The sequence below is a fragment of the Rhinoraja longicauda genome, unplaced genomic scaffold, assembly GCF_053455715.1.
Source record: "Rhinoraja longicauda isolate Sanriku21f unplaced genomic scaffold, sRhiLon1.1 Scf000784, whole genome shotgun sequence".
In the NCBI taxonomy this organism is placed as follows: Eukaryota; Metazoa; Chordata; class Chondrichthyes; order Rajiformes; family Arhynchobatidae; genus Rhinoraja; species Rhinoraja longicauda.
Window position 1 is genome coordinate 1 of NW_027602000.1, and position 55,846 is coordinate 55,846.

General features: G+C 42.5%; 1 pseudogene; it reads right to left on the reverse strand.

Moving 5' to 3' along the window:
* Positions 1-2,368: 2,368 nt before the first annotated feature.
* LOC144591273 (CXXC-type zinc finger protein 5 pseudogene) lies at positions 2,369-15,980 on the reverse strand (annotated as a pseudogene).
* Between the last annotated feature and the right edge of the window lie 39,866 nt (positions 15,981-55,846).

Genomic DNA, 55,846 nt, shown 5'->3' on the forward strand with positions numbered 1-55,846 from the left:
ACATTGGCCATTTAACCTACCACTCTGTACATCTGTACGATGGGAGAGGAAACCAGAGCACCAGGAGGGAAACTACACAGTCACATGGAGAACAAGCAAACTTCACGCAGATAACACCCAAGGTCAGGAATGAACCTGGATCACTGGGACTGTAAGGCAGCAGCTCTACTAGCTGTGCCACAGGTTCCAAAATAACTACCAAGGAAAATTAGAAATGAGCATTTCCAACTTATCTAGCCTAGAATTCTGCTCATTTATAGTTTACAGGGAGGAATAATTGAAAGGAAGCTATTTTCTAAGTAGGGCTACTGAAAAATTATTTTAGACAATTTGATTGCAGAAATTCTATTTCTTTACAAATGGTGCAGACCATATTAGAAAATGCTATTAATAAGATTCATTCGCTTCATCACATGCTTTATAGTATGCCTTACAACCATAGTTTTCATTGTTCTTTAATACACCTATTTGTCTGAATCCAATGGGCACAAGATTTAGAAGCCATTACCAACTTTTTATAACCATCTTACAAGTACCACAATATTTGAATACAAAATGAGAAATCAAAAATGCGAACATTGTACAATGTACCACAGAGCTAATCTATTATGAACCAGACAGCCTCGTTTCATGAAGTAGCGTCAGCAAACAACTAGAAAATGTTCAAATAATGTTTATTTACTATACAATCTAATTGCTGACCTCTGCTACAAGAGTAGGTTTTCCTTATTCGCACTCTCTTAGCCTCTCAAAAACATTTAAAATGCTTAACTTTAATTTTTAAATAATCTGGATAAATATAGTCTCATTATGTAACCTCATAGCTCCCACTAAATTCCCGACAGCAGAGAGAAACATTGGACAAGCATTGGGGCAGAGCTCCTGCTTGATTTCCAGTGCAATTCATCCAAAAATCAACCTAAAAAATGTAAAAGAATTTCAAATGCAAAATAGCATACAAAACAATTCAGGTTTCCATGATCCTGGGAGCTAGAGCTGCCCTTGACTACGCCCATGGTAGCGGCACAGTAGCGCAGCGGTAGAGTTGCTGCTTTACAGCGAATGCAGTGCCGGAGACTCAGGTTCGATCCTGACTACGGGTGCTGCACTGTAAGGAGTTTGTACGTTCTCCCCGTGACCTGCGTGGGTTTTCTCCGAGATCTTCGGTTTCCTCCCACACTCCAAAGACGTACAGGTATGTAGGTTAATTGACTGGGTAAATGTAAAAATTGTCCCTAGCGTGTGTAGGATAGTGTTAATAGTGTTAGTGTGCGGGGATCGCTGGGCGGCGCGGACTTGGTGGGCCGAAATGGCCTGTTTCCGCGCTGTATATATATGATATGATATGATATGACTACATTAGAGATTGAATTAATCACCATTCTGTTGACTATATCCACTGAACCTTAAAGTTAAGTTGTTCCTAATAAGAGACAGCATGTGAGAAATTCTATTATGTTTCCCAATATTTTAATGTATTAACTAATAGACTTGATTACTACACGCACTTGAGTACTTGATAAATTCAATCTCAGCTGTCCAGGCATATGACTTACATGGCAATCGAGGCGATATGACACATACAGAGTCATCATGATAGATGTTGCCTGCATGGCTTTTTACTGTATATACATGATTTATGTCACATTCAAACAAAGTACTATAAAACTAATCTGGAGTAATCCAAACATATGGGGAACAACTTGCACATAATTAAATTCCTTGAATTTCAATTTTACACTATTACTGACAAAAGCCACAATTATCAGATATCAACTGTGCCTTTCATCAAATCTTTCCATTATACAAATCTTTAAATCATAGTATTATTTTAAAAATCATAGCTAACTTAATAAAATAGATTACTTATGCAACACGAATCATCCAAGGGTAGTGTTGAAAGTAAAACAACGCATTATACTCGTATGCATTTTTAAGAATCACTTCAAAACATTCAGAAGTTTTCTTCTACATCCAGTGTAACTGTGGATCAATAATTGTTAATTAATAGACCAGATTATCAACGATATATGGCAGCTTTAAAGCAGCTGAAAAAGAATCTGAAAAAGGACTGTGTGTTTTTATGCACAAATAGATGAAGGGATTAAATTTTCTCTTCAGAAGTTTGTATTTCTTAAGAGGTGCAATATTATAACCACGTTATTGCCAGAAGTGGGGATAAAATGATAATATAATCTTGATGTGCAGAGGACTGTAAAAATCATTCAGGCATAACCATGCAAATGCACTGGTTCGTACATTAGTCATATTTAAATAATTTCTCCTCATAAATTGGTTGCATTTTTGAATCATTTCACCTTTTTGTCAACCTTAAGTCATTTGAATGAAAACCAAGAGCAATCCTTACCTCCAATGCCGCTGTGGGTTTTTTTTTAAGCTCCTCACACTTTCGCAGTTTGCAAATTTGGTGGCCAGTTTTACGATTTCTACAGCTACTGCATTCCTCACAATTTAATCTTCTTCTGCAGGGTTCACACATGCCACATCTCTTTCTCTTCTTTTTTCCAGAATGAATGGCTGAAGCAAGGTCATTCTGCAAGGGATATTCTACCAGACCAGCCATCTGAAGTGCACTGTCTGCCATGAATATCCCAGCAGGAGTCATAATAAAAACACCTGGATTCAATGGAATGCCACTCATGAAGGGCAAATCAACAGGGCCACTTATTGCTTCAGCTGCTGATACGACCTCCATGTCAGAAATACCAGCTTCTCGTTCACTGGAGAGGAAAATATGCTCAGGTTCCACCTGCTTTTGAAGATCTGTAGAAGGAATGATGTGTACTTCACTCTGTGCCTCTGATGAATTTTCCAGTGATCGGTCAGATTTGTCTAGCATGTGAGAGACTCTTTTATGCTTTGAGGTAGAACTGTTTTGAAGAACTGTTGAATCTTTTCCATTTACTAAGATACTTCCATTCTGCAGTTGCCCGTTCATTGAGCTACTACTGCCAAATGTCGAAAAGCGTGTTGATGAACGAGGTTTCTTTAAAACTTTGTTTATTGGCTCATTTATTATACCACTCCTGCTCCGCTTTTCTAAATCAGCTGTAAGTTCATCGTCCTTGTGAACATCCTTTTCTGTGTTCGGAGTGATTTGTTGCTCAGTAAGTTGGCTGGCACTGGACATCATTAAAGATTCTGCAGTGTTCTTTTTCTTCGCAAACCAAAAATTGTGAAGTTTCTACGAACGAGCTTTCTTACCAATCTGAGCTGGAAAACTATTGCAATTCCCGACCAGCTCCAAAGGTATCTGGAAATGTCTGCGTACCTCCTGTTTGGCACCTTCTGCAGATACCCCAGGGATCACCAGGCTCTTTAAACAAAGGAAACAAGGAAATAGTTAACTTTGGCCTTACCTTTATTGGAAGTCTTAAAATCACTTTTATGGTGTGTCATGCCACTGCTGGTGTGAAACAAAAGCTCACAGAAAACAGTTTTCAAACATTTCACAATTGTGTAATCAAATGTAAAGAAAAGACTTGTAACACAACTGATATGTGGCATTTTAAACTTTCACAGTGAATTCTTGAGATGTTTATGCATTAAAATTTCTCAGATTGCCACAAGCATGACGTGACACTACTTTAGAAAAATCTAGAGTGGGATGAATTGAATTCTTAACTCCAATAATAAACATTTAAATTAATTTCTGTGAAAGCAATCAACCATTTATTTCATACAGTTTTCTCAGAGTAACTATTGTGGCACCTCAAAATAAAATATATACTTCTTCATCCTGAATAATTATTAATATTTGTCTTCAGCTACTTGTGAATGGCATAATGATTCAGCTCTTAGATCACCTGTACTAAGAGTCATATAGGTCAAAATGTCAAAAGTCAAAATGCATGGATTTTGATATCATCATAAGTCACTTAAAATCTAAAATAGTCTTCTATTGCATATACTAAATGCACAACATTGTAAAGTATATGCTTTGAACAGTTTCTCAAATTCTGAGCCAGATTTCAGAACCAAAGCTCAATTCAAAAAGCTCACTTTGCACACTGAACACTACAATTCTCACCCCAGTATTTTACCTGAAAGATCTTTAGTCCTTAACAGAAATTGATCTTGAGAGAAGAAAAGTCAGTGATCTTGAAAAAAGCCAGTTATATTGGATTAGGTTATAATCTTACCCATTCCCTCTTTCTCAATTTTGACTGTGGTAATGTGGATATTACCGGGAACTGGGTTATTCTCCGAAGACCACATGGTCTTAAAGGAAAGGTACACACATTCCTAGAAATGTCATTTTCAACATTCATGGCTTAGTAGTTGAAGATCACGAAGCAGGTCATCTGACTGCCTGGATACAGCCTAGCAACCACAGTAAAAACTGGAGGAACACACACTTTGGACAAAGATTGCTAACGTGAATGTATAATTTTTCATTTATGATACTCCTCCTCCTCCTCTCCCCCCCCCTCCTCCACATCAACTCATTCTAACTGAAAAGTAAATGCCATTGCACTTTGTAAATTAAAAAGTTCCCAAATTTAAAACAGAAAATTAAAATAAACTCTGGGAGAAAAACTGGAGAGTTGGCACAACACATTCAGCAACAGTAACGCTCACTGCCTGCTCAGTATTTCCAGATTTCTTTAATTTCAGGTTTCCAGTATCTGCTGCTTTTTAGCTTTTGATGGGTGATAGCAGACTGACAGCTCTCATGCACCAATTAACGTCAATGGAAAACATAATTGGGCAAGGCGTGCATAGGTCTTCTGATCAAATGTTACCTATTTTGTGGCCACGCTAACTTCAATTGTCCCCCCATTATTTTTTAAACAGTTGACTTTCCAAGCAATGAGAGAATATAATAACCTAAAAACAGGAGTAGGAGTGAGCCAGTGAAGAAGGATCTTGACCTGAAACATCACCCATTCCTTCTCTCCAGAGATGTTGCCTGTCCCGCTGAATTACTCCAGCCTTTTTTGTCTACCTTTGATTTAAACCAACATCTGCAGTTATTTCTTACATGTAGGAGTGAGTCATGCTGTTTCATGAACCTATTCCACATTCCATAAGATCACGGCAAATATTTGGTTTCAACCTCCCTTTTCTGCTCAATGCCACTGACCTCAATTCCAATGCGGTCCAAAAAGGCTCTTACCTCAGCCTTGAGAATATAGTTGTGTAGGAAAATAACTGCAGATGCTGGTACAAATCGAAGGTATCACAAAATGCTGGAGTAACTCAGCGGGTCAGGATATAGCTCGAGGATATAGTTAATGACTCAGCATCTACTTCTCTCAGTACAGACTCTCAAAGTAGGGAATTCCTGCTCATCTCATTTATAAGGGATTCATCCCTTATCCTAAGCCCACGATGTCTAGAGTTCCCCCACTTGTCCGACTTAATCAACAAACCTCTATTTTGAAAAGAAAATTAAAGAACCGCAGATGCTAGAAATCCGAAATAAAAATAACTAGAAATGCTGGTAATGCTCAGTAGATCAGACGGCATCTGTGGAAAAGAAAAAGGCATTAACACTTGATCAAAAATAGGAAGGAGCAAAAATAAGTTACCATTCAAGGTTTATTTTTAATATCAACATCAAATGATTCAAGTACCAAAATAAGGATCATAATCCCTTGAACAACGTCTCAAGAAATATAGTTAATATAGTCAAGAAATATAGTCAAGAGTTAGATAGAGCTCTAGGGACTAGTGGAATCAAGGGATATGGGGAGAAGGTAGGCACGGGTTATTGATTGGGGACGATCGGCCATGATCACAATGAATGGCGGTGCTGGCTCGAAAAAATCATTCTTGCACACTCATCCAATGTCGAGTCACAGTATGAAACCAAATGCACTACCGAGCTCTCCCCTCCCCTTACATTCATTCCTTCCCTCAGCTACACAATCGTCAATCTGCTAATTTGACAATTCACAACTCTCTAATCCTTTTGTCTCCCACCCTGTGTGCGTTCATTTCCAGCCCTTGTCCAACCATCTGTCCATCAAAATCACCCTTCGCTTGTATTCACCTATTACAGCTTTCTTTCTCACCCCTGCAATCAGTCTGAAGAAGGGCCCTGAGCTAAAACGTCACCTATCCATGTTCTTCAGGGATGCTACTTGACCCTCTGAGTTACTTCAGCATTTTGTGTCTTTCCCCTCGGTAAACCAGCATCCGCAGGTCCTTATTTCTGCAGTACGCTAAATTGGAAGAAGTGTAAAAAGAATTGCTGCTTCAGGTGGAAAGTATTTGAGTTGCTGGATGGTGGAGAAGGAACAGCATCACATGGGGGAATGGGGGAGGGGGAGTGGGGTAGGGGGGGGGATGGAGTGGGTGAATATGGGGGAGGAGAGTGGGTAAGGGGGATTGAGTGGGGGGGGGATGAGGATGCTAGACCAATACAGGAGAGGCTTTGGGTCCATGGCTCGCTCTGACTGCAGCGCTGGCACCTCAGGGCCGAGGTGAGTGGCACCCTCTCCCCATCCCTGTCCCCCACTCGGCCGTCCATGGCCCCGGGAGACTCTCGCCCATTTTTGGAAAAGACCTCGGATCCATCTCGGCCTCTTTATTTTACATAAGATCTTTATTTTGTTGAGATTCATTTTATTTTTTTAAAATAAGCTATTTATTTTTGATTTTCACAACGGAAACCCTAGGCGGAATGGGCCCAACTATTCTAGTAGATAATAAAAATGAAGGACAATTCTGAAACATTGGTGAGGCAAATGCTCTCATCGCCATAGACTTGACAGAGGCTGCAACAGTGGAAGAATGGAATCCTTAAAGAAAGTAGGGGAGGGGGTTGGGTGATGATGTAATCAGGATAGTTGTGAAAGCCTGGGGCTTGTAATAAATATTTGCTTGCTAAGCTACCCACTAAGGTGTCATAAAAAGGCTAGCGTCAGGTTTAGACCAGGTGAAAGAGCAAGCAGGGTGGAAACTGGGAGCAAAACTATTTCACTGCATGGCTGAGATAAGGCTGACCTGATCTCAGAATAAAAACTCAGGTCTGTGATTATTTTTATCAACATTTCCTCACCATTAATTGCAGCAAGGTTAAATTCTACAATGAAGCAGTAAGAAGCAGCAATATTGCGTTCAGTCCTCATGATGTGTTGTCCTCTACATTCGATGAGCGCTTTGAAAGAACGCCTCCATTAAGTCAAGGAGGATGATGCCAAACATTTAGTTGCTTGTCTCTTTAATTTTGCAGCCCAATCTCACTCTGACCTTTTGGTCTTTAGTCTCTTAAGCTCTTCCAAAGAAGTGCACGGTACAGCTAATTCTGATGAAGGGTTAACATAACTTGTAATGTTAACTTACTTTTTACTCTCTCCACCCTGACTCAGCCAGCACTGTTACCACTGTTTCCCTTGACTTTCACCAGACCACACTGTTTCTTTCCAACCCCCCCACCCCTGCCCCCGCCCCCCCAACCGCCGCTTTGCAACTTAAAGCACGGTTTACAATGTTCATTGACCTGAAATACAAGCTCCATCTCCCACTCCACGTGTCCTGCCTTACCTGCTGTATAAATTGTGTTTTATTAAACATGAGCATGGATAAAACTTCTAAAGGATATATCTATACTTCCCTGTGTCTACTGCATAATCATAGCCCGACTTTGAGACAACGTGTGATGTGTAGGAAAGAACTGCAGATGCTGGTTTAAATTGAAGGTAGACACAAAATGCTGGAGTAACTCAGCGGGACGGGCAGCATCTCTGGAGAGAAGGAATGGGTGACGTTTCGGGTCGAGACCCTTCTTCAGACTGGTGAATGATATTGAGAAGATCTGAAAGAGTGATATTGAGAAGTTCCCCACTGATCACAATTTATTATATTAACGACATGTAGGATTGTTGAAAACCTTGCCACAATTAATTGTGAGGAGATGTTAATAAAAATTATCACAGGCCAGAGTCGGCTTTATCTCATCCGTGCAGTGAAATAGTTTCATCAAAGTCTCTTCTTAGAATCCCATCTGTCCTATAGAAAATCCTCCTTGAAATTACTTAACTCTTCATCATTCAAATCCTTTCTTTGAGAATTTAGAGATCTACGATATTTAAGTAACATTAATTGAATAAAAACTCAGGTGTACTTTCTTTCCCACATGAACATATTTCTGTGAAAATTGCCTTGGAGTTGCAGATGTTTCTGACAGCTATCTTAGATTTTATTTTCAAATTGCTAAATCAGGGTTAAAAGACTAAGATTAAAAGAGTTGCAGAGGAATATTTATAAAATCAGGCATCTTCCAGTCAAACTACAGGATTGCCATGCCTATAGTACTGCAATCGTTAAGCAGTTGATGGTCAAAAGGTTTTAACATAGTTAACAAACTAATCATGTGCAAAATGATGCTTCATGTACTTTAGTCGGTTCATATACAATGTGATAGACCCAGAATAAAGCCAATAATAAATATATGTTCACAGTCTGTTTTTTGAGAACTATGCCTAATTTTCAATCCATCTTACCTGGAAAAACAGTTGTGTCAAGCAAGCTAAATCGCATTACTTGGCTAGAACTTGGAATACTTTGAAAAGTTTTCTCCTTCACAGATTTTAACAAATGCATCTTGCCTATTGAGATGCACTCTAATAAGAATGGTTTTCTAACTAATTTGTATTTTGATTTAACTTTTGTGTTCCTGAATTTGCCACTTCACATCACGGTTGGTTTAATATTTTCTTAATTATTAATATAAAGACTGCTCTAATATCTGTAGGAAGGAACTGCAGATGCTGATTTGAACCAAAGATGGACACAAAAAGCTGGACTAACTCAGGAGAAGGGTCTTGAACGGAAACATCACACATTTCTTCTCTCCAGGGATGCTGCCTGTCCTGCTGAGTTACTCCAGCTTTTTGTGTCTATCTTCCACTCTAATATTTTCCACAATGAACAAAAAAATCAGCATGAACATTCTAGAGCTTTGTGTAGGAAGGAACAGGAGATGCTGGTTTACTCCAAAGATAGACACAAAATCCTGGAGTAACTCAGCAGAACAGGCAATATCTCTGGAGAGAAGGAATGGATGACGTTTCGGGTTAAGACCCTTCTTCCGGTCTTGACCCAAAATGTCACCTATCCCTTCTAACCAGAGATGCTGTCTGTCCTGCTGAGTTACTCCACAATGTGTCTATATACTAGAAGTTTGATAATTCCACCGTAACATATTCATATCATGCTGTTCTATATATTTTTTAAAGAATCATAATTTTATTGTGCAGGCATGGTTCAATACCGATTTAAAAGATTGTTTCTTTTCTAGATGCTTAACGGAAATGCCTCAGTTGTATCATTTGGCAGCTGAGTAAAAAATTGGCACAAAAACTTTGGATCTGAGCCTGCATAATCATATATTCTTCTATGATAAAGAGAAGATCAAGCAAAAGTTCAACTCCTGATTTCATGCAATTTGTCGGAAGTATTGGTTGAAGACAGGTCTGGGTGGCCACATATATGCTGCAAAAGTCTACATTCCAGAAACATACATAAGAAATTGTACAAAACCAATCGATCCACTTTCAGCTTGGGTGCCGGGTTTTTTCTACATTTTAACAAATTCAAATGATTGAAAAAAAATAAACTAAAGGAATATCAGCGAAAATCCTACAATTGGCAAACTTTGAATATTTTAAATGCGGAATATCTGTAAGTAAAATAGCTCCGCAAAAGCTTAGAGTTATTATCAAGGTGGTAAAAACTGAATTCATGCAAATTCAGTGGCATTCGAAAAATGATGCTGGAATCATAATAAACACCAGCTTTGTAAATTAGCCTGCATCTCTTAATGAGATATGAATTATAGGTTAAGCAGGTGCCAGCAATCATTTTATCACTAAACTCTCATCGTCAAGATGTGGTAGAGTTTAGCAACATGCTCTCTCACTGCTCCCCCTCTGTGATTTTATCACTAAATGTGGGCTGAGAATTGTTGAATCATTGGGCAACACCGTAAACTCCACGCTTTTCTGGTGTTGTACTGGAGGCCTTCATAGAAACGGTGGAACAGAGGAGAAACAAACAGAATGGATTGAGAGTTTAGTTTATTATGTATTGTGTTTACCAAGGTACAGTGAAAGCTTTTGTTGCGTGCTAGAAAAGAGAACAGAATATTACACTAATGAAGAAAGGGTTGAAAGAGATTCAATTGGAGCATAAACTCCAGAATGGACAGGTTGGGTTGAATGGTCCGTTTCTGCACTGTGTTTCATACATATGACCATAGAATCCTATGAATGAAGTCTCATATTTCACAATCATGGCAGCCACATCATCTGGATATATTGTGTGACACTCAACAATACTAGATTAGCTGGAGACATTAGCTAACTAGAGGTGAATAAGCTTGTCTGCAATTCCTTACTATCATGGAAGAGATGGTGCCAGCTATCACTGGAATGGCTCCTACTGACTCCTAATCATGACATCCTCTTGCCAAATCCTCCTCCTTCTCTGCTACCTGAATGTCTAATCATGTTTGTAATTTGTAAACTGGTTGGTGCAGGCGTGCCTCCCTCAACTTCCCCACTCCCCCATGTTCCTTTCCTTTCAGATGCCCAACATCGCCACTTGGCCAGGGACATGAGGAAAAGGTCACTGATGACCAAGATGAACCATCGTCTGCTTCCAGCACAAATGCTGACATGTATAATTTTGAGACCAGCAGAGGCAAATCTGCACATGGTGAGTCATTGGACATGATAGCTCATAGTCAATATAGGGTTCAAGAACAGCACGGGTGCCAGAACACTGGAGTTTAGAGATACAGCATGGAAGCAGGTCCTTTGACCCTCTGAGCCCATGCTAACCCTCGATCACCCTTTTACATTGGTTCCATGTTATCCCACTTTCATATCCACTCCCTATACACCAGTGGCAATTTACACAGGTTAATCAACCTAAAAACACAGACGAATGAGGGAGGAAACCCACCCAGTCACAGTGAGAACGTGCAAACTCCACATAGACAACACCCAAGGTCAGGATTGAACCCGGGACTCTGGCGCTGTGAGGAAATAGCTCTACAGCTCTGCCATTGTGGAGGGTGAAGTTACACATAGTTACAGTGGATTCAGTTGATGGGTTTAATAAGGCAGCCTGTGGAAGGAGGCCAACAGGGAATGTACAATGGAATGCTTGGTACTCTGGCAAAACTGCCACAACATCCGTCTTCAATGTCAGGAAGCTGGAAGGGGCTGGATACCAAGCTGACCCAGGGTTCAGAGTGAGCTTACAGCTTTCTCATTAAACTGCGTGGAAGAGCTGGCCAACTCCATTTGCAATCTCATGAGCCCAACCAGGAAGTAGTGCCTCACGGCTGACATTACAACTTTTATTTCAGTCTTCACCTAACGTCTGAGTGGTGCAGAGAGGGCTGCCAAGTAAGATCATGCTACTGCCATCAAAGCTGTGGTGTAAAGGGATTGTAGGGTCTCCAGGCAGTCTAGTGATCTGTATTGTAATAGATTATAGGACTGAAGAGGCACTGCCCAAGGTAGCGGCACTGGCTCCCTGAGCAACTATTTTGTCTTAGAAAGACATCATTCATGCTTACATCCTTTGCTGCTCACCCACTGCCTATGCCGCTATTTGTTAGGCCAGATTCCAAGAAGAGGCAATGCAAAGCCGGGCCTTTAAGGTCCAGAGTTGCTCACTGTATTCTTCCATTGCCCTTGCATTCCCCTCCACTGAAGTCTATACATTGTACAGTAGCCCCTGGTATGACATGGCAGAAAAGCAAAAGAACAGACAAAGCTTCTGAGGGTTGGTAAGTTGACATTTCTAAATTTGGTTTGCCAAATTCATTGAGTGGAGAACTTTTTAGTTTTCCACTGCAACCAAGCAATGTTCATGTTCACAAGTGATAGGAGCAGAATGAGGCCATTTGGCCCACAAAGTCTACTCTGCCATTCAATCGTGGCTGATCTATCTTTTTCTCTCAATTCCATTCTCTTGCCTTCTCCCCATAACCCTCGACACCCATACAAATCAAGAATCTATCAATCTAGCAAATTGTTTGAGCAAAAAGCACCGAGTTAAACATTATAACAAAATAATTACTTTTGTCAACACTTTAAAATAAAAACAGGGCATATTTTAACAATATGTAATCAAATTTAAATTCAAATTGAATGTGAACATCAAGGGGTACAAATGAAGTTTCTGCAACAAATGGATAATGGTTCAACTAAGGTCAAGGTTTAAAAAAAAGCCAACTTCCACAGCTTCTTTTGGCACTGTGCAGGGTTTCTTGCTGAAACGGTTGCAGAAGGCAGGAGGTATCACAAGCTGAAGACATTTGGGGAAAGATATGCATATTCTATCATTTATAAACTGAACATATCTTCCATTAAATATGTTGTTTCCTTTCATTCATGTACTCTTAGTCACAGACTTATCAAAAATACTTCACAATACTGGTTTAACCACAATATAATCTCTAATACAAGTCTGCCTACACAGCTTTTTTGATTTCTTACTTCCCTAAAAATACTGATCTTAAGAAGGGCATAAAAGTCATCTCCTGTCATACAAGGCTTCAGGTAGTTAGGAACGTGTAAAACCTTATTCAGATTTAACAATAAAAGGTGGAGAAACAGAAGCCGTGAATCTTGCAAAAGCATAAGAGGTAGGAACCTCTCTTTTATTTCTAATGCATTATTTAGCTGCATGCAGGACAAACCAGGTAGTGGAGGTCAATGCAAGATGAATAACAGCTACTGGAAAAGATGTCTGTGTGGCCACAGCAACCCTAACAGTATACAAAGGCAGATACCCTGCAAAATCAAAACATAAATAAGGGATCACTGCAAAGTGCAGATTTACAGTTTAATTACTTATATACAGAATGCATTAACATAGTTGCATTATATATATATATATATACACACACATACACACACACACAACATGCATATGTACATACATATATTAATCATTCATCTCCTGATATTACAATACATTTTCAGCTGATTCCAATTTAACTTTTGCTCCTAAAATTTGATTTGGAGCACAGTAGCCCACCAAATGTCTCACTTCAGTTGGCCATTATTTGAGCATAGCTCTCTAAATCTTAAACTCCCACATTTCCAAAGCACATTCCATGGATCGCACTCCCACAGTCATTTAACACGCACTGGACTACAGCAGCTACAGTACAATGCAGCTCTCCACAGCTTATTCAGCATCCAAAGATTACTCATGGATGCAGACATTTAAAAAAAAAAAAGTTTGAAAGAGCTTTTCATCATTATGTCCAACATAATAAACCTAATATTAAAAAGGCAAGGCATGATTTCTCTTGCCTGTACTAAAAGTGTGCTCATTTGAGTACAATGGGAAACATTCACACTTTGTAGCCAGAAGTTATAGCCAGGAGATTGAACTCTCTTGAGCAACCCAACCTAATTTTCCTTTTTGTTGCAAACAATGGAAAGGAAAAATAGATGGGATGTTCAAGAGACAGCTAACCTTTGAGATATATTTTCCCTCAATGTTACATACCTTTTACACTCCTGTACATTAGATGATAGCCAATGCGAGGCAGAACTATTTGAAGGTGTGGAAATTTGAGGTGTAATCACTTTTCACAGATAACAAAATTCATGAAATGCTATCTTCAATTTGTTCTCCTCTTAAGGCAGTTACTCATTTTGAGCTCAGATCACATGAAATTCAGCTGCCCTCCAAAACCTCATTCAAATATGCCTCCTTCATTTGTCACCTAAATACTGACAGGTCACCCAGCTGATAGGAAGTGGGAGGGGAGTGACCAAAAGGGTAAAATTCACATCCAATATTAGCAGTGGTCCAGCAGAATCATGAACCGCGAATCTTGCAATAAGCAGGAAAAGTAACAGCTTTCCTTTCATTCCCTCTGCTACACACACACTACTAATCAGTAGTGGAGGTCAATGCAAGATGAATCACACCACTGGGAGAAATGCCTGTGCAGTCACAGCAACCGAGCAATATTCAAGGACAGAAATCCTGCAAAAATCACTCACCTGGCATCCACACACATGCCCTTTGCAAAAGATGTTAAAGTTTTATTATTAGGAATGCAAATGCTATCTTTTTGTTTCCAAAAAACGAAGGCTAGTGATATTACCCTTGTTATTACTGCAGTTAGTAACAGCCAAGTAAGCACAAAGCAGCCCTTCAATGGGTTCCATCATAATCAACCGATAATCAAACCAACCACCTCTCATTCATTGCAGGTTTCCAAAATGCTGTACTTTTCAAAAAGTTTATTTATGAGATCTAACACTGTGGACCATCAGTGATAAATTTTCGGCATGCTTTGTCACAAATATAATATACCTTGATGTGATTAAAATAATCAGTTAAATCTGATGCCCTGATTAATTATCAAGTAACCTATTTAATCATATTACAGACCAAAGTATGCATTTATATCATGGTGACACTGGATATCAGTTTTGGACAATATTATTTTGTGGAATATTTCTGTATCCTTTGCCATGTAAAAATAATGGGGAAAAATAAATGAATTAATGCACACCTGTATTTTCTACTCCGTTACCTGGCAGCTATCAGTATTTTGCCAATCGCTTCCCGAACGACTGTTCTGAGACATAGGTGATGTCATTCGGGGACTTTAAAAGCCACAGACAGAATCCTCCCCCTTCCTACCCATGGAATACAATCAAGAACTCTGTGGTACAGCACAAATACCCACAATATCTCTATACTCTACTTCCACTTATTCCATAAATGTTGTTTTGGTCTTTCATACTGCTTAACTTCCCATAATCACCACGACTGTAATTTCGGGAATACCTTGAATCACACCAAATGATTGTGCATTAAAAGGTGCATTAACGTTTTCTACAGTCACTAAACAAAACGCTGCTTTGATCCAACGCGCTAGTCCCATTTAGTAAACTGTCCGTTAATGTAAGGATTCTGTGGCATTGAACCATAACTGCAAGTCCAACAATTAAGAAATACTAGTTTTATGGGGAAGGGTGGGGGGGGGGGGGGGGGGGTTCCCCTGGTGAACATGGCTTAGAAAATAAAACACAGATACATAATGTGATAGATAACAACCATAACTTCTTGATTAATGCACGCGGTTCGTTTGCATGGAAACCCTGGAACTCGCAAACACAGCTCCCCATAAACTGTTAGGGGTAAAATTGATTTTTTTTAAAGGAAGTGCAAAAGAAGCAAATGCACGCGTTTTGCTTAAAATTTGTAAACATGCTTTGGCCAATTTACGAACTGCACGAGTTACACGGTTGGCAGCATGGACTTATTTCCGTGATACAAATTCACAGCAAATACTTTTGTGTGTTTTTCTTTTTTTTTTTAAATTTGCACCAATGAGCTGAAGCCCGTATGTTAACAGCGACCAACATTGGCAATAATTCACTATCGGCACAAAACCAACTACTTTCCATCCCCATCGGCCATCCAAAAAATTGCAATATTTTGTCTTTGCCTCGTCCCCACTACACACAGCACGCTAAAGATTTCGGTATAACATCTGCATATTTGCAAACACAGGCCCTTTTTTTCCTTTCCCCCCCGCACCTACCAAAGGCAGATCCAACGGAGGGAGGGATGTGCCTGTCCAGCCAGTATCTGAGAGCTGCAGCACTGAGGATCAAACAAACCCAGAGACACAGATCACAATCACACTTCAAAGCGGCCACGACAATCCCGTGCGAAACTGTGCCGCGCGGCAACTGTGTTGCAAAAACTCACTGAATAACACAAAGTGAGAGGGCTACAACCTTCCGATTCCTGCAAGCCTTCCTCTACATCCCAGATCGCTCTGGAAGTACATGCAAACACATTTCATAGATTTTTGGAGCGCGCTACAAAAACCGAACTGGATCTGACTAGGTGAAACGATGGCTCAACCTTTTTCAACTGAGAAAAAAAAAGACATATAACCCCGTGCATCTCCTAACTGCATTTTGCACCGTTCGTTCCGGGTTCGCATTTAAACGCGACACTCCAATTTGTAGCAATGTGGAGATGTACAGAAACGACTGCGAGAAGTTTCACAATAAAAGACCAGATTTTGTTTTAATACACACACAGCCCCATAGGGGTGTCTCGGCGGAGAAGCAGCCTGCATTTCTCCAGAAGCGCTTGCAGTATTTGGAACACGTTAAAACGTGCGAGTTCACGCTCTGGGTAAAAAAAAAAAAAGCATTGGGACACTATATCAGATCCCCCCCTTTCAGACTACAGTCCATCTTTTCGGTGTGCTTCTTGGTCTGGCAGACTGCCAAGTGAAGTGTGTGGAAACGACACCGCCAGGGCGGCAGAGATTTTCCTTAATTTCATTTTTTCCCCCATCCTGGCTAGCCGGAGACAGGCTGACATTGGTTGGAAAGTGGAGCAGCTCGTCAGGGACAATCAATGAGTATCGATCGGGCTGGAGCTTCTGCAAACAACACATCAACCAACACACAGCCACTGGCTGCTTTAATCTCGCGCCTCGCAGCCGGACTGTCGAAACCTTTCTTTTCTCCTCTCCCCCCACCACACACACAGAGACACGCTCTGCATTCTCGCTTCGGTCTCCATACTACCCCCCACCCCACCCCCCGGGCTAACTCCAGTTGCACACAATGTGTGCGTGGTTTATTTTAAAAATAAAACCTCAAGCTCTGTTATATTGTTAGCTCTGAAATAACCGCACGTTTGGATTTAAGCGAGGAATTAAGCACACATTTAAAGTCTTAGGTCCCGCACAAATGTGGAAAAAAATTATTCAAGCATCATGTTTAACGTTAGCACTGCTGACTGTAAAGCGACAACTAAAGTTTTTTTTTTACTGACTTCCATTGTAGTTTAATTTTTTTTTAAAGTATTACAACATCGGATTTCTTTTTTGAATTTTGAATTATTTTATTGAATTTTGATAGGTTCAGACTTCGGTATAATATATTGTTTCGCCCTGACTTGATAACTCTCTCAAATGTTGCTTTCTTGAAGCTAATGTGTCAAAAAAAAAAAAAAAAAAGCAGTTTTCGGCAGCATAACGCTGATTGAATGATTTCAATCAAGTCAATGATTTGATCCACACAAGGTCTTTTATCATTGACTTAAAATATTACACCCGTGCCTTTCGAAATCTATTCTTACCAGTGGATGTACTCCTAGGACTTCGAGGGGAAACGTTCAAGTGGTTCTTTTCATTCCCATAATAATCATTTTAGCAATTGAGTACTTGGGTGGGGGCGCGGGACTAATTGTTCTCACATGGACGTCTGAGCGGTAGTTTTGGAGAAGCAGGTTAACAATATTCACTTTTAGTTGCACTTGATATGGATACATATGATCAAGTATTACCTTGATATGCGGGAATTCAACACTTCACAAAGCTGCTACTTTACTAACTCTTCAGATAAGTATGGCGCTGATAATATAATAATTGCCAGTAGCAACGCTGTTACCGCTGCTGTGGATTACAGGGCACTTAGTTGTATTCTGTGTTCCAACAGATGTACGAAAATTCATCATCAAACTATTCTCTGAATATCTTGTACATACACTGAGGATTTAGCTTTGTTAAGCCCATGAGAAATGTTCATCAGAGTTGCAGATGCTCTCCAGCCATACAAATGAACAATTAGGTTTAGTTTTATTATTGTCGTGTGTACTGAGGTACAGTGAAAAGCTTTGCTTTGCATGCCATCCAAACAGATCTGATATACTATACGTACAGTAAATACAATCAATGTGTTGGAAAGAACTGCAGATGCTGGTTTAAATCGAAGGTAGACACAAAATGCTGGAGTAACTCAGCGGGACAGGCAGCATCTCTGGAGAGTAGGAATGGGTAACGTTTCGGGTCGAGATCCTTCTTCAGACTGCAAATACAATCAAGTCAAACTTAAATATAATAAATAGAACAAAGGGGTTGATACAGAGTGCAGAATATAGTTCTCAGCACTGTAGCATATCAGTTCCATAGACAAAGTCCTATGTCCACAATGAGGTTGAGGTGTATAGGACAGTACGCGTGCTTATGGAAGAATTTAACCAACCAAGCCTGATAACAGGAAGGGAGAGCAGAGCAGAAGATGGAGGCCGCAGGCAAGTCCCAAGAAAGCAGATGTGGCTGTGGTAGCGAGTCTGGGTCAAAATGTGGTCGTAGAGCAGGAGGGCAGGAGAAATCACAGAGGGGGAGCAGTTGGCAAGTGAAGGGAGCAGTTGACAGAGTGAAAGAAGATGTTCCTGAGTATGGTGGTGTGTGCTTTCAAGCTTCTGCTGTACAGGAGCAGGGAGCAGAAGGAACGATCAAGGTGGGACAACTCTTTGATTATGGATAATCATCATCTGTGAAAAGTACGACTTCATTAAACTTAAACACCATTGGAACGTTCTAAGCAACATCAGAAGTTCCAAGCTGTAGTGCAAAGTTGTGCCATTCAGGGAAAGCCAATTTCAATGTGCAGGAGTGTTTATGATTTGGGTTGTAGATTTTTCAGCTGATGATTTGTCCTGGACATTATTTTTTAGACATGACTCATCTTTTGCACAGTTCATTAACAGCCTCTGTGGAAGATTATTTTCATACAATTGTAAATATTTTTGAACATAAATGAGTGTCATGTTTTAGCCCAAAGCACCTGTGAAAATACAGGTGAGTCTTAAGATCAAATTGCGAATATATACCTGATCATACCCAGAGTTTTAGCTATTTGTGGAGTACACAATGACATACCCTATTCAAAATGGGCAGAGCTAGTAGAGAGAATCCAATTTTTAGAAATTTTACATTTGTTTCTGTAACAAAATCCCTTCTCGGGATTGCTTAAATTTACAACTGAAGTCAAGGTGACAACACAGAAGTGATTAAAGGGATCAATCAGTTTTAGAGAAAATTGATACTACATACTCAGCACCCACAGCTGCCTTGCTTCCTGCAAGTGAGAAAAGGTTTAGATGATTAAAGAATTTCATTTGAAAACTATCTTAACTGTTAAAGAAACAAGTTTCTACCAGAATCTTGATGAAACTGACCATCGCCATCCTGATGCAGATTTCTACAATAATCCAGGAATGTCCCAGTGTAGGTGAATGAAAATATCCAAAATTACATTATTTTCTACTGAGGGATTCAGCAAAGGAAGTGGTGGTTGACTTTAGAATCTTAGCCATGTTGCAGGAGGAGTGCATGTACTCCCTTTGGCCCAGGAGTGTCTATACACTCCATAATCTCCTGTAAGCTTTGTCAGACAATACAGAATATAGTTGTGTGCTCCTCCACAATCATCCTTAAATACGTATCTGTTGCTTGGAAACTCCAAAGTGGCTGGATGAATTGCTGCTGCTGGCAATGACCTATCAACTCACGGGCAGGTCTGGTGACCCAAGCAGCTCTGGGGTCAACATCTGCTGAGGCCCTTAAGCTAATCCTCCGGCCAAAGGATTTCATCTTTTAATTCCAGACATACTTGCACCATGTGCTCCCATCTGCAATACACTTCTCCATTTCCTTCTCCGCGTGCTTTAGCTCTCCGCTGAGACAGTGTGCGATCAAACAGTGTGATGAAGCACTTCATTGATTCTGCACACTTGGGTCATCAACTCGTGTTTGGTGCATGGAGAAGCAGTGAACAAACTTCAGAAAGCTAGTTGTAATCAATCGTTGCAAAATAAACTTTACGTGGCTAAATACAACCAGGGCTAAATAAGATACCACAACAATTCCAAAATAGGTGTGGGCATTATGATGAACGGCTAACCTAAGACCATTGCTTGCAAAACAGGTGGCACAGCAACTTTATGTGGAGTGCTGACTTCCTAAGAGCTTTGATTACCACCAACACAAACCATACTCTTTAGGGGTAGGCCGTTTAGAACAGAGATGAGGAAGAACTTTTTCACTCAGAGAGTTGTGAAGCTGTGGAATTCTCTGCCTCAGAAGGCTGTGGAGGCCAATTCTCTGGATGCTTTCAAGAGAGAGTTAGATAGACCTCTTAATGATAGCGGAGTCATGGAGTATGGGGAGAAGGCAGGAACGGGATACTGATTGTGAATGATCAGCCATGATCAGGGTGAATGGCGGTGCTGGCTCGAAGGGCCGAATGGCCTACTCCTACACCTATTGTCTATTGTCTTTATTGGCTGCACATTTCAGCAAGGGACCAAGAATCATAACTTTTAGCAGCAGATAGGGCTAGACTGCAACACTTAAAGCTAGCTTGCACGCATAAAGGGAAGTTGTCTGTGTTTGGAGCAGGTGTTGACTATGGCAAAGTAAATCTAACTGGAGAAACAGCGAAGTATAGCAGCCTGAGTAGGGGAGGTAAGAAGGTTTGTAGGCAATACAGTGACGGCTTTGGTGGTGGAAATCCAAACGATGGTGGTGGTGGTGGTGGTGGTAGTGGAGTGGGGTGGGATGGTTGATGGGTGACTGCCCTTTCCTGCAGTTATACTCTTATTCAGCAATACAAGATTATGAAACATTTTCAGTGTATTATTGAGTTTAAATTAAATATCAAATTAGCATTGCATACTGAATCATGCTGGCAGTGCATGTACGAATATCTCCACTGATGTGATATCTGGTGCAAATATGTCCACCAGTATGTCCTTTGATGTTGGCTGTCCCATGATTTCAAAGGGACACTTATGGTACACAAACAATGGCTCCCACTGAGTCCAACAGCTTCAGCCGGAGGTCAGGAGACCCTCTGTGCATGAGCTCATGACCCCCGTGTAAGTTTGTCTTAGAAGATCTGCTGACGGAATCTGAGGACCTGCATAGAGTGCCACAAGAGAGGTAATGACTTCATACTGATGGTCTGGGCGAACAATATCATCGTCAAATGCAATATCCCACCATTCACACCATTAGCCTCAGGCACAACTCATTTCACCGCATCTCATCACTCTCCTGCCAATAAGCTCCATAAATCAGAATTCATAGCTAATACTCACACACATCACAAGCTCACTTACCTCGTCCTGCTGCGAGTCGCACACCACATCTCACATCTTGCACATACAACAAGCTATTCAACCACAAAGAGCTACCTGAGCTAAGTACGTTGCATTACACTCATCGCCAGAGTGAACTCCATCTTGCAGAACTAAGTAGTACACAACTGGTGTATCAGTGTGCAGGAGGCAATGGATAATGGAAGGCAGCCACTCAGCCAATGCAAAAACAAATGTGAAGTTGCAGGAAACCTAAAATAAAAGTAGAAAATGCTATGCAGCAAGTCAGCTGGCATTTCTGGAGAGAGAAACAGAGTTCATGTTTCAGGTTAGTGACCTTTCATTAGTACAAAAGATCATTGTTTGTATCCCTTCTTTGTAGTTTCACTGTTCTTATCCCTTCATTATAGTTTCACTGTCCGTATGCCTTTGTTATAGTATCACTGTTTGTATCCTTTCAGTATCACCTCTTCCACAGCCAACAATGGACCATTGTGGGCTCCATTGTTGCTTGCGGAGTTCACTCTGATTTGTACTGTACATTTGTATACCTGTAGTACCTTTTCATACCTCTAGTTTATCACCTATTCCTTTTCTCCAGAGATGCTGCCTGACCCGCTGAGTTACTCCAGCATTTTGTGTCTATCTTCTATGAATGCCATTGACACGTTCACCTCAACAGACACCAGGAACTGATCCCGTACCTTGCTGCAGCTCTATTCTCTCTCCTTCCATTTTCATTACAAATCTACCCGAGGCTGCTGCCCTCAAAACAATTAAAATTTAAATTCGTTTAAAATTTTAAAAAATGGGCACGATGGTGAAGCTGGTGGAGCTGCTGTGTCACCACAACAGAAACCTGAGTTCAAACTGAACTCGGGTGCTGCCTGTGTGAAGTTTTAACATTCTCCCTGTGACTGCTTGGGTTTTCTCCAGGTGCCCTGGTTTCCTCACACATCTCAAAATTATGTGGGTTTTTAGGTTAATCAGTTTCTATAAATTGCTCCTCGTATGTAGGGAGTGGCTGAATAAGTGGGATAGCATCGAACCAGTGTGAACAGGAAATCAATGCTCAGTGGGCTGAAGGACCTATTTCCATGCCGTATTTCTAAACTAAACTAAACCAAACTAAACCATACAGGCACGGCTACCTTCTGTTTCTTTCTGGTAGCAGGTGCAAGGAATGTGACTCCTTTGCTGATTGCTTTCATATTTCACAGTTAAACCTTCTCTGTACACACCACTAACAGTTCTAACCAGCTGCTCAGCAACGCAGGAGATCTGGATGCATGAAAAGGGAGAACATGCCTTGCAAAAAGAAAACGGCATCGCTCTGAAAAAATGCTCATGATTTGAGAAAGGGTGGCCTTACTGAAATGAAGATGTCCCGGATAGTTAAGTTGGGGAACTGCAGCCTGAGTACTCTTGGCCAATGTGGCCTGCTGGTGACAATATTTATCTTTTACCTCATCTTCCTAGTAATTTGTCCTGCTCTGTACGTCTCACTCAATCATGCTGTACTACAAGGGGACCTTGCACCAATATCCGGTCGCAACAGGATGGTGCAGAAAGTAGGCAATCAGGTGAAACATCCTTCAAGAGTGGCGCGGTGGCACAGCGGTAGAGTTGCTGCCTTACAATGCCAGAGACCCTGGTTCGATCCTGACCATGGGTACTGTCTGTATGGAGTTTGTACGTTTTCCCCGTAACCGCGTGGGTTCTCCCTGGGTTCTCTGGTTTTCACACACTCCAAAGACGTACAGGTTTGTAGGTTAATTGGCTTCGGCAAAATTGTAAATTGTCCCTAGTATGTAGGATTGTGCTAGTGTGTGGGGATCACTGGTCAGCGTGGACTTGGTGGGCAGACGGGCCTGTTTCCACGCTGTATCTCTAAGCTTTTGCTATTGAGGGCGTGCAGCGTAGGTTTACTAGGTTAATTGCCGGAATGGCAGGACTGTCATATGTTGAAAGACTGGAGTGACTAGGCTTGTATACACTGGAATTTAGAAGGATGAGAGGGGATCTTATCGAAACGTATAAGATTATTAAGGGGTTGGGCACGTTAGAGGCAGGAAACATGTTCCCAATGTTGGGGGAGTCCAGAACCAGGGGCCACAGTTTAAGAATAAGGGGTAGGCCATTTAGAACAGAGATAAGGAAAAACTTTTTCAGTCAGAGAGTTGTGAATCTGTGGAATTCTCTGCCTCAGAAGGCAGTGGAGGCCAATTCTCTGAATGCATTCAAGAGAGAGCTAGATAGAGCTCTTAAGGATAGCGGAGTCAGGGGGTATGGGGAGAAGGCAGGAACGGGGTACTGATTGAGAATGATCAGCCATGATCACATTGAATGGCAGTGCTGGCTCAAAGGGCCGAATGGCCTACTCCTGCACCTATTGTCTATTGTCTAAACTAAACTAAACTAAACTAAACTAAACCTGCTATACAATTTAGCAACTTGAAATTATAATTATATGAAGGCCCAGATAGAGTGGAGTGGGGAGGATGTTTCCAATAGTGGAAGAGTCTAGGACCCAAGGGCACAGCATGAGAATAAAAGGACGTACCTTTAAAATGGAGATGAGGAGAAATTTATTTAGCCATGGAGTGGTGAATCTGTGGAATTCATTGCCACAGGTGGCAGTGGAGGCCAAGTCATTGGGTATATTTTAAAGTGGAGATTGATAGGTCTTGATTAGTAAGGGGTATTAAAGGTTACAGAGTGAAGGCAGAAGAATAGGGTTGAGAGGGAAAATAGATCAGCCATGATGGAATGGCGGAGCAGACTCGATGGGCTGAATAGCCAAATTCTGCTACTAAGTTATGAACTTATGAACCAAACAACAGTAAAACCATATTAACAGCCAGAAAAAAAATCACCCAGCAACTAAACCGTCTGCTCCATAAATTGATAAACGATCCATAAATATTTCTGGAGGTGATGGAGTGGAGTGGGGTGGGATGGCTGATGGGTGACAGCCCTTTCTGCTGTTATACACTTGTTCAGCATTACAAGATTAAGAAACATTTTCACTTCATTACTGAGTTTAAATAAAACATCAAATCAACATTGCACACTGAATCAGGTTAACAGTGCATGTACGAACATCTTCACCAAAGTGATATCTGGAGCAACTATGTCCAGCAGTATGTCCCTAGACATTGGCTGTTCTTTTGATTACAAAGAGACACTTATGGTACCAAAACAATGACTCTGACTGAGGCTAATTTCATGTCCTGTGATCTTGTGCTGCAATAGTTCAATTTATATTTCTATATGAGTTAAAGAGAATGAAGACCAAAGATTGGTAACACCTATGTTGGGATTAAACGTCCAATCTCTTCACCCACATTCCTATTGTCTACACACCCAGAATATCTAGAGGTCCCCTCAAGGAAACAGGAGCTATGAGCTGCCTCACATTGTCTTCAGTAGGCATAGACTGAATCTGGTTTTGATCACTTGGCAGCAGATAAAATGTCAGTGTAATTAAGTGGCTACAATATAAACTAACCTCAGTGTCCACTCCCAGGCCATCTTCCCCACTCCCAGGCAATGAATACACTCAATTGGTCACTTTTGGTAAGCAACATTATATACATCCCTGACACCAGACTGCCCAAACATCCATTCCATGTTGAGTTTGTCATGGAAGAGTTTATCAGATAGACTGATGATTAGATTCGAGAATGTGCTCAAAGCCTCCTTGACGAAATGCAACATCTGTAATGACTCCTGGGCACATGGCCACTCAGGACAGCTAGTTTATTTTAGTTTATTATCATGTGTACTGAGGTACAGTGAAAAGCTTTTGTTGTGTGCTAACCAGTCAGCGGAAAGACAATACGTGATTATAATCGAGCCATCCGCAGTGAGCAGATACACGATAAACGGAATAATGTAAATAACATTCAGTGCAAGATAAAGACAGTAAAGTCTGATCAAAGATAGTCTGAGGGCCTCCACTGAGATATGTAGTAGTTCGGATCTACTCTCTCGTTGTGATAGGATGGACCTTGCCGAAGCAACGTGAGGTATAAATGGAGTCAATGAAAGGGAGGTTGGTTTGTGTGATGGTCAGGGGGGAGAAGAGGCATTCAGGAAGGTATTAAGAACCATCACACCACGTAGCCCTCGGTGAATGGCAGATGGAGTGCACCACCTCACAAACCACTCACCTGCCCTCTCTGTCAGGCATCTTGTGTCCCACGTGGGGAAGAGTTAGTGGTTTCCACGTTGGCCTCATTGCAATCTCAGAACCCAAAGAACAGAGAGGAAGTAAGTCACCTTCAATCCCAAGAGATGTCTAAGAAGAGTAAAAGGTTAGTATATAATGGAAGTGTGGATATGTAGTATTCAGTAACTGTGCTTGGGTATCATTATTTCAAGGACCCCACACGTAATCAGAGGCTGTTGATTGGAAGTTTACAGGTGTGATTTTTAATTTATACTGACTAAAGAGTGGTGTAGATTGGTAAGAGCTTTGTCAACTCTGCTCATTCCATTGCAAGACAAGTATGGTATCATTTGCATGAACATATACATAAGCATTCACCACTGACAACCTTTCTTTAGGTAATGAATAGAGTCATTAAGCACAAAAACAGGCCCTTTCGCCCAAGTCATCCATGTTGGGCAAGGGGGGAGGAGAGGGTGCTGCACCAATGCAGGAGAGGTTTGGGCCCAATGGGTCCACTTAGTCTAGTATCCTTTTAAACCTCCCTAATCCATATACCTGTCCAAATTTCTTTTAAATGTTGTTATTATCCCTGCTCAACTACTTTGGCAGCTCGTCCAAATATACCCAATATGGAAAAGTTGCCCCTCAAGTTCCTATTAAATCTTTCCCCTCTTGGCACAGTGGTGCAGTGGTAAAGTTGCTGCCTGACAGTGCCAGAGACCCGGGTTCTATCCTGACTACGGATGCTGTCTGTATGGAGTTTGTACGTTCTCCCTGTGACCACATGGGTTTTCTTCAGGTACTCCGATTTCATTCCAAAGACGTACAGGTTTATTGGCCTTTGTAAATTGTAAATTGTTCCTAGTGTGTAGGATAGTGTTAGTGTACGGGGTGATCGCTGGTCGGCATGGACTCGATAGGCCAAAGAGCCAGTTTCCACGCTGTGTCTTTAAAGTCCAAAGTCTAAAGTCTTTCAGCCTCTCACGTTAAAGCAAACCGTCTTGTTTTTGATTCCCTTATCCTACCTTGGCATTCACCCAATCTATACCCCTCGTAATTTTATACACCCCTATAAAATCACCATTCAGCCTCCTCTTCCTTCCAGGTCCTAGTTTTCCAAAACTCACTCCAAAGTTCAGACCCTCGAATCCTGGTAACATCTTCATAAATCATCTCTGCACTCTTTCCAACTTAATGGCATCTTTCCTATAGCACGATGGCCAAAACTGAACTCAATGCTCCAGGTGCGGCCTCACCAATGTCTTGTACAACGGCGACACACGTCCTAACTTCGAAACTTGATCTCCTGACAGATGAGGACAAAATGGCCAAAAAACTGTTCACCGCCCTATCTCTCTGCGATGCCATTTTCAGGGAATTATGTATTTGTACTCTGAGATCCCTCTGCTCCATAACACTTTCTAGGACCCTACTGTCCGCTGTGAAGGTCCTGTGAAGGTCCTATCTGAATTAAACTCAGTTCGCTATTCTTTGGCTCACTTGCCCAACTGACCAAGGTCCTGCTGCAATTCTTGACAACCGTCGTCACTGTCTAACGATACCACCTATTTTAATGCCTTCAGTGAAAGGTGACTTAATCGCATAATGAGAATGTGAACAGAATGGTTAATTCCTACTGTTCCATTTCTCTTACTGGAGGTTGAATTAGAACTGCACTTCTCTGAAGCCCTACAGGGCAAAGTCAGGCCTTGCAGGGTAATGGTACAGCCAGGTGTGGCAAGACAGATTAGGACGTCTCATATTTCACCCTTTGGTCTCAATCAAGGCAGTAACTGGAGCGTTACAACTGACCTCGGTGAACCTTGACTAAGAAGGGATAAATCAGGCTGTGATAGAAAGTGATAGAAAATGCATGTGTGACAAGACCCGATGAGAATCGAAGCATTCTTCTAAGGAACATGTTCCATCAGCTAATCAGCTGCTGACCCTTATTATCTGCTACTTATTGAACGGCCATTATAAAAAGTTCTCGATAGCTTCCAGACACCAATTAAATATGGTCCAGGAAGACTAAATGCCTTCTGGGGAAAACACGAGGGACAGAACATTCTTCTTGAGTTTGATTCTTAATGGAACTATTCAACTCAATTTCTTCAAGGGACACATTATTTTTTTGCAAGGCATGTTTCCAAACGCCTATATTTCTGGCTTTTATTGTGCAACTTGTTAGAGCTGCCAGTGACATGCACAAAAGTGGCCCAACTGTAAACACGTAAGCAACCGGTAAAAGGAATGCCGTTCTTTGCTGCTGCTGCTGCTGCTGCTGCTGCCATAGGGAAAGGCAGTTGTATCTGGTGTGAAGGCAGCAACTACAGGTGACTGTGTAATTGAAGTGGAAGGGGATAGTACAGAGCATTTCTTTAAGGTTCTGCAGTGCTCCAGCATTATATACCTTCTGGTTTCGCCTGACCTGACAGGTCTAGGGAAGGTGTAAGAAAATAACTGCAGATGCTGCTACAAATCGAAGGTATTTATTCACAAAATGCTGGAGTAACTCAGCAGGTCAGGCAGCATCTCAGGAGAGAAGGAATGGGTGACATTTCGGGTCGAGACCCTTCTTCAGACTGATGTCAGGGGGGTGGGACAAATAAAGGATATAGGTGGGGACAGGAAGTTAGAGGAGAACTGGGAAGGAAGAGTTGGGGGGGGAGAAGAGAGGGACAGAGGAACTAGCTAAAGTTGGAGAAGTCAATGTTCATACCGCTGGGCTGCAAGCTGCCCAAGTGAAATATGAGGTGCTGTTCCTCCAATTTTTGGTGGGCCTCACTATGGCACTGGAGGAGACCCATGACAGAAAGGTCAGACTGGGAGTGGGAGGGGGAGTTGAAGTGCTCAGCCACCGGGAGATCAGGTTGGTTAAGGCGGACTGAGCGAAGGTGTTGAGCGAAACAATCGCCAAGCCTGTGTTTGGTTTCGCCGATGTAAAGAAGTTGACATCTAGAGCAGCAAATACAATATATGAGGTTGGAGGACGTGCAGGTGAACCTCTGTCTCACCTGGAAAGACTGTTTGGGTCCTTGGATGGAGTTGAGGGGGGAGGTAAAGGGACAGGTGTTGCATCTCCTGCGGTTGCAGGGGAAAGTGCCCGGGGATGGGGTGGTTTGGGTAGGAAGGGACGAGTGGACCAGGGAGTTACGGAGGGAACGGTCTCTGCAGAATGCAGAAAGGGGAGGGGATGGGAAGATGTGGCCAGTAGTGGGGTCCCGTTGTAGGTGACGGAAATGTTGGAGGATGATTTGTTGGATACGCTGGTGGAAGGTGAGAATGAGGGGGATTCTGTTCTTGTTACGAATGGGGGGAGGGGGAGCAAGAGCGGAGCTGCGGGATGTAGAAGAGACCCTAGTGAGAGCCTCATCTATAATGGAGGAGGGGAAGCCCCGTTTCCTGAAGAATGAGGACATCTCTAATGCCCTAGTGTGAAACACTTCATCCCGGGCGCAGATGCGGTGTAGACGGAGGAATTGGGAGTAGGGGATAGACTTTTAGCAGGAGACAGGGTGGGAAGAAGTGTAGTCCAGATAGCTGTGCGAGTCAGTGGGTTTATAATAGATGTCAGTCACTAGTCTGTCTCCTGTGTTGGAGATGGTGAGGTCCAGAAACGGGAGGGAGATGTCGGAGATAGTCCAAGTATATTTAAGGGCAGGATGGAAATGGGAAGTGAAGTGTATGAAGTCAGTGAGTTCTGCATGGGTGCAAGAGGTAGCACCAATGCAGTCATTGATGTAGCGGAGGTAGAGTTCGGGGATGGGGCCAGTGTATGTCTGGAACAGGGATTGTTCGACGTACCCGACAAAGAGGCAGGCATAGCTAGGGCCCATGCGAGTGCCCATAGCTAGATTTAATCCATGTGTGTTTTGGAGATCTGAAGGTAATTATTTGCATTTCACTACATTGGTTCATCTGAATTTTAACAATGGATGACGAATGGGAGAAATGATCATTTGTGAGGTTTGTTACCAATTGTGAGGTTACTATATAATATAGTTGGACTATAAGAGCGGCATGGTGGCGCAGTGGTAGAGTTGCTGCGTTAAATTTTGAAAAGTTTGAGTGTTTAGCTATGGAGTATCTAGTCCCAATATAATGGCTTCATCCTCAATTTGTAGGAAGGAACTGCAGATACTTGTTTAAACCTAAAATAGACACAAAAAGCTGAAGTAACTCAGCAGGACAGGCAGCCTCTCTGGAGAGAAGGAATAGGAGACATTTTGGGTCGAGGCCCTCGACCTGAAGCGTCACCTATTCCTTTTCTCCAGAGATGCTCTCTGACCCGCTGAGTTACTCCAGCTTTTTGTATCTATCTTCAGTTTCATCCTCATCCTGCTTTTCTCTCCTGAGGAACAACTCATTGAATTGATATATTTCCAAGGATGTGTTAGTTTAAGTGCTTTGCTTAAGATGTTATTTATATGGGAGATTAAATGGTGCAGTGAGTGACAGCAGGATGATTGCTGAATCCAATATTTTCCTTAGCTGATATCCACGTGTAAATATTTTAAGCAAAAGTCATTTGAAAGCAAAGAAGAATGGGAGCACCAGTTGATTTTCTGCTCCCCGACTCAAAGTTATTGAGACCAATTGTACCAATGTTTTTGAAATTGATAGACGATATAAAAATTCACAGACATCATAAATAACACTGAAGGCGTTATTATGGGGTTAAGATTATTAAGGGGTTGGACATGTTAGAGGCAGGAAACATGTTCCCAATGTTGGGGGAGTCCAGAACCAGGGGCCACAGTTTAAGAATAAGGGGTAGGCCATTTAGAACAGAGATGAGGAAAAACTTTTTTAGTCAGAGAGTTGTGAATCTGTGGAATTCTCTGCCTCAGAGGGCAGTGGAGGCCAATTCTCTGAATACATTCAAGAGAGAGCTAGATAGAGCTCTTAAGGATAGCGGAGTCAGGGGGTATGGGGAGAAAGCAGGAACGGGGTACTGATTGAGAATGATCAGCCATGATCACATTGAATGGCGGTGCTGGCTCGAAGGGCCGAATGGCCTCCTCCTGCACCTATTGTCTATTGTCTAAGGCTGATCTGAAAGTTTTTTTGCTGAATGCTTTGGTATGGGGGAGTATTCGTCAAATCTGGAGATCAAAGAAGTGAATTCAGTGTTATATGGATCTATTGCAATGTAATGATAGTTATATGTAATGTAGACTCTTTATGTTTTGAATCATTTGAATCCAAACTGTTTTATTGGTAACCAGTAGAATGAACAATTATAAATTTGTAAGTCTTTTGAAAATTGTATCTCGGATCACGTTCAGATTTCCTCAACACCAAAAAGTATCCTTCAGAAGTAATATGTGCAGAAACAAGTTTTGATGATGATTTTGACTTCAGGTTGATTGCATGATTGAACAAATCATTCTTTGGGAAGCCTGATCGATTTTGGTGATCAGTTCCCTGTAATAAAATTGGTGATTTGCTGATATTAAGCTTGCAGATTAGATCTTTGTAGAAAATCTGTTAGTTACTTGCAGAGCTGAGACACCAGAGACAAGGTCGTATGTAGGTGCTGGGTGTGGGAGTATGGTTGGGGAGAGAACTCAATAGTGGGTTAAAGCTGCAGCAGTAAAGGCACTTCAGTGGGCATTTATTGTCATTAAACTGAACCATGAATACTTTTCAAAATCTCCTCTTTAGGACTGTTAGTTTGCTGCTCTAAATTCAATTCAACTGGGATATGTATGCAGAACTAAAGAATTTAAAAATTTAATATTGAATATATTCAGAAGGGTTTAGTTTAGTTTAGTTTAATTTAGTTTAGAGATACAGCGCAGAAACAGGCCCTTCAGCCCACCGAGTCCACACTGACCAGCGATTCTCGCACATTATCGCTACACTAGAGACAATTTTTAGACAAAAAACCCAAGCCAATTAACCTACAAACTTGTGCATCTTTGGAGTGTGGGAGAGAACCGAAGATCTCGGCGAAAACTCACGCGGTTACGGGGAGGGAACGTACAAACTCCGTACAGACTGCACCCCGTAGTCGGGATAAAATCCGGATCTCTGATGCCGTGAGGCAGCAACTCTACCGCCGCGCCACCGTGCCATTTTGTTGGGTCTATATTGTTTTGGAGATGATGCTGGGTGCTTAGAATGAGGGCCACTGGAAAATCATTTCAGTGTAGGCCTTTAAAAAGGTCTCAACAGGAACATCTATTTTTAAACTTTCATTTCACTACCATGAAATTCACTGAACAAAGGGCAGAACGAGAAGGAAATTGTCTGTTTCCAAATAATATATTATATGATATATTCAGTTTAAAAATCTCTATGAATTGAAAACAGCATACTAACTGCTTCAAGTTACACTTGCCAACTTCTCCAAAATATTATTATATAACTAATGTATTAAGGGGCATATATTAAAATAGTTACATATGCTCTGGGAATCTTATTGTAAATCAGAACTTTGCAGAATCCTTAATTTAGAGTCAGAAAACAGTTTCTGCCAATTTTATGCCATTAGTTCTGGAGAACAAACAGGAGATTCTCCAAAGGAACAACCATGCAATTGTATGACTTCTGATGAGGTGCAAGTGATGGTAATACATGGAAGGCACACAAATATCTGCAGTCAGATCTGCCTCTGCAATATTCTGCTGTGCTTAAGGTTGTCGTGGGCTGCAGAAAATTCCGTAAATAGTCGTCTTTTCCTCTGCTCGCCGAAACACTGTTGCACATTTTTCATTGGAAAACCAACAAAGCCCCAACCAAGAGCATTGTAGGAAAGACACACGAGGCCTGTATGAGAGGTTGGGGCTTCAGGTGGGGGGGGGCAAACAGGTCAGTTGTTGGGGGTGTTTGTGTGGTGACGGAAGAACCAGAGATCGGTCAGCCTGAAGTTCCTTGGGAAAGGGGATTTGGTCCAAAGGTCAAAAGATGACAGTGGTTGTTCCAGAGATTGGGGCATGAAATGGACGAGCAATCATGGGGGAGAGGGTGATGAGATGCAGAAGGAGAAGTGGGGGCAGTGAACTCAGAGGAGTGCCGTCAATAAAGGCATGGGTTTGTGAGTGTGCATGGATTTAGCAAAGACACAGACCCCAGAGACAGACCTCGTAGCCTGAGACCTTATTTAGCAATTCTAAAAGAAAGATTAAACAGATCTCATGTTCTTTTTTCACCTATGTGGTCCACGCTTTCTGTGGGTATGGATTTAGTGACCCAAACAACTCAAGTGACACCCAGGCATGTCATCCCACCCAACCAAGCTGCTTTTTTAGTTATCATGTCTTGTGCTAAAAACCCGGAGGGAAAATCACAACTACCCCACAGGAAGTCTATGATTTTCTTTTACAGTTGGCTTTTTATTGAAATTGAATCATGTGTTGAAAAAAAAACTTGTGCAGTCCAGACTCTTGGCACTGGGGCATGTGTTTATCATTAGCTCAGGAAAACAAAACTGTCAATTCATGCCAGTCCTGCTTCAGACCCAACTTTAAGCCACAATCTGAGTGGATTCAATTTAACAATTTGTTTGTCGAGGATTTTTTTTTAACTTCGCTGTAACATACTTTGTTTACAATATCTTGTTCTTTCTTTAAAAATCAATGCAAACTGCCAGTGGTTTGTTAATAGCAATCTTGGCAGCATGGTGGCGCAGCGGTAGAGTTGCTGCCTCACAGCGCCAGAGACCCGTCTCGACCCTGACCATGGGTTCTCTCTGTACGGAGTTTGCATGTTCTCCCCATGACCGCGTGGGTTTTCCTCAGGTGCTCCGGTTTCCTCCCACACTCCCAAAACATACTTTGTTTATCACATCTTGTTCTTTCTTTAAAAATCAATGCAAACTGCCAGTGGTTTATTAATAGCAATCTTGCTATTAACAAACCGGCACGGTTTTAGTAACAGGGCGGCACGGTGGCGCAGCGGTAGAGTTGCTGCCTTACAGCGAATGCAGCACCGGAGACCCGGGTTTGATCCTGACTACGGGTGCTGTCTGTACGGAGTTTGTGCGTTCTCCCCGTGATCTGCGTGGGTTTTCTCTGAGCGGTTCCCTCCCACACTCCAAAGACATACAGGTTTGTAGGTTAATTGGCTTGGTAAATGTAAAAATGTAAAATGTAAAAATTGTCCCTGGTCGGTGTAGGATAATGTTCCTAGTCGGTGTAGGACCAGCAGGGAGCGCTGGTCGGCGCGGACCCGGTGGGCCGAAGGGCCTGTTTCCGCGCTGTATCTCTAAACTAAACTAAATATACAGGTTTGTAGATTAATTGGCATCGGTAACGATTGTAAATTGTCCCTAGTGTGTCGGGTAGTGCTAGTGTATGAGGATCGCTGGTCCGTGTGGTCTTGATGGGCCGAAGGGCCTGTTTCCACGCTGTATCTCTAAACTAAACTAAACTCAAACTAAAATAAGCTTCTCATATGTTGCTATCAAGACTAGATTCACAATTTCTTGAATAGATATTTATATCGAATAAATTCCTGTACAGTACAGCATATCTTTTGTTATGAGGATGTGCGCACTGTTCTTCTGCTGAGCAGGTGATCGGGTCAACCGGCTCTGATTCTGCATGAATGCTTCACAGTACTAATGAGCAAGGGCTGCTCAAGAGCAATCTGACTTAACTTTCTCATTTTTCTGTGTTTTTCAGAGAAAATACCTGACGTCGCCCTCAGCAACTCTTCCTCACAGACTAATTGAGATCAGGCATCCGCTATGAGGAAGATCAGGGTTCAAAGTGAAATCTTACCTCTTTGTGAAAGAGCTTATCTTCACACTAACATACAGCATCCCTCCGACCAGTATTTATTGCGCAGTCTCTTTACTGGAATTATTTGTTTAAGGAAAATAACACTTTGTTCAAACCATTCATTTTATAGTAACTTTTCCTCTTTCTATACAGCCTGTTGGACAGACCCTAACTAACGTTATCAGTGATTTCACAGCTACATTGGCAAAATCAGTCTTTATATATCAAAATCAATAGGCTTTCAGTATCCCATCTATGTATAATTCAGTCCCAAATATGAGAGCTCAGTATACACAGTGGTGTTCATTCACCATGCAGAAATAGATTCTAATCAGTGTGCCTGAGTTTAGAGATAACCTCTATCCCATCAGATCCACTGCACAGCCTCCACGCCAGCACTCCCACTTTCCTGATAATGGTTTTGTGCAACAGACACTTACAGTATGTTTGTATTCTTGATGCTTCGGTACATTTTGAATTTCACTAGACTTTGCCACACCATTTTTAAACCAGTAATTCTTGTAATTCTCTGTGATATAGCAGTAGATGTTATACTTTCCCCATCCTGGCGTTTATTCTCTTAGCTGCCTGCGTCCTTACGCAGATCAATACTATTTTCTTTATCACAATACAGCCTGCCAACTGTAATGAGCATATACTTAAGTTACCCCGGTTTTATCTGCCTCTTTCACATCTGTTAACCATCACCTCAGACCATTTAATAAAATGCTTGCGATCCTGTTCTCCACTGTCAAACCTATAATGCTCCATGGATCAAGCATGTTACTGGTTTCAGGCAGTCTGTTGAAATACTGGCGTGGAGCTAACAATGCGGGAAATATATTAAAGGACCATTGGCATTAAAATGCTATGGGATATCAACGCTCACATTTTGACCTGAGTAAATAGACTATGAATTTAAATTGTCACCACCAGCAGCCTGATCTAATGGGTCTGGGGTGTGAATATGGTGGGAGTTGTGCAGTATTGTGCAGAAAACCGAGAATTACCTGGAGGATGTTGCCAGGACTTGAAGGGCTGAGCTAAAGGGAGAGATAATGCAGACTAGGAGTTTATTGTGTGCAATAGGCTGAGGGGTGATTTTATAATGGTACTAGACCAAATGGACCTGTTGGGTCCAAACCTGCATTGGTGCAGCACCCTCTCCCCCCTCCCCCTCCCCCCCCCCCCTCCCCCCTCCCCTTCCTTCCCCCCTAGCACCCTCACCTCTCCCCCTCCCCTCCCTTCCCCCCTCCCCCTTCCCCCTCCCCTCCCTCCTCCCCTACCCCCCTCCCCCCCCACTCCATCCCCCTCAACACCCCTGTCCCGCCCTCCACCCCCTCTCTCCCTTCGCCCTCCCTCCCTAGGAGATAGATTTAAACTTAAAAATGTGAATAACTTTAAATATATAACACCGATTTCAATGAAACTTCTTCCATTAGCACCAAAGGTGAATAAGGTGGGCCTAAAATTGTCGCGCTATCATGTACCGTTTTGGCTGTAGTTCAGGAACAAACAAACAAACAATCAAGAGTTTTAGTATATAGATATAAAATTATGAGGACAATAGATAGGGTAAGTGCACACAGCCTCGTACCCAGGGTAGGGGAATCTAAAACTAGAGGACAGAGGTTTAAGTTGAGAGGGGCAAGGTTTATTAGGAATCTGAGGGGCAACTGTTTCAGTCAGAGTGTGGTGGGTATATGGAACGAGCTGCTAGAGGAGGTAGTTGAGGCAGGTCCTATAACACTATTGAAAAGACACTTGGAGAGGTAAATGGATAGGAAAGGTTTAGAAGAATAAGGGCCACACGTGGGCAGGCGGGACTAGTGTAGATGGGTATCTTGGGCGGCATGGACGAGTGGGCCGAAGGGCCTGCGTCTGTGCTGTACGATTCTATGACTCTATTAAATGCAGCAGCTCAGCTGGTGTGTTCTTAACCCAACCACTGTTTTAACAATTTGCCTGAGTGAGTGCGAATTGATTTCAACTCCAGTATTTAAAGGACTCTCCAAATATTTAAATTGAAGCAATTGGAGTTGTCATGGAGAGATAGCACCCGAGTGGAATTGAATATAAATAGGTAAAGGCAGCACCTCATGTGGTGGCTCCACTATAGAACAGCACAGCACAGGAACAGGGCCGTGACCCACAATGTCTGTGCCGAACACTAATCTCACCTGCCTGCATGTAATCCATATCCTTCCATTCCCTGTCTATTCATGTGCTTATTTAAAAAACACTATTTTATCTGCTTGTGCACTATTTTATTACTATTTTTCTGCCTCCACCACTTCCATGACTGGAAGCCTGTTCCAGGCACCCACTACTCTCTGTGTAAAATATTTGCCGCGCACATCTTCATTAAGCCACTTGTATATATCGCACATACCAGAGGTCCCAGAACAGATCCCTACAAAACACTATCGGTCAACCTCCAAACAGAAAAATGCCCTTTCAACGTTATCTTCTGTCTTCCATGGATAAGCTAGTTCTGAATCCAGACAACTAAGTCACCATTGATCCCATTTTTCTTAATCTTCTGGATCAAAAGGGACAGAGTTAATATTTCAAACAGTGACCTGTTTGTCAAATGTTTATCAAATCTATATACTAAAACTCTCGTTTGTTTGTTTGTTTGTTCCTGAACTACACCCAAAACGGTACACGACAGCGCGACAATTTTAGACCCATCTTACTCACAATTGTCCCTTTGGTGCTAATGGAAGGTTTCATTGAAATCAGTTATATATTTACAGTTATTCACATTTTAAAGTTTAAATCTATCTCCTAGGGAGGGAGGGGGGAGGGAGGGGGGAGGGAGGGAGGGAGGGGGGGAGAGGGAGGGAGGGAGGGAGGGGGGAGAGGGAAGGGGGGAGGATAAGATGGGGTTGAGAGGGATGGAGTGGGGGGGAGGGAAGGGGGGAGGAGGAGGGTGGTGGGAGAGGGGAGGGATGAGGGGGGAGGGGGAGGAGGAGGGGGGAGGGGGAGTGGGGAAGGGGGGAGGAGAGGGTGCTGCACCAATGCAGGAGAGGTTTGGGCCCAACGGGTCCACTTGGTCTAGTGACTTACGAAAATCTAAGTAACATTCTCTGCCTTACCCTTATCAATCATCTTCGTCTCAAGAACTCAATTAACTTTGTATTTTAGTTTAGTTTAGTTTAGTTTAGTTTAGTTTAGAGATTCAGCGTGGAAACAGGCCGACCAGCGATTCCCGACCAGCACTACACACTAGGGACAATTTACAATTTTTACCAAAGCCAATTAACCTACAAACCTGAACGTCTTTGGAATGTGGGAGGAAACTGGAGGATCCGGAGAAAACCCACGCGGTCAAAGGGAGAAGGTACAAACTCCGTACTGACAGCTCTCCGTTGCTGCACGGTGCCACTCAATTTATATTACGACAAAGCCAGGCTGACTGCCCTAATCAGCCCATTTTCTTCCAAATGCGACTAGATCCTATTCCCAACACCCCTCTCCCTAGAATTTAAGCTGGGACCTGTTAGAGCCCACTGGGAGATCCTAGCCTAGAAATTGTCCTGGATCATTTGCAGTAAACATATTGTAGTTGTGTAAATTAAAAGAGAAAAGAAACTGTAGATGATAGGCATTTGAAATGAAAGAACACGCTGGAGGAACTCTGCTAGTCTGGCTGCACCTCTTGGAAATGAAACAAAGTTCAGTTAAAAAGAAAAAAACAACTGCTTATGTTTTCTAATAACAGGTCACTGTTTGAAATATTAGCTCTATTCCTTTCCCCACTGATACTGCCTGAACTGCTGAAGATCTCCAGAATTTTCTGCTTTTATTACATAGTGGTTTAGTTGAACTCCACTTTTGAAATTTGGTTCCAGTAACGACGTTCAAGGAGACCAAATGACTGAGCTCCAGGATGCTGCAGGCTTTTGCAATGACACCTTCATGAAAAGAACTGCATGGAGCAACAAATGACTAGTTTCAGCCCTTCATCAATCACATATGCCATGAATGCTCCTTAAACAGGATACATGATATCCTAGTTTAGACCATTCCACTGACCCAGTCATCTGCAGCCAAATGGTCATCAGCTTCTTGCCGGCTTGGGAATGTAGATGAGTCACAAAAAGGATAAGGGTGAAAGGTGACATAGAAATGGGGACTCAGCTCAAACTGCATCCACTTGTCTACTGTTGCTCCTCGTCTACTCCGTTGGTGGTTAACATACTTGGCGCATTGACTTCAGATGCACAGAGGTGTAGGAGGAGAAATCCACGTTTGAAGCACAAGGGCCTAAAAACTTGGAGGATATTAACAAACAACGTCTCAACTTTCGGTTCATGCTGCTGCTGCTGTCCCACCTGGTGCTGTCCCTGCTGATGCTGCTCCTGTTGGTAACATCCCTGCTGGTGCTGTCCTGCTGGTGTTGTTCCTACAATGCTGCTTCATCTGGTGCTGTTCCTGCTGGTGCTGTCTCTGCTGGTGCTGTCCCTCCTGGTCCTGTCCCTCCTGGTCCTGCCCCTGCTGGTCCTGTCTCTGCTGGTCCTGCCTCTGCTGGTCCTGCCTCTGCTGGTCCTGCCTCTGCTGGTCCTGTCTCTGCTGGTCCTGTCTCTGCTGGTCCTTTCTCTGCTGGTCCTGTCTCTGCTGGTCCTGTCTCTGCTGGTGCTGTCCCTGCTGGTGCTGTCCCTGCTGGTGCTGTCCCTGCTGGTACTGTCCCTCCTGGTACTGTCCCTCCTGGTCCTGTCTCTGCTGGTCCTGTCTCTGCTGGTGCTGTCCCTGCTGGTGCTGTCCCTGCTGGTGCTGTCCTGGTCCTGTCCCTCCTGGTCCTGTTTCTGCTGGTCCTGTCCCTGCTGGTGCTGTCCCCGCTGGTGCTGTCCCCGCTGGTGCTGTCTCTGCTGGTGCTGTCCCTGCTGGTCCTGTCTCTGCTGGTGCTGTCCCTGCTGGTGCTGTCTCTGCTGGTGCTGTCTCTGCTGGTCCTGTCTCTGCTGGTGCTGTCTCTGCTGGTACTGTCCCTCCTGGTCCTGTCTCTGCTGGTCCTGTCCCTGCTGGTGCTGTCTCTGCTGGTCCTGTCCCTGCTGGTGCTATCTCTGCTGGTGCTGTCCCTGTTGGTGCTGCTCTTCTTTGTGCTATTCTACTCATCCAAAGTTGTCAGTATTCTCTCACATTTGTGTCACTGCATCCTGAGCACACACCCTGGTCCACTCTCGATATGAGAAATATCTTCTACAGTTTTCTTTGCTGTTGATCGGAGTATGCTGCTGCTGTGTGAAACTCTAACCCTAATGCAAACTTATTCCCCATTTTACTCTCTTCATATCTGTGTCAGGTGCACAAACGTAAGGTGTTTATGCAGGCCCTGCAAACAAAGCCCTCGTGTGTGTAGTCAACAAAGCAGCTGGGAGACGTCATAACTTGTTTATACATTTCTCTATCAAGACTCCAACCTCTCAATTGCTGTTGTGTCCTCACTTGAGTTCGTTGGTGACTTCCAGCATGCCAGTGGGGGAAAAACCCAATATTAATCTCAATCTAAGTGAGTTGTTTTCATATTGGGATTGACAATTCACCTATATAGCCAACGCCAAGGCTCTGTGGGGGAGGACCACAGTCTAGGGTCCTTCCGCTGCTGGACATGGGGGGCAGGGTGTGGTGGAGAGAGACGCCCCTCCAAATAAGGGATACTGGGTTAATGTCTGTAAATGTAAGTAAATGTCTGTAAATTTGGAAGTGAATGCCTGTATCGAATGTATAACCTCCGGAAATGTTGGATGGGTTTGTTAAAAAAAGATGTTTTGTAAGCAATTATTTATCACTTGAATAAAGTATTTTTTGATATAAAAAACTTTTTTTTTTTTAAATTCACCTATATATTAAAAAAATTTTTTTTTAAAGGTTCTCCCAAGACGAGGCTATCCCATTGCACTTCGGGATTTTAGTACGTTAAAAAAAAAAAACTTTTTAAATTCACCTCTCTTGAGGGGGTTGTTTGCGTGTAACCTAATCCCTGGAATTAAACATGGAAGTCAATGATTTGGAACTGCTTCAAATTGGCTTCCCCTCATCAGTAAGTATAAAGTAACACAACTGCATTCTGGACTATGCACGTAAGCAGCTTTGTTCACAAGCCATGCTCAAAGTGCACCTTACACAAATATGAGTTTACTTTAGAGGAGAGGACAGCAGCATCAACTATGACAGTTTTCTAACGACAGTCATTTCATTATTAAGGCCTGGGTGCAGAGCTTAGCTTAGAAAATCTCAAGAAGTAGCAGAGAAATAAATAAACATTAAAAAAGTCTGAAGAAGGGTCTCGTTCCGAAACATCACCCATTCCTTCTCCACAGAGATGCTGCCTGTCCTGCTGAGTTACTCCAACATTTTGTATCCAGCTTCGGTGTAAACCAGCATCTGCAATTCCTTCCTACACATTAAAACATATATGTTGGAAGGAACTGCAGATTCTGGTTTACACACCAAAGGTAGACACAAAATGCTGGAGTAACTCAGTGGGGTCAGGCAGCATCTCTGGAGAAAAGGAATAGGTGACGTTTCGTGTCAGGTCAGGTCTGAAGAAGAGTCTCGACCTGAAATGTCAATTTAATAACATTAATAATAATTTGACACAAAGAAATTGCATAGAATCAATTCCAAAATATTACAGGTTAAAAAAAAACTTCAACATGAGAAATATCTTCAACAGCTTTCTTTGCAGTTGTTCAGGGTAGGCTAATGCTCTGTGAAACTCTAACCCTAATGCAAACCTATCCCTATTTTATTCTCAAGTATAGAATATTACATGCTCTAATATATAATATATTTTTATGCAATTTCATTTAGTAATTCTTATGACAAAGCAGTAACAAATAAATGTACAGAGATTTAAGCTCTTAATCACAAAATGCTGGAGTAACTCAGCAGTGTAAGAAAATAACTGCAGATGCTGGCACAAATCGAAGGTATTTATTTCACAAAATGCTGGAGTAATTCAGCAAGTCAGGCAGCATCTCAGGAGAGAAGGAATGGGTGACGTTTCGGGTCGAGACCCTTTGAAGGGTCTCGACCCGAAACGTCACCCATTCCTTCTCTCCTGAGATGCTGCCTGACCTGCTGAGTTACTCCAGCATTTTGTGAAATAAGTAACTCAGCAGGGTCAGGCAACATCTCTGGAAAAAAGTAATAGGTGACGCTTCGGGTCACGACCTTCTTAATGCTCGCTGTAATTGGAATGGAATGGAATACTTTATTGTCACATGTGACTAGGCACAGTGAAATTCTTTGCTTGCATACCCAATGTATATAAATAGCAGCCACCCACGGCGCTGACAAAGTTACAAAGCACGCCGGCTCCTCCTTTTGTTCCCACCCCCTCCCAGCGGTCCCCCCATTGTCCTTTGTTCCACCCCACCTTCCCCCATATTGCCACCTCCCCCCCCCCCCTAATGACGGTTTCTGAACATGTGTAGTTGTCATTTCAGGTCGTACAGGTCAAAGTATATTAATTGTTTGAATGGAAATAACATCCCAACCATCTTACTATTGATCAAGAACACCATCGACATTTAGTATGCAGTATCAGCTTAATATATATATTTTTTATCTACACCAATAAGAGACAAACAAATGCATAATAGTTGAAAGCCTGATGTTATCATATTACTCATAAGGTCATACGGAATAGTAGAATTAGGCCATTCGGCCCATCAAGTCTACTCCACCATTCAATCTATCTCTCCCTCCTAACCCCATTCTCCTGCCTTCTCCCCATAACCTGTACTAATCAAGAACCTATCTCTGCCTTAAAAATATCCACTGACGGCCTCCACAGCCTTCTGTGGCAAATAATGTGGCACAGATTCACCACCCTCTGACTAAAGACATTTCTCCTCATCTCCTTCCTCAAAGAACGTCCTTTCATTCTGAGGCTATGACTTCTAGTCGTAGACTCTCCCACTAGTGGAAACATCCTCTCCACATCCACTCTCTCCAAGTTACAATGAAATGAGAAAACTTAATGAGGGCTATTTTTCACGAAAGGAAATATTGGAAAAGATTTTAGAAATGATATCTCCATTAGAAAGTTCCCAAAACTCCCACATCCCCACAGTAGAAATGAAAGCATTGGGGCAGGAAATGTGAAAATAATAACATGAAAATTCAGAATGACCCTGGGCATTGGGAATGCTGCATTTCTGATCCCATCCATTTGGAGCAAAATGTTCCAGACACCTGGAATTGTGTTTACTGTGGCAATTATCATCTTGTAATTTGAGCTCAGGCTTTGTTTAGTTTAGGGATACAGCGTGGAAACAGGCCCTTCGGCCCAACAAGACCGTGCCAACCAGCGATCCCCGCACACTAATGCTATCCCACACAAATTAGGGACAATTTACAATTTTACCAAGCCAATTAGCCTACAAACCTGCACGTCTTTGGGGTGTGGGAAGAAATCAGAGATCCTGGAGAAAACCCACGCAGGTCTCGTGGAGAACATACAAACTCCTTACGGACAAGCACCCAAACCTGGCGCTGTACGGCAGAAACTACCGCAGCACCACCGCGCTGCTCTCTTGTCCCGGTTATGAGATTATTGGTCCAGTAATTTCACCACACCATCAACATCGTACCCATTCCTCATTCAGCAAAGATTAGGCTGCCAAAGTTACAAACTAAACAATTTTCCACACATAACTTGGAGTGAGACAAACCTCCTTTCATAGACATAGACGTAGATATAGACATAGAAAATAGGTGCAGGAGTAGGCCATTCGGCCCTTCGAGCCTGCACCGCCATTCAATATGATCATGGCTGATCATCCAGCTCAGTAGCCTGTACCTGCCTTCTCTCCATACCCCCTGATCCCTTTAGCAAAAAGGGCCACATCTAACTCCCTCTTAAATATAGCCAATGAACTGGCCTCAACTACCTTCTGTGGCAGAGAATTCCACAGACTCACCACTCTCTGTGTGAAGAAATGTTTTCTCATCTCGGTCCTAAAAGACTTCCCCCTTATCCTTAAGCTGTGACCCCTGGTTCTGGACTCCCCCAACATCGGGAACAATCTTCCCGCATCTAGCCTCTCCAACCCCTTAAGAATTTTATATGTTTCTATAAGATCCCCCCTCAGTCTTCTAAATTCCAGCGAGTACAAGCCCAGTCTATCCAGTCTTTCCTCATATGCAAGTCCCGCCATCCCAGGGATTCATCTGGTGAACCTTCTCTGTACTCCCTCTAAGGCAAGAACGTCTTTCCTCAGGTTAGGAGACCAAAACTGCACACAATACTCCAGGTGCGGTCTCACCAAGGCCCTGTACAACTGCAGCAGAACCTCCCTGCTCCTAAACTCAAATCCTCTTGCTATGAATGCCAACATACCATTCGCTTTCTTCACTGCCTGCTGCACCTGCATGCTTGCTTTCAATGACTGGTGCACCATGACACCCAGGTCACGTTGCATCTCCCCTTCTCCCAATCGGTCACCATTCAGGTAATACTCTGCTTTCCTGTTCTTGCCGCCAAAGTGGATAAACTCACATTTATCCACATTATATTGCATCTGCCATGCATTTGCCCACTCGCCTAATCTATCCAAGTCACTCTGCAGCCTCCTAGCATCCTCCTCGCAGCTAACACTGCCACCCAGCTTCGTGTCATCCGCAAACTTAGAGATGTTGCATTCAATTCCCTCGTCCAAATCATTAATATACACTGTAAATAACTGGGGTCCCACCACTGAGCCTTGCGGTACCCCACTAGTCACTGCCTGCCATTCCGAAAAGGACCCGTTTATTCCTACTCTTTGCTTCCTGTCCGCCAACCAATTTTCTATCCACCTCAAAACTGAACCCTCAATACCGTGTGCTTTAAGTTTGTACACCAATCTCCTATGTGGGACCTTGTTGAAGGCCTTCTGAAAGTCCAGATATAACACATCGACTGGTTCGCCCTTATCCACTCTACTAGTTACACCCTCAAAAAATTCTATAAGATTCGTCAGACATGATTTGCCTTTGATAAATCCATACTGACTTTGTCCGATGATTTCACCACTTTCCAAATGTGATGCTATCACATCTTTAATAACTGACTCTAGCATTTTCCCCACTACCGATGTTAGGCTAACTGGTCTATAATTCCCCATTTTCTCTCTCCCTCCCTTTTTAAAAAGTGGGGTTACATTAGCTACCCTCCAGTCCTCAGGAACTACTCCAGAATCTAAAGAGTTTTGAAAAATTATCACTAATGCATCCACTATTTCTGAGGCTACTTCCTTAAGCACTCTGGGATGCAGCCTATCTGGCCCTGGGGATTTATCTGCCTTTAATCCATTTAATTTACCTAACACCACTTCCCGACTAACCTGGATTTCCCTCAGTTCCTCCATCTCATTAGACCACCGGTCCCCCGCTATTTCCGGCAGACGGTTTATGTCTTCCTTAGTGAAGACAGAACCAAAGTATTTGTTCAATTGGTCTGCCATCTCCTTGTTCCCTATGATGAATTCACCTGTTTCCGACTGCAAGGGACCTACATTTGCCTTAACTAATCTTTTTCTCTTGACATATCTATAAAAGCTTTTGCAGTCTGTTTTTATGTTCCTTGCCAGTTTTCCCTCATAATCTATTTTCCCTTTCCTAATGAAGCCCTTTGTCCTCCTCTGCTGGACTCTGAATTTCTCCCAGTCCTCTGGTATGCTACTTTTTCTGGCTAATCTGTATGCTTCATCTTTTGTTTTAATACTATCCTTGATTTCCCTTGTTAGCCACGGATGCACTACCTTTCCTGGTTTGTTCTTTTGCAAAACTGGGATGAACACTTGTTGTAGTTCATCCATGTGACCTTTAAATGCCTTCCATTGCATGTCCACCGTCAACCCTTTCAGCATCAATCACCAGTCTATCTTGGACAATTCACGCCTCATACCCTCAAAGTTACCTTTCTTTAAGTTCAGAACACTTGTTTCTGTATTGACTTTGTCACTCTCCATCCTAATGAAGAACTCTACCATATTATGATCACTCTTGCCCAAGGGGCCTCGCACAACAAGACTGCTAACTAACCCTTCCTCATTACTCAATACCCAGTCTAGAATGGCCTGTTCTCTCGTTGGTTCCTCGACATGTTGGTTTAGAAAACCATCTCTCAAACATTCCAAGAAATCCTCTTCCTCAGCACCCCTGCCAGTTTGGTTCACCCATTCTATATGTAGATTGAAGTCACCCATTATAACTGCTGCACCTTTAGTGCATGCATTTCTAATTTCCTGCTTGATGCCATCCCCAACCTCACTACTGCTGTTAGGTGGCCTGTACACAACTCCCACTAGCGTTTTCTGCCCCTTAGTGTTTCGTAGCTCTACCCATATCGATTCCACTTCCTCCAAGCTAATGTCCATCCTTTCCACTGCTTTAATCTCCTCTCTAACCAGTAACGCTACCCCACCTCCTTTTCCTTTCTGTCTATCCCGCCTGAATATAGAATATCCCTGGATGTTGAGCTCCCAGCCTTGGTCACCCTGGAGCCATGTCTCCGTAATCCCAACTATATCATAATCATTAATAACTATCTCCACATTTAATTCATCCACCTTATTACGTATACTCCTTGCATTGAGACACAAAGCCTTCAGGCTTGTTTTTACAACTCTCTTACCCCTTATACAATTATGTTGAAAAGTGGCCCTTTTTGATTTTTGCCCTGGATTTGTCTGCCTACCACTTTTACTTTTCACCTTGCTACCTGTTGCTTCTACCCTCATTTTACACCCCTCTGTCTCTCTGCTCCTGCTCATCCCCCTGCCACATTAGTTTAAATCCTCCCCGACAGCACTAGCAAACACTCCCCCTAGGACATTGGTTCCATTCCAGCTCAGGTGCAGACCGTCCTGTTTGTACTGGTCCCACCTCTCCCAGAACTGGTTCCAATGTCCTAAAAATTACCATACGGTAACATGTGATGTAGTCATGCCTATCTCAAAGCATCAGTTCTCATTTTGTTGTAAAATAGACCTTTGGAAACATTTACACCAATTGAAGAATTCTATTCCCAAGTTACTAGTGTAAAGAATATAATCAGACTTTTACAAGATGTGTCCCTTTGTCCCGCCCCCCTGACATCAGTCTGAAGAAGGGTCTCGACCGAAAACGTCACCCATTCCTTCTCTCCTGAGATGCTGCCTGACCTGCTGAGTTACTCCAGCATTTTGTGAATAAATACCTTCGTTTTGTACCAGCATCTGCAGTTATTTTCTTATATTTACAAGATGTGTTCATCATTGCTGATAATATTAGCATTTACTGTCCATTTCAAATTGCTTTCAAGGAGAAGCGATATCATATATATATACAGCGCGGAAACAGGCCTTTTCGGCCCACCAAGTCCGCACCGCCCAGTGATCCCCGCACACTAACACTATCCTACACACACTAGGGACAATTTTTTACATTTACCCAGTCAATTAACCTACATACCTGCACGTCTTTGGAGTGTGGGAGGAAACCGAAGATCTCTGAGAAAACCCACGCAGGTCACGGGGAGAACGTACAAACTCCTTACAGTACAGCACCCGTAGTCAGGATCGAACCTGAGTCTCCGGCACTGCATTCGCTGTAAAGCAGCAACTCTACCGCTGCGCTACCGTGCCGCCCTATTTAAGAGTCAAAAACATTGGTGGGTTTAGAGTCACTGATCATCCAGATCAAGTAAGGATGGCAGATTTCAACCCCACGGGGCACCAATGAAGCAAGGAAGTCTTATGACCAACCAGCATTTTTATCAATTCCAAATTTATTTAATTATTTGAATTTAAATTCCACAGTTCGATGATGGAATTTGAATTGAAATTATACATATGCTCTTAAAAGAACTATATTTATCAGTTTCACATTTTGGATGCCAGTATTTAATAATATCATCAAATTTTAATAAAACTTTAATTTTATTAATATCTGCCATATTTATTTATTTACTTAAATGTTATTTATTTTATTTTAAAACAGCTGTCAAATTTTTGACAGGCCAAGTTCAAGAATTAAAATTTTGAAACTTAATATATGTTGCAACATGTCACATTTGAGTGAATGTGAAGATATATCGACAAATTCTTTGGCTAGTTCTCACTTAAAAGATTTATTATTTTCACGTATTCACCCTTGAGTATAGAAAATTTTATTTAATGCCGATTGTAATCATATTTATTATGTGAACAAAGGTTAATTATGCATTATGTGGCCAAACCATGGCTGCTGGTTAGATGCGATTATGATGGCAATTAAAAAGACAGATTCTCTTAGAAATGAGGATATAGAGATGTATTAGTGGGACATAATGGATGGATTAAATGTTTGCTACAGATTTTAACCTCCAGAGACAGATGGATCATGCAGTTCAGGCTAGAGTGGGTAATGGGTGGGTACTAAAAGTTATCAAAATTCCAAGCCAGACTATATATCACCTTCATCCTGGTTGTTTCATGGGTTTAACTGTGTGCTTGACTTCGTGCACTTATCCAGATCATCAGAGGCGAGTTGATCATTAGCTCAGCCACGTCAATTATTAGCACATTGTAATGGTTTCAACAGGGTCTTTAAATGGTTTTGTATTACTTGAGAAAGAAGCTTATGAAATAAAAATGAGATGGTGATGCTCTGGCCTGGAGATGCTTGAAATTCAGGTTGTCCATTATCGATAAAGACTCAAATACATAAAGTTGCTTTCTCAGTTTCTTCAGTAAAGTTTCGAAAGGGGTTCTTGTGAATATTGTGGTTTTCAAGAAAACTTGGAGAATTTCAACAAATAAAGGAACAATCAAAGGGGGTCCCTTTGTCTTCCTTGGGTTGTAGGTGTTCTGCACAGGCTGGCATTTATTGGCGATCCTTCATTACCTTGGAACTCAGTAGCTTGTTAGGCTATTTCATAAGGTAGTTCAGCGTCACATTTAGGTCAGTTAGGGTAAGGGAAACAGTTTACCTTCCTGCGTCAGTGAAACCAGCTAGTTTTTTAGTGACAACCTGCCAGTTCATGATCACTTTTACTAGTTTAGTATTCCAGAGCTACTTATTTAACTGAACTTACATTTCCTGTTTGTCATTCAACCATCAAGCTCTGGAACACCACATTGCACTAACCTCAACTGTGAACTTCTATGGACTGTCTCTGGTTGCACTAAGGACTACAGGTTTTTTGCACGAGTAATGTGGTTGTTGTTTTATTAATTTATTTTTGTTTATTATGTAATATCTGTGTGCATTGCGTTTACAGGCTTCTTGTGCTGCTGCAAGTAAGGATCCCATTGTTCTGTTGTGGGTACATACGACAATGAAACACTCTTGACTCTTGCCGTGTGAGTTTTAAACTCCGGTGTTCTGCCAAGATGCCAGCACTAATGCCAAGATTCAGCTTGTTCTTCCCATAGAGGTCTGGGTAACTGTCACTGGCATCAGCTTAAGTCCTGCGCTAGTGTTTTATATCCCACTACTGCTTGTTGGAATTGGCCCTCTGGTGTTCCAGTGGATCTTTCATGGGGCCCAGTGAGATAGTATGATTTTCTGCGGGCATTAAGGCTGGGAACACTGCCACTAAACCTGTACTGGATTAAACCAAGAGCAAACACTGCAGTCATCATTCAAATGAATGGGAGAAATCTGCTGCTGGTAGGTAGAAAGTAAATTGATTTTTACAATTATTTAATTAAATTAGTTTCTATATCTTAAGTTGAGCTTTAGTGTGTGTGCTCTCACAACACTTGTATGTGTATTTGTATTTTACAGTCTTAATGCCTATAAAATATTTTAAAGTAAAAATTTGCTAAACAATATTTTTATTTTTTGATTGTCCCAAGTGTTGCAAAATGCTTGTGAATCTAGAGACTTTCATAAACATTCAATTGTGCCAGGCACCCTGACAGATTTCCCAGGCTTGAAGTCTATGGACAAAGCTGTTAGAGCCATTGAGTCATGTTGCATGGAAACATGCCCTTCGGCCCAACTTGTCTATGCTGACCAAAATGCCCCACCTACGCTAGGCCCACCTGTCCAAGTTTGGCATATATCCCTCTAAACCTTTCCTATCAATGTACCTGTCCAAATTTCTTTTAAATGTTGTTATGGTACCTGCCTCAACTACCTGCTCTGGGAGATCGTTCCATATACCCTATGTGAAAAAGTTGACTTTAGGCTCTTATTAAATCTTTCCCCTCTCACAAGCCTATGTCCTCTGGCTTCTTGGTTCCCATATTCTAGGTAAAAGACTCCGTGCATTCACACGAAGATGGAGTAAATCAGCGGGACAGGCAGCATCTCTGGAGAGAAGGAATGGATGACGTTTCGGGTTGAGACAATAGACAATAGACAATAGACAATAGGTGCAGGAGTAGGCCATTCAGCCCTTCGAGCCAGCACCGCCATTCAGTGCGATCATGGCTGATCACTCTCAATCAGTACCCCGTTCCTGCCTTCTCCCCATACCCCCTCACTCCGCTATCCTTAAGAGCTCTATCCAGCTCTCTCTTGAAAGCATCCAACGAACTGGCCTCCACTGCCTTCTGAGGCAAAGAATTCCACACCTTCACCACTCTCTGACTGAAAAAGTTCTTCCTCATCTCCGTTCTAAATGGCCTACCCCTTATTCTTAAACTGTGGCCCCTTGTTCTGGACTCCCCCAACATTGGGAACATGTTTCCTGCCTCTAATGTGTCCAATCCCCTAATTATCTTATATGTTTCAATAAGATCCCCCCTCATCCTTCTAAATTCCAGTGTATACAAGCCCAATCGCTCCAGCCTTTCAACATACGACAGTCCCGCCATTCCGGGAATTAACCTAGTGAACCTACGCTGCATGCCCTCCATAGCAAGAATATCCTTCCTCAAATTTGGAGACCAAAACTGCACGCAGTACTCCAGGTGCGGTCTCACCAGGGCCCGGTACAACTGTAGAAGGACCTCTTTGCTCCTATACTCAACTCCTCTTGTTACGAAGGCCAACATTCCATTGGCTTTCTTCACTGCCTGCTGTACCTGCATGCTTCCTTTCATTGACTGATGCACTAGGACACCCAGATCTCGTTGAACTCCCCCTCCTCCTAACTTGACACCATTCAGATAATAATCTGCCTTTCTATTCTTACTTCCAAAGTGAATAACCTCACACTTATCTACATTAAACTGCATCTGCCATGTATCCGCCCACTCACACAACCTGTCCAAGTCACCCTGCAGCCTTATTGCATCTTCCTCACAATTCACACTACCCCCCAGCTTAGTATCATCTTCATACACCCTTCTTCATACACAACTGTGCATACACACGATCTATTCTCCTCATGATTTTATACACCTCTATAAGATCACCCTTCAGCATTCTGTTCTCCAAGGAATAAATTCCTAGTCTGCACAACCTCTCCCTGTAGCTCAGTCCCTCGAGTCATGGCAACATCCTCGTAAATCTTCTCTGCATTCTTTCTAGCTTAACAACATCCTTCCTGTAGCAGGATGGCCAGAATTGAATACAGTATACCAAATGCGGTCTCATCAACATCTTATACAACTGTAACATAACATCTGAACTTCTATACTCAATACCCTGACTGATGAAGGCTACTGTACCAAAAGCCTTCTTGACAACCCTATCTACCTGTGACACCACTTTCAGGGAACTATGTACCTGCACTCCTAGATCCCTCTGCTCTACAAAACACCCCAGAGTTTTGCCATTCACTGTGATGGTGCTGCCCTGGTTTGACTTCCCAAACTGCAACACCTATCTGGATAAAACTCCATCAGCCATTCATTAGCTTTAAACCTACAGCAGGTCCTCTGGTTCTTGATTCCCCTATTCTGGGTAAAAGACTCTGTGCATTCACCCTTTAGGGTGGCTCAGTGGTGCAGCGCAAGAGTTGCTGACACAGCGCCAGAGATCCAGGTTCGATCCTGACTATGGGTACTGTTTATACAGAGTTTGTACATTCTACTTGTCTACTCTGTCTACTCTGCCATTCAATCATGGCTGATCTATCTCTCCCTCCTAACCACATTCTCCTGCCTTCTCCCCATAATCCCTGACACCCATTTTCTCTGGGTGCTCTGGTTTCCTCCCACATCCCAAAAGATGTGCAGGTTTGTAGATTAATTGGCTTCTGTAAATTGTTCCTAGTGTGTAGGATAGAACTAGTGTACGGGTGATCATTGGTAGGCACAGACTCGGTGAGCCAAAGGGCCTGTTTCCACATTGTATCTCTAAAAAACATTTTAAAAATCAGCCTACTTGCCCAGCTGATCAAGAACCTCCTGTAATTTAGGATAACTACCTTCACTATCTACGATACCACCCACTGAAGTGTCATCTGCAGACTTACTAATCATGCCTTGTACATTCTCATCCAAATTGTTGATATAAACCACAAACAGCAATGGGTCCACCACTGATCCTAGGGCAAACCACTAGTCATAGGCCTGTCCCGAGAATCTGGTGGGATCTCAGTGGGAGATTGCAAAGGCCTAGGTTACAACAAACAGCATTACACAGGAGCAGGCAGAGGTGGATGTTGGAGCAGCAGCAGTTAATTTCCATTAATCTCAGATTTTTTATCACTAGATAAGTAATCAAACCACAATGCAAAAAAGGATCAATGTTGAGATCAATCATTGTCCATAATAATAGCAGTGTGCTGTGATGAGATCTTGTGAGTGGTAAAGGGAAAGGTTGAGTGGAGGGAGATGCACAAGGGATCTGAGGAATGCAGGTCTGAATGAGCGAGTGGAAAACAATACCAAGAGTAGCAGCTGTTGAGTCAAGATCACTGGAGGGATACCACCTACACACAAGGAAGAAAAAATCACTTCCTTGACATGCCATTCCCAAGACAGACACAGCAGCTGATGAGGGACATCTGCAGCATTCTTCAAGAAGATGCACAGGGTCTCTAGCCCAGAGTAGGTGAACCGAGAACCAGAGGACAGGTTTTATGGTAAAGGGGGAAAGATTTAATAAGAATCTGAAGGGTAACTTTTTCACACAAAGGGTAGTGGGTGTATGGAACGAGCTGCCAGAGGAGGCAGTTGAGACAGGGACTATCGTAACATTTAAGAAACAATTAGACAGGTACATGGATAGGACAGGTTTGGAGGGATATGGGCCAATCGCAGGCAGGTGGGACGAGTGTAGATGGGATTTGTTGGTCATGTGGGCAAGTTGGGCTGAAGGGCCTGTTTCCACGCTGCATGACTATCACTATGAATCTATGACTCGATCACTATCACTCTATGACTGTCACTCTATCATTCTGTGACTCTAAGATTTCCTCCCTGCTGGACCATTAGCAACATCTTGCCACTTGTCATGAAAGCCGTCATTCTCGTTGTTTCTTTGCTTCTGGCTCCTTCCGATTTGCCACGAGAGGCGTATCAGGATTCTCTCAGCTGGGTGCATGTAACCGTGCAAAGAAGTTTGGAAATAGAATGTTACCACGGCAACAACTTAAGTCAGAAGGAGTACTTGAAGTCACTTCTCTGGCTGGGTTCCCACAGGTACAGAATGCCATTTACTGTGCATGTACAGCTGGAGAGGACCACCACTGCAACTGGGAGATCTGATCAATATATGTTAGTTAATTAACCTATGGGATTCTATTAATATGCAGTTGGTGTGTAGCCATAAAAGAGGTTTGTGATGAAAAGTGAAAAGTGTGTGTGATTTCCTGGGAGGTGTCCTGATGCCTTTATAGTGTGACACTCCAAAATTACTAAATTCTTAAGCATACTTAATCAATGAGTCATAGAATCATACAGCATGGAACCAGGCCCATAATGACCCAGATGCCCCACCTGCACTAATCCCACCTGCCCGCATTTGGCCCATATCCCTCTGAACCTTTCCTACCCATGTACCTGAGCAAATGTCTTTTAATTCTGCTCAGTGAGGAATCCCATGTATTACAATTGAGCGAGGAGCAACAGACTTATGAGGGACAGACTTCCAGATTTCAACTACCCTTTGCGGGAGGTGAATAAACCAAATGAATGCAAGCAACCTTCACAGTTTAATCTTATTCAACTTCTGCATTCCATTCTCACTGTTGCATTGCATACTCTTTTGCAAAAAGTGTTACATTAAATAGGCACACAACCACTTGTTTTATTATATATGGACAAGCAAAGGTTTTGCTCCTCCACAGACCACAATCTCTTACCTTTTTAAATATTCTGATATGTTTTTCTTATGCTCAGTGCTGATGCTCTCACACTGCCCATGTTGACCTCCATCAGTTGCCATTTTGTCGCCATCAGCACCCATCAAATTCAGACTAATTTGCTTCCTAACTTAGAACCATCCACAATACTTGAGATATAACTTCATTACTTCCTCCGAGTCACTTTATTCAACAATGAAAAGCTAATTTTTAAGTAAATACGTGAGGAAAACTACTTTCTATAGTTTCTTGTGTCGGAAGGATCTGCAGATGCTGGTTTACACCGAAGATAGACAGAAAATTCTGGAGTAACTCAGTGGGACAGGCAGCTTCTCTGGGGAAAAGGAATGGATGACCAGTCTGAAGAAGGGTCTCCCAAAAGGTCACCCATTCCTTCCTGCCAGAGATGCTGCCTGTCCCGCTGAGTTACACGAGCATTTTGTGCCTGCCTTCTATAGTTTCTTCCCAACTGAATAGTCCTCTCATCAGCTAGATTGCTAGTCCTGACCTCCCATCTAGCTAATTTAAGACTTTTGAACTATCTTTAATTAGACTTTATCGAACTTTATCTTGCACTGACTGTTATACCCTTAATCCATTATCTGTGCACTTTAGACAGCTTGATTGTAGGCATGTATAGTATTTTCTTTGATTGAAAACTCTTCACTGTACCTCGGTACACATGACAATAATAAACTAAGATAAACGAAAATATTTCACCCACATAACTTTGTCCTTATTTCCTAATTCCACCAATTACCAAACAATGTCACAAAAGTACTTCTAATTCTTGTGTCAATTTTGCGGATTAGAGGCGATATCCAACATAACTCTACAAGGTGCTTGTTAACTAAAAGATGCATGATTAATAAACATGGCGCCGTTAATGGTACGTACTGCCATACCGGCATGTACTGCCATAAAGAAGCAATGACTCTATCGCCATACTTTAAAATAAAGCTCAAAATAAAACATAGCTGGATTTGTTAAATATCTTTGGACTATACAGCTTCTTATGGACTCTTTCCATAAGCTCACGCTAGTCTATCTATTCAATCACTACTTCCTCTGATGATAGATTCCAATAACTGGTCCACATTGAAGAATGTTTATATTTAGATGAAATTTGAAGACCAGGCAAAGTTAGTTTAATGTAGTTTAGAGATACCGCACAGAAACAGCCCTTTGGCCCACCGAGTCCACGAGGGAGCCCCGTACACTAGCACTATCCTCCACACTGGGGACAATTTCTGCAGGTAGTGCAGGAGTCCCCTGCGGTCATCTCCCTCCTAAACAGATATGCCATTTTGGATACTGTTGGGGGAGATGGCTCATCAGGGGAAGGCAGCAGCAGCCAAGTTCATGGCACCGTGGGTGGCTCTGCGGCAAAAGAGGGGAGGAAAAAGAGTGGAAGGGCTATAGTGATAGGGGATTCAATCGTAAGGGGAATAGACAGGCGTTTCTGCGGCCGCAAACGAGACTCCAGGATGGTATGTTGCCTCCCTGGTGCAAGGGTCAGGGATATCTCTGAGCGGCTGCAGGACATTCTGAAGGGGGAGGGTGAGCAGCCAGTTGTCGTGGTGCACATTGGCACCAATGATTTAGGTAAAAATCGGGATGAGGTCCTACAAGGTGAATTTAGAGAGCTAGGAGATAAGCTTAAAAGTAGGACCTCAAAGGTAATAATCTCTGGATTACTACCAGTTCCACGTGCTAGTCAGAGTAGGAATAGGAGGATATTTCAGATGAATACGTGGCTTGAAAAATGGTGCAAAGGGGAGGGATTCAAATTTTTAGGACATTGGAACCAATTCTGGGAGAGGTGGGACCAGCACAAACAGGACAGTCTGCACCTGAGCTGGAATGGAACCAATGTCCTAGGGGGAGTGTTTGCTAGTGCTGTCGGGGAGGATTTAAACTAATGTGGCAGGGGATGGGAGCAGGAGCAGAAAGACAGAGGGGTGTAAAATGAGGGTAGAAGCAACAGGTAGCAAGGTGAAAAGTAAAAGTGGCAGGCAGACAAATCCAGGGCAAAAATCAAAAAGGGCCACTTTTCAACATAATTGTATAAGGGGTAAGAGAGTTGTAAAAACAAGCCTGAAGGCTTTGTGTCTCAATGCAAGGAGTATACGTAATAAGGTGGATGAATTAAATGTGGAGATAGTTATTAATGATTATGATATAGTTGGGATTACGGAGACATGGCTCCAGGGTGACCAAGGCTGGGAGCTCAACATCCAGGGATATTCTATATTCAGGCGGGATAGACAGAAAGGAAAAGGAGGTGGGGTAGCGTTACTGGTTAGAGAGGAGATTAAAGCAGTGGAAAGGAAGGACATTAGCTTGGAGGAAGTGGAATCGATATGGGTAGAGCTACGAAACACTAAGGGCCAGAAAACACTAGTGGGAGTTGTGTACAGGCCACCTAACAGCAGTAACAAGGGAAATCAAGGATAGTATTAAAACAGAAGATGAAGCATACAGATTAGCCAGAAAAAGTAGCATACCAGAGGACTGGGAGAAATTCAGAGTCCAGCAGAGGAGGACAAAGGGCTTAATTAGGAAAGCGAAAATAGATTATGAGGGAAAAATGGCAAGGAACATAAAAACTGACTGCAAAAGCTTTTATAGATATGTCAAGAGAAAAAGATTAGTTAAGACAAATGTAGGTCCCTTGCAGTCGGAAACAGGTGAATTGATCATAGGGAGCAAGGAGATGGCAGACCAATTGAACAAATACTTTGGTTCTGTCTTCACTAAGGAAGACATAAACCGTCTGCCGGAAATAGCGGGGGACCGGGGGTCTAATGAGATGGAGGAACTGAGGGAAATCCA